The sequence below is a fragment of the Paramisgurnus dabryanus genome, chromosome 24 (genome assembly GCF_030506205.2).
Source record: "Paramisgurnus dabryanus chromosome 24, PD_genome_1.1, whole genome shotgun sequence".
Taxonomy (NCBI): Eukaryota; Metazoa; Chordata; class Actinopteri; order Cypriniformes; family Cobitidae; genus Paramisgurnus; species Paramisgurnus dabryanus.
The window spans coordinates 15,833,553-15,905,641 of record NC_133360.1 but is presented as its reverse complement, the minus strand read 5'-3'; the positions used below and the strand labels follow the sequence as shown (position 1 = coordinate 15,905,641).

Here is a 72,089-nt window from a genome sequence, read left to right as displayed (position 1 = left end):
TAAAACTTAATAAATACATTACAGTCCTTAATGGGAGTATACATGTAGTTCATTAAAACCCCTTTTGCCCTCATTAAACTCAAACTGTATTTTTTTTTTCATAAACAACCATTAATGCAGTGAATGGCTGGTTTTACTGTGACAACTTACCCCACACAGCATGACTGCCACTGGGGCATGTTAACACAAAAAGGTAAGCTTAAAGGGACAGTTCACACAAAAATGAAAATTCATTATTTACTCACTCTCATGTTGTTACAAACCTGTATAAATTTAAACATGCATATAAACACAAAAGAATATATTTTGAAATCAAGCAGGAAACAGAAGCACCATTGACTTCCACAGTAGGAAAAAAGAATACAATGGAAGCCAATGGGTTTACAGGTTTGTAACAACATGAGAGTGAGTAAATGATGACAGATTTTTCATTTTTGGGTGAACTGTCCCTTTAAAAATATATTTACTATTCTCCAGAGTGAAAAATATGCGACTAACAAACTTTGGTCTCTTCTGTTTTGATTAATGTGAATCAATCCGAACATTATTTGAGAATGCAAAATTTAAAATAAAGAGAATCTAATGAAATCTATTTGTTTAATATTCTGCTTCGGTTACCTCATTTTGTGGGTTGACGTATGGAATCTTTAGGGTGGACATGGCCTGTGTCATTGCCTTCATAGCTGTAAAGATATTCTGTATAACCAGTTTAGTGTAGCTACGCCTCTCATCTTCTGAAAAACCTTCTCCATGAATGATCCTCATTTGCTTCATAAATGTGGTCTTTCCGCTTTCTCCTGTGCCTATCAAAGAAATAAAATCTATCATAGATATTGAAGTATTTTACACAGCTTACAGCGGTCACAATATACATGGATCTGAAGGGTTAATTATTATTATTATTATACACAGTGGAATGTTATCAGGCTTGTTGTGAAAGGTGCTAAAACAATTGAGATGTTTTTTTTTATTTGAGTCAGAAACCACTGGGTGTGTTTGCATACAATATATTTGATACCATGCACAACCTGAAATTAAGTCTTTGTTTGCAATCCAAGGCATTATTTGAAAATATTGTTTGTACCTGTATATAATAAAATGTATTTTTTAAATTTCTTGATAAACCATAGTTAAACCATGGTTAGTGTACTAAAACTATGGTTTGCTGATAGTAATCAATACACCAAAAAACCATGGTTACTACACTTTTACCACAATAAAACCATGGTTAGTTTTCGTAAGGGAATGCACAATGTTCAATAATTTTATCAGACACCATGGCTACATTTACAACCTATGCATGATCTAAGAGGCATTCAACTTTTAATCCAATGACTATTTGTAGTTTTACTATTAGAAATATACTCTTACCTAGTAAAAGCACTTTGATTTCTCGAAGTTCTTGTTTTTTCTGCTCCGCAAGGATGTGTTTGATTTCATTGCTTATTGCGATGGCATCTCTTTGCCCTTTGGGCAGAAAATATATGCAACACTTACCCATTTCTTCTGTAAAATAAATAAATAAACAATATTAATTCTTACGTTTCTAAATGATCAAAAACTGTACATTAAACATAAAATAAAAAAATTGTTTATATAAAAAAAGTTTGTAACAATATAAGAAAACTTCACGAAGTAGTCTTACGTTTTAACATTCTAAGAATTAGCTAACGAAAGCATAGCATGAAAATATTAGTTACGCTTGATTCCTAGTTAGTCCTTAAAATTGTAAACAACGTCCACCTTCTTTGAAATAACTTGACCGACTGCCACTTGAAGGAGTTTTCCCAAACGCGGAGGTTTTGTCATTTTTTGTCACTATCGATAAACGACTGGCTTTTCTCGAAAGTCTTCCTGTAATGTATACAGGTATGCGGAGCTGCAGCCACCAGCAACTTAAAGGAATGCGACATGACAATCCTCAAAACATAGGCTAATACTCAAGTCACAGCTACTGGTAGTTGGTTTAATAGTGATTAGTATTGTGTTTATAGTCACGATTCATTAGCTAGCTTACATGTACCTTATTGAATACTATTATTGAATCTAGTAAAATCAGAATTGAGTGTAATAGAGGCTGTTTAAAAATATCCTCAATGCCAAGTAAGAGGATATTTCATGAAATCAAGCAAAGTGAACTGTTAACTTCATAATTACAAACTAATTGATTGCCGCTTTTAATGCACGTGTTTCATAAGTGCTTCAATTTACTTTCAATGAAAAGTGTCATGGGGATAGAGTGACCTACTTCCTAAATAGCTGGCTTTTTACATTCAAGTAATTTCCACATGGTGTCGTTAAAGAGCTAAGAGTCTTCTACAATTCTTTAATCTCGTGTCACTTTTATCGTAAACTGAGCTAAAACGCATTCACATATTTGGCTATTGCTTTTACCTAAAGCCACTTACAGTGTAGATTTGATAATCAATAAATGTGCTCTCTGGGATCGAACCCAATATTATTGCTAACTTACAATGTTCGACCAATTGAGATACAGGAACAGCGTTTGCTTTTTGTGAATGAGTCAAACTCAGGCTTGTTTGTGAATGCATATTTGCTTTAATTTGTTTTAACAGCTAACAAAGGTAATAATTTGAAAATTATTTAATCAAATAGTCTAAAGTTGCCTTTATCTATGAGCAGATACACCAATATATATATATATATATATATATATATATATATATATATATATATATATATATATATATATATATATATATATATATATATATATATATATATATATATTGGTGTATCTGCTCATAGATAAAGGCAACTTTAGACTATTTGATTAAATAACATATTATTTAATAAATTCATCAACCAAGTAGTTAGATTAGTAAACACAGTAAAACATATATATATATATATATATGTTTTACTGTGTTTACTAATCTAACTACTTGGTTGATGAATTTATTAAATAATATGTTTTTAAATGTACAACTCAACATAAACCGTATGTTTGGCTAAGAATGGGCGTTGTCCATTCAGTCGAATAGCAGGGTTTGTGATGGGACACGCCCCGTTAGCTCCAATCTTTCCTACAACCGTTACTCCACCAACCTAGCCTCACTAGGCCCCGCCCCCTCGCCTGCTTCCTCTCTCGATTGGGTTTCCGTCCCGTCAATCACGTTTCATTCTCTAGCTGTCGCAGCTCCAGGTTTGTGTGTGACTCGCACAGGACTGGGAGAGACTGACGGGGGTGACGTGCGATTATCGGGAATTTTTCCCACTCCGTCGATTTTTAGGAGCCCGCAAGTGTGTCATTTTTCGACAGGCTCTGGCGTACAAATTTTACGCCTTAAATATCCATTTACTCTAGTCGGATGCAAAGAAACGAGCGATGAAATCTGCGCGTGGACTGTAAATACGGATCCGGCTAGCTAGCAGGTTAGCCTGCCCAATTAAGCTAGTTAGTGCGCTTAGCTAATTAACTTTGCGGATTTTGCATCCCTAAAATCAAATGTTTGCACGGTAGTTCGTGTTATATGGACGCACGGTGTTTTTAAAAGCGCAGATGGCTGTGGTCTGCCACCTGTCGCCGTGTGTTAGTTAGGGATCCGGGCATCTGATGGACAGTGTTTCGGTGAGTCTGGGCACCGGGGCGGTTAACTTAGCGAGACAGCAGAGGACAGCACGGATGTCGTGGCAAGCTCATTTGTCCCTCAGGGACTCTAGTTGGTAGTCATCTCGGATTATCAAACAGGGCTCGGGTAGGTCTGTTTGTGAGGGAATTTTTTTGCGTGGAGTGAGGGATTCACACACAGCTGGCCTGCGATTCTCAACCAGCGTTTGGCCTGGTTTGATAGACAGATCTGTTTGTATGAGCACGCCGGGGTTGTGTTTGTGTAGTTTTCTGTGTTGATTCATTGTTTGGAGTAAACCACAAGACATCCTGGTTTTAGATTGAGTGCAAGAAAAGTGCCAGGGCCCTATCGTCACATATAGGCCCATCATTGGAGCTCACCGTATAGGCGTTTCATGCATTAAAAGGCCTGGATCGCTGCATTTTCAAACATCACGCTCCATAAATCTATCCCGTTACTTTGTCTCATTTGCGAAGAGAGGCAAACAGAAGAAGTGTGCCAGATCAGGGTTGGGATCTCCAAACGTTGCGGTGATGACTCTGGAGTCCATGATGGCCTGTTGCATGAGTGAAGAAGCGAAGGAGTCCAAGAGAATCAACGCCGAGATCGACAAACAACTCCGGAGAGACAAACGAGATGCGAGACGAGAGCTTAAACTTCTGCTTCTGGGTAAGTGTTTTGTTAAAATATAAGCTTTATATGTATTTCGTGCTCCTGTTGCTTAGTTGGTAAAATATTGCGTTAGCAACGCAAGGGTTTGATCTCAGGGTACACGCATACTAAATAAAATGCGTTGTAAGAGCTATATGCATTCGTGATACTATTACAAAACGGTAGCATTAAAGTTAATATCTATAAATGTCATTCTTTTCCTGCTTGTAATTTTACTCAGATGTTCTTTCGAAATGTTCTTGTTTTGTTGTTTTGATTTTTACTTTGTCACATTACTATTGTGTAATGTACCTGTGTTTGTGGCACTGTTGGATATGAAATTCCACATCACAGGCTTGTCAAAATCCCGAAGGAATGCTATAGGGATTTTCTGTTGTAATTTGGAAGCGGTCCTAACGAGAAAATGATATTTCAACAGGAGAGGACCATGTAGTGATACCATGGGTCTTTCCATTGTTTTTAGATGAAAATAATTAGATCAAAGTCTTAATTTGAAACTCGGGTTGCGAAATCTATTTAGGACCGACCAGTTTTGAGTTCACGAGTGTTCGTCTCAATGATAAAACCCTGATGGAAAGATCAAGAGAAGATTTTATCGTTTCTGATCGTGTTTTTAACCAAGCCTTTGCTTTCAAAGGGAAATCTCGAACACACCGTGCCAAAGTGTCATGTGAGTTCTGGAAAATGAAAGTTGCTCTGACCAGGTTGTGGTTTTACAAGCCGAACCTGTTGCCGAAAACGGCGCAATCAGATGCACACGGATATGCAGTTCACATTGGTGTTAAAAATGGTGCAGATCTGCTAAACTGGTCAGAGAGGGATCCTTGAATTGCGTAGATGTACAGAGACGGTCACGGGGCTGTGTTGTGTGGGCTGACCCATTAAAGCGCTGCATGAAATGTGCGTCCTGATAAACCTCAGGCTCGGGCACATGCAACACAAGCAGCCATTGTTGCAGGGATTCGCAGAGGAAAGACAGCAATAAGATACGCCTCAGTGGAGGAAGAGAGCCTTGCATGACCTGCAAACTCTGTTAACCTTCTGCGTCTGGTTTGGTAGGCTCGACTGCTTCGTCCAAAAGCTTGGAGGAAGTTGTTGTAGACTGCTCAGGGGTTTGCAAGTTCCCAAATCTGTGTCTGGTGTGTCTAAGACTATGTTCTTAAATATCAGCAGATTATACTGTAAGTGTGTTGTTAACATGCAGAATATTCGTCTAGTCGATCCCCCCATAATGTTGTTCCAATTAAAATGAAACTTTTAGTTGTCGACATGATATCACTTATTTGTACCCTTTGCACTCACTTAACCAGTAATCTGGTTAAGTTTATAAACGTTAGCATAAAATCTTTGAAAATATTTCTATAAGTTATGAAAACGTAAGTGTATATATGTTGCACAAAGGGGCAGTGTCCCGTACAGGTTTAAGATTATTCCGGGCCTAGGCCTTATATTATATAAGGACATTTAAAGTAGTTTTTACCAACATACCTTACAAAAAACAATATAGGTGTGCTTCTCGGGACAAAACAAATGCAGTGATATATGTTAAGGTATGTTAGTACAAGATGTTTTTAAATTACAAACATGCATTTTAATCTGGGACTAGGATAAAGCCGTCACCATAGACAGTTTCAGCAGTAACAACATAAACAAGCGGCTGTCGTGGTCCGCACATAACTTCCGATAAACTCCGCTAAGAATAAATAACAACAAAGTTCTTTAAATGTAGTTTATTTATATAACAAGCAAAAAAAAACAACACACAGAGAGAACATTTGTTGAAGAGATCAGTTTAGCAACTAGTCAGACCATTAAAAAAAACGAAACCGGAAGTAAAGTTCGGATTCCAGACGTGTAATGCGTCAGCGCACGTACGCCCGATGAAACCGTCTATACTAGGGCCATCCGCATGACGTCATTTTCGTCATCAGGAGGGTCCGTGTGCAGCCCAAAATTTGAAACCGCGCAGTATGTATACAACAGCGCATACGTGAGAAAATAATGAGACCGTACACTCCACTACAAACAATTACACGAAGGCAATAGACAGCGTTTGCACACACCATCGTCTTTTATTTTTCTATTTTCACTTCTTCCAAAGAACAAAAACTGTGGAGCATTTTTGTACCCATGATGTTTGTTTGATTCCTGTTCTTTGTTTTCTTGTTGTTTGATCTAAATTTTGTACTGTAAATGTTGCGAATCAGTGCTGCCCTGACAGCCAGGTAGAGTAAAAAATTTGAATAAGAAATCATTTGTATTGCGTACCGCACGTAGTTGAGTATACTTTGAAAGCTGTACGGACGAGACGGACACAGAAAGTATACCCGGTCCTTTAGCCCTGTCCAGAAAACCGCCCCAAAATGTTTAAAGCGTCAAGTAAAAAAGTCCAACATTAAAAATGCAAAAATTTGGCTTGCTCATCATCTGTCTGTTTCTGAATGCAGCAACGCACCTATCAAAGAAACCCTTCCAGCTGGGGTCAAGTAAACCCAAGACCAGCCCTCAAGACTTTCATTCAGACGATCCTCCACTGCTCAAATTTGCACTAATACCATTCGTTGTTTTCGTTATTGATCATTCAGTTGCTGCAGCTTTAGTGCATATAAGCACCGCATTGTGGTTCTTTGATGGAGAAACCAAAGATACCACAAAACTGAGGTAAAGAGTGCGTTTAAGAGTGTGCGTGTTGGCGTTCTCTGCTGGAGGGACTTGAGCCGAGGGCAAGCGCTCTTCATTTTCAGCCCACACTTCTGCTGCACACATGAATGCACGCTGTTGCTGTGTCACATGATCCGGATGCAGAGAACGTTGGGAAGAAAGAAAGCAAAAGGATCCATCACTCACTTGAATACCTTATGCGCAAGAAAATGTGCCGGCAAGCGGCTTCTTCATGAAGTGGGCGCGTCTAAAAGACAACCCGGATTTCCAGGTTTCTCTTTACACCACACAGGTTGCTCTAGCCAATATTTACCTAGCCGAGTCGAAAGTATATAGTATGGAGTGTATAACATCTGAGTGTTGCGAAGGTGCTCGATGACTCACAAAGATTGTGGAGAGTGTTTGTTTTTTTTGGACACACCTAGCACAAAGCTGACACTGTTCTCATGCAACCAACATATGGCCTATTTTCATTTCGCTTTACACCAGCATCCAAAGTCCATGCATTGTTAGTGCAATTAAAAGCATGACACATTTTTTCGTATACTTGAACATCTAGTGGTTGCAGCAACTGGATTCGGATTTTTACTCAGTTCCTCAATCAGGTGAAGCAATCTGTGCATTGTGGTGGTGGTGTTTATGAAACGCCAGGTTTACATTTGCAACCACATTGCGATAAGGTTAGCGTATTTACATTTGAGTTTAAAACCATGCAAATATCCAGCTAATACCACCTCATGATTTCCATGTCCAAACCAGAGAGCAGTAGTAGCAAAAACTGCATAATTTGTTTGTTCAGCAGCATACTGGGTAGTATATAGTTTATTCATATGAAATGGGAGGAGTTAAGTTGAAGTAGCTGGTTCTCTTTAACAAGCACACTCGGCGCCAGCAAAATTATAAAGGTGTTGTGGTATTGTTGTTTTACTTCAGCTATGCTGAAACTTTTGTGTGTTTACGTTTTACACTAATGCCTTTCTCTGGTTAACATGCCACAGAAATCAGACGCCTAATTCCCTAGAATCCTTTGCAGCATTTTGTTTTACACTAAGGTGACATTCTTATGTCTGCTGATAGGCCAGAAGCCTCGTTTTACCCTTGATTCCAGTTTCCCAGTAAGTGTGACAGGTTTAGCAGACACCCACACATACTTTTATCCTAAAAAGAGAGCATAAGCTGATGTGAGCTGATTTTCTGCGGGTATCCGCCATCTTATACCAGCAGGTTGAAGATGTAGAGCTGATCGAACCAGCATAACAAGTACAACATTGGGAAGATAATCAGATTAATATTATTAGACCTTCACAGTGAAATATGACTTTTCTAATCATTTAGTTTTTTTGCTCAAAATGTGTTTTGTCATTGGTTGATGACACTTTTAGCTGCTATTGTCTAGTGCCTGAACAATATGTGGTTTTAGTGAATGATGCAGATGTCAATATGTAGCGTGTATTTGTGACGTACAGGGCTGGCCAATATTAGTGTACTTTATATTCTTTTGACAATAATGTCTAGTGTTTACTTGAGATTGAATTTGTAGGGCTAGTTTAAGTTAATATTTAATCTACTCAGATGGGTTCAAAAGAAAATAATGTAGATTACATGGCTGACTCAAGCAAGTTTAGCTATCTTAAAGGGGAGAGTTCACCCAAAAATGAAAATTGTCATCATTTACTCATCATTTACATTTAGGTTGTAAACCCGTATGAGTTTCTTTATTATGCTAAACACAGATCATCTTTTGATAAATGGTGGTAAGCAGCACACAGTGGACGGTACCAATTGACTTCCGGGTACCATCAACTGTGTGCAAACCTTTATATCAAAATATCATCTTTGGTTTACATCAACATGATGGTGAGCAAATGATGAAATAATTTTAATTTTTAGATGAACCATCCTTTAATCTTAATTGGCCAAGTAAGTAATCTTATAGGCCAGTAGGGGTGGGAATCGCTTGGACCCTCATGAATCGATTCAGAATCGATTCTTAGGGTCCCGATTCGATTCAGAATCGATTCTTGACGTACTAATTTGCATATCTGTGACGTCATTACGTCGCATTTGCTTTCAAAGCCAGGTTCATGTTTGCGCTTTTGCTAGTCTTTGAACTGTCATATACTGTACTTTAATGCAACTAGGGATAAATAATGTCATTCTTATATACATACATGTGTTGTTTCTGTTGTAAGACATTAAAACCTGTAGAAATATTAATTTAACGTGACATATTAATTCTATATGTTAACCGGCATTAACTTCCACGAACGTTAAGCGTCTAATCATCATCATTATACACAGTGATTGGCAGTATTACTGTATTTATATAATGCAGCGCACCCAGCGACTGAATAACAAACTATGTGCATATTTTTACAGAAGTATATTCATGTTATATCTAAACAGTCTGCGGATGGTTTAGGGCAGGGGTGTACAATTCGTCGATCGCAAAGGCAATGCCGGTAGATCGCACAACTGCTGCTCCACGCGCAAAATTGTCATTATGGTCTTTTGGAGTAATTGTGAAACATGCAGGTCTTTTTGAGTTGCTGCGCCTTTCTTCTCAAATGTGTTTTGCCAGGCCACTGCAGCTCAGTCGTCTTTAACTTCCAAAATTCACATGGATGCGCATTCTTGCCTCACGCAGTTCCTGATTCACACGCACGGTGTGTGTGAGCGAGCAAACGAGAGGGAGAGAGAGGCAGCGTAGCGCTGATTTGTATGCTTCTAATACTGTTAGTTTCACTAAACCGCATCTCCGCTATTTTAAGGAGTACTCGACATGTACGCAAGGATTTTTTTTAAAACTCCTCAAAAAGAATAGAGTAATGGTGACAGCCCTAAATTCAATGTAGAGATATATGCAGTATAGTCCTACAAGCATTTAAAGTGTTCTTTCTCTTCTGCTCTTGTAAGCTCGGCTATGCGCTCTTGCAGGGCGCGCTCTCTTAAGTTGTCCGTGTGCATCACCGCTCCCCCAGTTGAGTTCCGCCTTTTGGTTCTGATAACGTGACGTTATTTTGTAAACTAACATTTAAGAATCGATTCTTGACATTTGTGAATCGATTCAGAATCGGCCCACGTCCGAATCGCGATTCATCTAAGAATCGATTTTTTTGCCCACCCCTATAGGCCAGTGCCGATAATCACAAATTTTCATGTATGTATTTTAGCAGACGTGTCCTATGTCCCCTTCACACTACAAGCTAGGGGTGAAACTGTTCAAATTACTCATGGTTTCGGTGTGTCACGGTTTTAGGGTCATGGTTTCGGTGTGTGTATTAGGGCTGTCACTTTTTATTTGAATATGCATTCGAACATGACGTGAAATATCCGTATTCGAACTATAAATAAACCATCCGTTTTTTTTAAATGCCATGTGTTGCGCATTTTTTTTTACAGTAACACCTCGTAATGAGAAGGAGGCAGAGAGTGAGACCAACGATGACAACTGTGCGCAAGAGAGGAAATCAAATTGGACCAACATGAACCTCATGTGCATGTCAAGATAGAGTTATAGTTTGTATATAAAATGACATATTGTTTTTAGTGTTAAATTTCACCATTAAGTTCTTGCGTTTAATGAAGACCACAGATTGGCTAATATGAGCATCAATCATTCCTTATTGCCGTGCTACGTTGGTACGTGAAGCGCGCAAATGTGAAAAGACGAACCGCGAGCATGACGAGAACGAGCCGACTACAGCCAATGTTACTACTGTAATGACGACTATCCGGATTGAAATGCGACTCCACCACCGGAAAATAAGACTTAACGTTAAACCTTTCGGAGAGTATGACTTAAAGATTTTGAGTGTCTCCGCTATGAAAATGGCTCGATGTAACTTGTGTGTTTACTGTAAATCCTGTAAAACGCCGTTGGTGGCGGAATCAAAACATTTTAAGCGCCAGACCTTGCTTTAACATGGCGAAAGTGCCAAAAACACAAGAAGTGTTGTGACAAATGTGTTCATTATTGATGGAGACACCGACCTGTCTGTCAAAGAGTGTTTGTGCGCATGCGCTGGTGAATGGACATCCGACAAACATCCTTGTGGTCCAAGTTGATGTGGAATACGACGTTTTTGTTGTATATTTTAAAACATGGCCTATTTAGGAGTAATAGCATCCTGGTAATGCAGCTATCAATACCTATATATATATATATATATATATATATATATACACTAGTCAACATTTGAAGTGGATCAAAACCTTTCCGAAAAGTTGCCTTTAAACCAATACCCAATATCTGTTCTTGTCTTAGGACAACTTGGATGAAAGTTTTTGATCCACTTCAAATGTTGACTAGTATATATATATATATATATATATATATATATATATATATATATATATATATATATATATATATATATATATATATATATATATATATATATATATATATATATATATATATATATATATATATATGCGCCTTCTAGGTCACTTTTGTAATGTCACAGTTAATCAGTGTATATGCGCCTTCTAGGTCACTTTTGTAATGTCACAGTTAATCAGTGTTTTACATGTTAGATTATCATTGTAATCATAATTATGTTAGCTGTAATTGTTAAATTATTATTGCTGCTATACCATTTAAACAGCATTTGGGTATTATTTTAAGAATCTATGCAAAAAAAAATTTAAATAGAAGACTAAATTTAAAATGCTGGCCATGTAGAGAGCCATGCAGAGCTTATTCAGAACCATACCTTGTCGGTTTTATGTGTTTTTCACCAAACTATATTAGAAATGCATGGTCGACTCAAACGCGGTGCACGTGCATGCCGAACTGTGGGAGAATAAGACAGTTTGATTCTTTATCAAGAACCATTGCACCCCTACAACAAACCCGACACACATCAATGAAACAAAACAATCCCATTCATTTTAATTGAGAACTGGCGATTTCAGTGTTAACGTCATCCATCTTTCGTCAGTTACTGCAGTGGATGGTTACACATTTGCTTATAATTGTTACAAGGACAAAAAAGAATTAGGAGTCAATCGATATTTATTAATTATTTATTTGATTATTTAAATTACCGATATTGACAAATGTGGTGTGGCGGATTCGACGATATGAGGACGGTATAAAGCACAGGTTGTTTCAGTAAATGAGAGATAAACCTGTGAGGGATACAGAAACCTGTGAGGGATACAGAAACAAACAAAATAAGAGAAAATTGGTGAAACTATAATTAAACACCAAATCTGTTATAAACATTTGTTACATAGAAATATCAAAATATCTTCAAGACATGTTGATAGACACTGTTTGTATAAGATTTTGCCCGAGCGTTGATGGGTGTAACACAACGTAACTTCACATTAAAAAGAAAATGAAAAGACACTCATTTGTTGGCTGATTGAAAGTCTTACAAATATCGACCGATTTACAGACAAAAAGAATTAGGAGTCAATCTATATTTATTAATTGTTTATTTGATTATTTAAATTACCGATACCAATATTGACAAATGAAGTGTGGCCGATTCGGCGATATGAGGACAGTATAAAGCAGAGGTTGTTTCAGTAAATGAGAGCTAAACCTGTGAGGGACACAAAGAAACAAACAAAATAAGAGAAAATTGGTGAAACTATAATTAAACACCAAATCTGTTATAAACATTTGTTACATAAGAAATATCAAAATATCTTCAAGACATGTTGATAGGCACTGTTTGTATAAGATTTTGCCCGAGCGTTGGTAGGTGTAACACAACGTAACTTCACATTAAAAAGAAAAATGAAAAGACACTCATTTGTTGGCTGATTGAAAGTCTTACAAATATCGACCTATTTACAGACTGCTGCAATATATCAGTCTATCACTATTCCTAAGGACCTCATTGAAGGAGATGGGCAACACAAATGCAGTGTAAAGCTGCGTGCACACTACCAGCACTAGGGCTGTCACTTTTCGTTCGAAAATCGATTGCACAATCGATCGGACCAACCAAAAAAAGTTTCGAAAACAAAAATAGGTAATCGATTTTAACCAAATATGTACACTATTAATTTTAAAAGAATTAAACAATTAAAAATATAGATGTAACAAAACTCGCAAACAAGCAAAAAAAGAAAATAAAGAATTCCGAAAGTGCAGTAGGTGTGCGAAAGCTAGACAGAAAATACCCAGCAATTTTATGCACCTATAGTTTCACGCTTTCAATCGCTGCATCTAGTGTTTTGCAAAGTAAAAGGAGGACAACGTCAATAAACCTGTGCAACACGAGAGAGCGTCGAAATTGTGACCTAACAGGAGATGATGAGTTATGATAAGGAGCCACCCATGCGAGCTGAAAGCGACCCGCTTTTGTGATGGAAGATTGGCAGTACGAAATACGCAGCTGGCAACGAAGTACCCGAGTTTCCCTGGGACATCAGTGCGGTCGGAGTGCGTCTTCTCAACAGATTGACATATAGTGAATGAAAAGCGCTCTGCTCTTGACCCCTAAAATGTTGATCGACTTGTTTTCCTGACCAATAATTTGTAATGGCCCTAGCCTTTTTGCGCATTTCATTATGACTGCCTAGTGCCGCCTAAGTGTCGGTTACGTTTAATAAAAAAAAATACACAGCATGTTCTCAACTTCAAGTAAGTCTATTTAAAGTTTCATTTTTGAACAGTTCTTTGAAATGGATCGAATCATTATTTAAAATAATTTTTGAATTGCCTAAATCATAAAAACAGCCGGTTGAAGCCTGCAGTAATGTTTTTAATTTATGGCAGCAGTCCACTCTGCATATTTTTTTAGAGAATGTTGCACTACTGTTGCTGTTTTTTATTCTGCACGAAACTTACTGACAATAAATAAGAAATATTGCTGACTTGTGCGTTTTCGGCGCTCTCTTTACGTTAGTCTGTTATTTGGCGTTGAAAATGGAAACGTCTTTTTAGACATGGAAAATCGATTTTACAATCGATTCAATGAACACTTATATATTAAAAATCGAAAATGATTTTTTCACAAAAGTGACAGCCCTAACCAGCACTCTAAGCTACATATATGCGCGTGTGCGCATGCGTTTTCCCAAGGATTGAACCCAGCAGCTTGGTGTTGGTACCAATTAAGCTACAGCAACATGAACTTGAATGAATCTTTTGTTCTGATAGTTTGAAGTGTCCAGTCTTTAATTCTGCCTTGATAACTTCCCTGCATGCTTGATTATTTTATTCTATGGCAACCCTGCAGCGTGTGCTCACCGCATGCAGGAAAAGTATAAATGATTTCAAGCAGTTGACAAATTTGATAATGACCGCATTTCCGCTTGAGGATTGACACGGTTGATGGTGAAAAGAGAGCAGCATTTGCTAATGCATGGCTCCTCTTTGAATCATTGCTGTGTGCTAAATGCTGTAAAAATGTTGTCATGGCAACCGTCTTTGCTGCACTGTGAGTTCAAAGGCATGAATATAGGATGGATCCTGTCTCGCTTCGGCCTTCCATGATATAATGACAAAGGAAATGGAGTTCCAGTCATAGTTGAGCCTATTGTTTCTACCTGTGCAGTTTGGTTCTGGTGATACAAGTGTGCTTGTGCATGTCCTTGGAAATGTATAGTAAACATGAAAGTAACTCTGGTACAAGTCTTTGGGTGTCTTAGACATTTTAGAATTCATTGATGTTCAGTGTTTAAAAAAAGTGACCCTGGACTACAAAACCAGTCATAAGTAGCATGGGTATATTTGTAGCAAAAGCCAAAAATACATTGGATTAGTCAAAATTATTGATTTTTCTTTTATGCCAAAAATCATTAGGATGTTGAGTATAGATTTTGTTCCTTGAAGATATTTGGTCAATTTCCTACCGTAAATGTATCAAAAATGTATTGTGTATTAAGTAATGTGTAGCAACTTCATTAAGGCCCTGTTTACACAAGAACGCTCAAGGTTGAAAACGTAAAAATATTTTTTTGGATGTGCGTTTCGTTTCTTAGCCAAAGCCCAATAAAATGAAAAATTCAGCCGAAGGCAGATCACTGATAAATGAATAATTTTTTTCCTGACTATTTTGCCAATTTTCTCACCATGTGCACAAGTTACACTCAGAATGTCCATTTTACTATATTTTACCTTATTTAACAATGAAGATTTTTTTTCATTCCTTAAACCTGGTCACTTTTCGATCATGTAGCTTTATATAGACTTATATTAGCGTGTTTATCGTTGTAGGGCTTAAACTGTATGTTTTCGCGTATTTCACTGAAATGTTTGCTGCATTTGCGTGTCTCTTATCCTCCACTGGTTTGATTGCATCATCAAAGTCTTCATTCGGTACAATTTGTTTGGCCAAATATAGTAGTCAACATTTGAAGTGGATCAAAAACATTCACCAAATTTGTCCTAAAACAAGAACGGGTATTGGATATTGGTTTTAAGAAAACTTTTAGAAAAGGTTTTGATCCACTTCAAATGTTGACTAGTGTAATTTCAGTTGCCGAAAATTTGTTGCATTCCTATGGGTTAGGGCTTAAATGCAGTGGCGGCCGGTGACAACTTTTTTCGAGGGTGCTCAATGCGAAGTTTGTCACAACATGTATATAGCCCATCATGTGTGGTTCCTTTTTTCAAAATATGTGTTATGCGCATCGAGAGATCCTGTCATGTTTCTTGTCAAAATAAGTGCCCACTGTAGATGCGTCTAAAGGGTTTATGATAAGAGACGTTCTCGTTTGCCAGATACACGCATAATCTCATGCGTAATCAGAGTTTACTGTTAAGGGAGTGTCTTGCGTATATTTTGTGAACGTGAGCATCTCTTTTATCATAAAGGTTTTGACGCGTGTGCAGCAGGCACTTATATTGACAAAACACATGATGCACATGGTTTACATGACGCAACAAACACATATTTTGAAAACGCAAGCAACACACATTTACACTTATTTTGAATTGGCGCCCCTCGGATGAGCAGTCACTCAGGCCATTTAAGCCACTGCTTAAATGGCCTTTTTGTGATATACCATGTCTGCATGGGCAGTGAAAATAAAGTAGCTAATAATATCAAAACATAATATCTAGGGCTGGGCAAAAAAATCGATTTTTCGATTAATCGTTTTTTTTTTTAACGTGGTCGATTCAGAATCGATTCTCAAAGAGCAGAATCGATTTTTTCCTTTCATATTTATTTCTGCAAACATTGAACGAAAGATAAACGTTAATCGAATTACTAGTCTTCTTCACTAGATGCACCCTCTTTTTTGCCTAGTGCAACATTACCAAGGAGCAAGAGGCAAGCCTGTCATTCATTCATACAGTGCCTAAAATGGCGGTTTCAGGTGCTTTGTCGATTTTATTAATCACCCACTTGTAACCTGCTGTTCACTGTTCTTTTTATTAATTTAGTATTTGTATTAAATCTATATTCATTGAGTTGAATAGAGTATAAAAAACGGTCCGAGAACCAGAATCGGAAATTGAATCGAGAATCGAAATCGAATCGATTTGGTAGCTTGTGAATCAAAATTGAATCGATCTGGAAAATCTGAATCGATACCCAGCCCTAATAATATCTTGATAACCAATCATGTCCTGTTAGGTTAAATGAAGTCCTGCCCTACATTATTTCCCATTTAGTATCATTTGTCGAATTGTCACATTACAGAATATAAATGATAACGATTGAAGTTGAAACTGCTATTTGTAAATTTGTCTTTTTTATAAGATAGCATAATATTTAGCGATATTCAAAAATACCTGTTGTCTGTTTCTCATGTTAACTAAAGATTCTCAAATTTTAAGAGTTTTGCACATGTGTTTCTTACAGTAACGGATATATTTTATTTCAGTTTCCCTCTCCACTTCACATTTTCATTCAAAAATGTGTAATAAGCAAACCTGATCAAGGTGTTCCTCCAATCTGCAAACAGTTTCGGTTCACTTTCTGTGGAGCAACGGTGCTTTTGTAATGTTGCAGGAAGGTGCAGTTATTTGGCAAGCTAAGGAAGCTGGACGATAGCAGCAGTTAACAGCAAGCAGGATGTTTTATATGTATGCCCTGTCGGCAAACCACCGGCAGTCCAGAGGGATAGAGACAGGGTAGCCTGTGAGACCAGCATAGCGTATTATTATCTAACTGTTGAAGTTCAAGATACTTGTGGACTTGTGTTTCAGTCTGAAGTGAAGATGGAGCATGAAAAATTGTGACGAGACAGAAAATGGAATCTGGAATCGAACCAGCATCTCTCACATAAGCTCAGCATGCCTGGAGCATCTGCACTAATTTATTGGCCATGACTTTCCATAGGTTTTTTTAAGATGGAAGATCTTTACTGGTGATGCAATAATGACTAATTTAAAATGTCTGTGACTCTGCCTTGTGATTATTCATTGAGTAGTATGAATGCAAAAAGTCAGATTCCACAGAAACGTGTCATAACAACTTTGTGTTAACATTTAGTGCGTAACCTGTCCTTCAACATTTGAGCTATGGACAACTCCGATCATGTGGTTTGAGGACAGAAGTGCTTAGTTTTTCATTTCCATACATTGACATTTTGCAGTAAATTAGAGTCGGGTTCTTCTGATTTAGGCCGATAAGCAACTGCATAGCAACCAACTTATAGCATCTTTGGGTCCGCAATCGCCTAGTTTTTGTGTAAATATGAACTGAAATGTTGCTGTACTTACAAGGGTACTCTTATGTAGGTACACAATATTAAAAACTTGTTTTGAATTTGGCCTCCCTGTTTATTTGCGTTATATGACAGTTGTCAAGGATGTCAGTGCTGGAATTACACTTGCGAGATAAAACTCGTGCGACTGGTTGTTGTACCTTCCGAAGCACAACTTTCACTTCTGTTGACACTGTATTGTCAAGGCCTTGATAAATTTTAAAAACTGGAACAGTGACTCGATTTTCCCTCTGCCGGTCCAAGACCTCCCAAGTTCCAGGAAAGTTGTGTTGTTGAACTTTGGAGATGGTTTAAATATTTTTACTTACATGAGTCATCAGGTCCAAGAAAATTCAAAATGAGAAATTTCTTGTCGTCTTCAGAATGCTGCTGTGTTTGCATGTTTCATGTTTTTATGTACATGCATATAGATATAGTTTGAGTGACAAACTGTACAAATATGATGAATAATCATGATTGTTGAGCAATTTGCTTGTTATGCTGTTTTGAATGGCATGGCTCTAGAGTGTGACCAATTTGGTCGCACATGCGACCTAATTTCTCAATGGTGCGACTTAAAAAAATATCAGGTCGCACTGGTGCGACCAGGAGTTTGAGGGAAAAAGCCATGGTCCAGACTTACGTGTGTGTACGTTTAAAAATGCGTGTGTTCACCAGAACAAATACATTTATACAGGTTTATAACAACATGAGAGTGAGTAAATTATTACAGAATTTTCATTTTTGGGTGAACTATAAATCCGATGCGGTCAAAAATTAGGGTGCACCTAACTTTTGTGCTGGTGCACCCAAGAAAAAATGTTAGGCGCACCAGTGCAAAAAGTTAGTCTAGAGCCCTGAATGCGGAAACTGTGTCTAGCTTATACAAAAAAAATACAGAATACCTTAAATATTTTTTTCTTTTGGTATGAAATAAAAGCGGTTTGAAATCACATCGGTTTCCTATGTCAAAAACATGCAACTAATCACGTCAACACATTTGTACGATGGATCAGTAGTTTAAGCCATAGATATGTATGGATGCCGCATAACCTTTGTGCTGAAGCGATTAAAGCTTCAGCTCTACTTAAGCGCGGACTGCTTACATTAGTGTTGTGCCGATAGACGATAGTATCGTGTATCGACGATCGTCCGACATATCGCCAATGGCAGGCTTTCATGGCGATAGTCATGACGATAGTTGGCGAATGGTTGTTATTATCATCATCATCATAGTTTTGCATGCTTTTCCTCGCATGAGGGTTTGTGCTTCACTTTACGCGGAGAGCTTGTAGAGAGAGAGTTCCTTCTTGCACGCAGATGCACTTAATGCGCGCGTCTCGGACTCGTTCTAGCACCTAAATCCAGCGCGTGGATGAGCAGCTACGCTTCCCTCTGTCTCACATGCACGCGCTCTCGCATCTGTCCGAAGTCTAAACATAAACTGAAGTAGTAATCCTTATGTATTTGTGCGGTTTAATGCGTTTCATGCGAGCTGAGGCAAACTATTCCTTTTGTTTAAAATATAACCCGCTGCACAGAGCTGCGCTCTGTCTGAACTTGAAGTCAGATAGTAATCCTGTTTATGATATGCTTTTCAAGGAGTTTTAGCAATACATCCCTCGTGTTTAAAATATGATTGTGTTCCGCTGGACCAGTGTGTTTAAAAAGGCACCTCTGAGAGCACCACTGCTTGACACGTGTAACCTTCTGCAACAGCACTAAACAAATGCATTTAATTATTTTTATGTGCGCTGCGTGTGTCTGCGCAGGTGCATGTTTTTACAGTCATTAAGTAATCGTGTTAAAAATCAGGATTATGATTTTTCCCATAATTGAGCAGCCCTATCTCTGACATTTCCTTGCACTAGAGAGGTTGTTAGCGCGCAGAGGGTTAAAACCAGCGCGTGTCCTGTTCTCCCTCTCTGGCACGCAAAGAGCGTCTGGGCTTTAATGACGCACTCAGATTAATGGCATTAGTTTTAAGAAAGATGCATTCATGACGGTGTTGCTCTTGTTCTTTTTTCCACCAATCAAGTCTTGTCATAAATGAACAAATAAATAAATGAGTAAACTACTGCCCCGCCCCCCGATACTATCGTGTATCGCCGATCTCACAGGCTGACGATAGGACGATCTCAAAATGGGGCATATCGCCCAACACTAGCTTACATGTGCAATGTGAATGCTTTAACCTGTTAACATCAGTGCTGAAAAATGTTGCAATACAATCGTGCAACTCGCATATGCATTGTGAAACCATTAGCTACGTGTCTGGAACTGCCGAATGTGGCATCTATGTACATTTAAAGGCAGGGACTTATTTGCATATACATAGATCTGCTTATACTTAATGAGGCAAGGGTGTAGAGTTACATTTTAGCTATTTTTAAGGCATGAAAAGTTGAGATCGCTGATGCACAATAGTATCGGGGGGAGGGGGTATTCTTGTTGTGATAGTTATGATCAGTGATACACGGTGCTTCAGCCTCTCGCTGGTTAGATCACTTGTCCACCGCGGCACTGTCATTTTTTTTGTTGTAATTAAATAGTTGTGTTTCGTTCGAGAAAGCAAACACTAACAACTGAATGTGTGAATTGAGCGGAGCAGAATGCGCGTCACAGAGCAGCCGGTGTCAAGATTTATTACTTTCGAAGTGTGCGAGGCAAGCTGACTGAGCAGACGATGTCAGAAGCCGCGTGCTTACTCGTTTTTATAATAGTATACATGTATAATGTTTAATATAAGCCCAATCGTTTTGTTGTGTTTTACATTATTATTAATAATAAACGCTTAAAATGGAGAAAGAGCCAGTTACATAGCTTGGGACTGACGAATTTCTGCCACTGGCTCAAGCACTTAATTAAACCAGCTTTTGCACTCGCATTACACGTGGATTCATAAACGATTTAACGCAGAATACAAGCGCTGCATTTAAACAATTGCCTCTAATTTTAAAGTGAAAGTAAAATGTGCACATCTGCATGCCCCTACCACCTGGTGATACCGGTATCACCGGGTTTTTCACGCCCTGATTAACCGGTGGGAAAATTCTGTCACCGCAACAACCCCTGGGGTGGAGCAGTAGTTTACTTATTTGTTGATTTTTACTCCTTTATGACAGGCCACTGGACAAAAACAGAAGCTTATTTACTTTAAGGGCAGCTGGCAATGCTGTCACAACCGCAACTTTCTTAAACATGATGCGGGTTATGCAGCAATGTAAATGTTCATTTATGATGATAAAAATAATAGTATAACAATAATTAAGTATAGCTATAACTTGGCAAACATGCCAACTCTCGCCATGAAGGCTAGCCTATCAACCATATAACTGACGATAGTATCAACTATCGGCACAACCCTATTGTATAGCCTTTCTACAAATCGACACAGTTTACAGTTTTCCTGCACTTTAATTGATTTTTGCTTTTTGTTCAAATCTTTTCTCAGGCACAGGCGAGAGCGGCAAAAGCACGTTCATCAAACAGATGCGCATCATTCACGGGACGGGCTACACCGACGAGGACAAACGTGGCTTTACCAAATTAGTCTACCAGAACATCTTCACTTCGATGCAGGCCATGATCCGCGCAACCGAGCATCTCAAAATCCCGTTCAAATACGAAGACAACAAGGTAACTGTTGCATGCAGGAGAAACCTTGCTCATTGATAGATGCTGAGATACAAATCATATCCAGATAGGCTGTAAACAGGCTATAAAAAAAAAAACGCAACAAGCCTTGTAAATTTTATTGCTGTCACACCACAGTCAGATGTCTGTTAATTATTTTCAAGTTTTGGTTTGAAAAGTATCAGTTAATATTTCTTTGCCATTATCTTTGAACTTTAACTCGACAGTTTTGCGACCTTGTTGGCTGTAATCTCACTTGAAAGTCATTAGTATTACGCAGTTGTCAAGCCATAAACGGGCCTGTGTTTACTGTGTAGTGCGCATTTATCGACAGGCCAATGCTCAGCTGGTGCGCGAGGTTGATGTAGAGAAGATTTCCTCCTTTGACCAGCCCTACATCAGTGCAATAAAGATGCTATGGACGGATCCAGGCATCCAGGAAGCCTACGACCGCAGGAGAGAGTATCAGCTCTCTGATTCCACTAAGTAGTAAGTGTGTTTGCCATCAGTAGGCATTAACTATTTAATTTTATTGCTTTGAATTATCGGGCTATATTGAATGATGATCCTCCTTTATGTCAGTTATGTTGATGAAGTTGTTTTTAAATTATAATGGTATTATTATATCCTGTCCTGACCTGTTTTTAAATGCTGTAAAATTATTTTGTTAAAAATTATTTCTAAACCCACATGGAAACCTGCACCGTCTGAACACCGGCCATTCACAAAATTTGACACACACCCCAAAAGCCAAAGGCATTCTTGTTTTTGTTCATTCTCATTCATTAATTGAATTGAATAGTTATGTTCCACACAAATTAAAATATGCCATTTATTTACTCCCACGATGGCCTAAAACCATAACCTTGAAATTTCTGACAATGCATGTTTCCGCAGCTTTATTTCATGTATCATTAGAGAAAATGTTCATTTTTTCCATGTGGGTTTGCTTATTGTGTAATTCTGTATATACACATGTACATGCCTGTCTTCTCACCGGTTCATCCCACAGTTACCTTAGCGATTTAGACCGTATATCAAGTCCGGCATTTGTGCCCACCCAACAGGATGTGCTGAGGGTCCGAGTGCCAACAACTGGGATCATAGAGTATCCCTTTGATCTGGAGAATATAATCTTCAGGTATCGCCGATCCACGGCACACCCTTACTGTCGCCGCTGTCTCCTGACCTTTAACCTGCTGCAACTGCACTGCTGCCTTCCCTGATCGCATTCTTACAGTCAGGCTGCTTTTGGTTTAGGGCCTGAAAAGTTCACCCAAAAGTCTTTCATTTACTCACCCACTCTTGCTGTTTCAAACCCTTATGACATACTTCACTTATAGGAACACAAAAGCATTTTATTTTGCAAATTAAAGTTTCAATTAAATGAAAGTGGAGTGGGACCAGGAGCAAACCGTGAGGGTCACCATTTACTTTCATTGTATGGAAAACAGCTTGGATATTTTACAAAACAGCTACTTTTGTGTGAGTAAATGATGACTGAACTTTTATGTTTGGGTGAACCTTCCTTTTCAAAGTTAGGAGTTGAACAACACCTGTGTCGGGTGTTCTGGCTAAATCTCGGTAAAGTGAACAGGAGGCTGTGCCATCAGGAAGCTTTCGGGCTCTTGTAAAGGTCTTGCTGCAATGCTTTATTCTTCTTTTTCTTTCTTTCTCTCTCTGTCTTTCCTTGTCTCTAGCTATCTAAGTGATTTGGATCGTATCGCAGACCCATCGTATCTGCCGACTCAGCAAGACGTGCTTAGGGTTCGCATCCCAACCACAGGGATTATTGAATATCCCTTCGACTTGCAAAGCATCATTTTCAGGTAGAAATAACGTAGATGGCTCCTCCCGCCAGGTTTACGTTTTCTCATGTTTATCATTCATGTTGTGTATCGGAGCGTTGATCTAGTCTGCTTTCGCAAATTGAATGTGGTTCGCAGAGTTTCATTTCCCACTGCTAGTAAGTTTCTCACTTCTCTGCAAATGTCTGTAGTCATTAACCTCTTCACATTAATGCATCCTTGTTTTCATTTTGTCTTTCTCTGTTATTCTGAATGTATGCTTCAACACATCCTTAGGTTAAATGTGTCCATAAGATGCTTAAACTTTAATGATTGGTCCAACAATTGCCATTTTTTCCGTAATTGATCAATTTTATCATAATCAAGTTGCCAATACTTTGCGGTCCAGTAAGTGAATAACAATTAATTGCTATATTTGATAGTCAAAATTTTAGTATTGACTTACTGATATGGAGGTACCATCGTAGTTCTGTTTTGCAGTTGTACAATTGACCCTCTAAAGTTCCCGTACATTGACAATAGCCAGAACAGGACATACTTTCACCCATCAAACATTTCAACTTCAAAGCTGCAAGCCAAACACATTCCACTCAAAAGAACACTACCACACAGGCAGCTGTTGAGATCAGGGCTCCGGAGGGCAACATTGACAGAACATTAGCTCAGTCGGTAAACCCCCCCCCCCCTTGCCCATATAGTGCAGAGATTTGAGCGAATGCTTCGAAACTGAGGTGATCACAAAAGCTTGCGCATCGATTGGAAGCCAACATGTCAAAACCCTCCTACGCACCCTGGGCCAGAAATAACTTCACGTACAATGTGATACGACTCGAAAGGTTTCCTCCCGTTGCATGTTAGACGTAGTTGTAGCATTTTCATTTTTGTTTAGCTTTTCACTTAGAATTTTACGTAACTCCCTAATAACTGCCCAGGAATTGGTAAGGTCACAAATAGATGTTATGGTAAACTAGTAGCTACGAAATACACATTACGGATTTTGGTCAAGTAACATACATGGTTATGAGCTAAACAGCCATTTACGGCTCTTCGTCCTCCAGAATAAGAGAGCTTATCCTCGTAAGTAGGTCAGTTATACCTCCTGCAGGAATGGAGACCGGTTTGAAGGGGCTTTATTTTAGGTTGTAGCTCCTGAAGGAGTCCATTTATCAAAGCTATATGGTCGGCCACCAGAGACTGAGCTTACGAGACTGCGTTGCCTACATAAAATTAAAACGCTGCTCTTGTTTGCCTTTACTAAGATGAAGTGCAGGTGTAGTAAAAAAAAATGGGTAACAAAACAGCTGAGAATTGTTCCTTTCTGATTTAGATGGACCCTTCAGTGAATTTGCATTTTTACTTTTTTCATACAACTACCTTATTATTTTACAGTTGCATATAAGGGTGCACGAAAATATCAATACATGTCAGTATCATGATATATTGTTCTGGTAATACTGTATTGATCTGCAAAATGCAATTTCAATATAAAAAAAAGAATTATACAACGTTTACGGCAGCCGTTTTGTTTGGAGTTTACATCCCAACCATTAGATAGCATTCTTCTTATCTCTGAACTTAAACAGTAACAGGAAGTGCTTGCATAGGGGCACGCCACAATTTGTTTGCTAAGGTTTGCATATATGGTGTGTGTTCTTAATGACAGCTTTCCTAAAATTATATCCTATTATATTCCTAAAATAGGAAATGACCGCTGCACACCATAAAAGCGTATCGCAATATATTGCACAGCAACCATGTACTGTGGTGCATATCGCGAGATTCTTGCTGGTACACAGCCATATGCATTTATACCTGTCTGTTTATACCGAAAACGAAATTAAAGATAAAAGGACCGTTCACACCAATGTTGAAACAAAAGTATAAACTGGTAAAAAGGGTTACCTGCAAGGACGAAATACAGGGGCTGTTTACACTTGGTATTAAGGTGTGTTTTCATCAATCGGATCACAAGTGGAAGAGAGAGACACATTACATTTACACCTGGTATTTAAATCTGTCTCTTTTGTCCACTTTCGACCGTTTCTGTCCTGAATACTGTGAGGGGGTGGTCTGTCGAGACTCTGGGCAAGTCTCTCTGCTGTCATTCAAACGCGAGCGGGAGTAATTGTGAGTTTATGACGCAAATAAAAATTTTCAGTCGGAGTCCGCTGCTTGTTTAGCAAGTAAACATGCTGAACAGTGTTTTGTACATGCATATATTAGAGCTTTCTCTGAATTTTCAGCGCAGTTTAATGAAATATGATCGCGCAACTTTCAAATGCCTTAAAAACGAAACTACGGAGACCAGCCGCTTTAGTTTTTTCAATGAAAGGCTAAAAATAGCGCTGTTCACGCCAGAAGTAAAAAAGACGTAAAACTTGTTTTCAGTACCTCAGATTAGATATATGGGCGGAGAAAAGGCGGTCACGTGTGGCTGTTCGAACACATTCAACCACATGTGCGTTTACACTACAAAAGCAATCCGATCGAAAGGGGTTTCGACTACCTCTGAATGTGGTAGAAAATGGTCGAAAGTGGATGCGTTAAAAACTTTTTGAACACGTTCACATCTGGCATTAACGTTGTCCACTTGTGATTCGATCGACGAAAACGCATGTTAATGCCAAGTGTAAACAGCCTCATAGTGGTATAGTGTTCATACTTTTGGGGTGTTTACACGTTTAAATGTAAAAAATGTAGGGCTGTCAAAAGATTAATTGCGATTAATCGCATACAAGTTAAAGTTGTTTGCATAATGTGTGTGTGTGTGCACTGTGTGTAATTATTTTATATATATACACACACAATAATGTTTGTATATAAGAAACATTTACATGTATATTTATATATGTTTTGATATATTTTATATTATAAATATAAATAAAAAATATACACACACATATATGTGTGTGTTTTTGTATGTGATTAATCGTGATTAATATTTTCAACAAAATATATAAAAAATATATAAAATCTTATACAGCCACATTCAATTATAGCACATAGTTTTGATTCAGTATATTGCTGAATATCTTTCTTGGTGTAAATGGGCCTTTAGTGCTCCATTAAAAACATTTTAATATTCTCATGGTTTATAGATAAAGAGCCATCTTGTATGTTGTGTATCTGTTTTCCCATCTGTCCCGGGGCTTTTCTTATGCTACGCCAAAGTCTGTAAGCACTGTTTGTTTCTCACTTGCTCCATTTCATCCACAATGGGTATTTTTCCCCTTCATCTTTGCCTGGATGTTACTAACCTTACAGTTTGATACAACACAAGTCTCTTTTTGTTTGTTTGTGGCAGTTGTGTGGCAGTTTTGCTTTTTTTAGTGAGACATTATCAACATAAAGAACAGAAGTAAGGCGTCTTCCTAAATGGATCATACCACCCTTTAAATTTTCCAACGACGATACAAATCATAATTAACTGGCGGGATGATAAATATAAAACGCATAAATATGTGACTCTGGACCACAAAGCCATTTCTGTCCACAAGTCATTTTTTGACATTTAAGCTTCCCATTGGATATATGGTTTGTTAGCATACGACAATATTTGAAAAAAAAAACTGGAATCTGAGGGTAAAAAAAAATCAAAATATAAAAAAATACATTTTTCATTTATTTACGGTAGGAAATGTACAAAATATCTTCATGGATTAATTTGTATATTTGTTTAAATTGATTCACTGACAAATTCATTCACAAACATTGACACATCTCACGCTCTCAAGTCATGCGAAAAGAGGATAGCGAAATTAGTTTGACAGACTCTTTATGAAACTTAATAGACAATAACACCCTTCAATGAGTCAATTGTGATTCATCTCCAGTGAATGTCATGAATATTTAAAATCATCCTGCCCTAACTGCATGCATATTCCCATCTCAATAGATGTGTAATTTTGTGTTATGTCACTGTTTTAATGCTGCTAGCGTTTGGTTCTCATTAGAAACGCTCAAGTCCGGTATCATAATCCTTAATTGTGAATACATGACAAACTTACACTACATCCACACTGGCCTGACGTAATTTGTCCATGTCAGCTAGAAAGAATTTCTGATGTAATGACATTAACCTCATGATTTTCCTGGCAAAATGTTAATGTAATGATAACCGTCATGTGATTTTTGAGAAGCATGTAATTTAGTAGGTTTGGTTTATTATAATGGCAATATTAGTGGCCAGCAAGGCTGCTTGATTTAATTTTATATTAGCTATGGATCAGCTTTGTAAAAACGCAGCAACTATGTAACCAAATGATTTATGAGAAGCAGCTATAAATGTACACTTGAGTCCATTACGTCTTTTCAACCTAAATGGTGCCACATAATTCTCTGCCCGTCGTGCTTGATAAATACAAATTTCGGTATCATAGTTTCGGTAGAGCATCGCCAAAGTTCATCGGTTCGATTGCAGGGAACATGCGTACCGATTAAATGTATACTTTGCAGTCGCTTTGGATAAAATATGTAAATCCAAAATGCGTAAACGGCGACATAACCTATGTTTATAATGTAGTAATAACATAAAATATTACATTGGCACTAATTTGCTCTGGTCTGTACTAACACTTCATGGTTCAAGATCGGTCTTTTAAGGGGCTAGATTGAGAAGTTTGTTGTTAAATGGGTTGTAAATAACCTTGCTATAACCAACATCATTCTCATACCTCCTTGCCTCCATCTCAGGATGGTGGATGTTGGTGGACAGAGATCTGAGCGCAGGAAGTGGATCCACTGCTTCGAGAACGTCACGTCCATCATGTTCCTGGTTGCCTTGAGCGAATATGACCAGGTCCTTGTGGAGTCTGACAATGAGGTAACTGGAAAAATCTTGTTTGAAATTGGTTCGAGGACTAAAATGAGAGAGACGGCCTAGATAGATAGACAGAAATTATCAGTTTCATTTACACTAGCGATTATATCTCGCTTTATACACGGCTCATTGAAATGCTTGATTCTGAATGGCCAGTCGTGACATTTGCATGTTTGTTATTCTCAGATAACAACAGCTCAAAACTAATAACACACAGAAACTCTGATCCTACGAATCATTTTGGCAGGTAGTTTAAAGGAATAGTCTACCCTTTTGCCATATTAAACTATGTTATTACCTCAACTTAGACGAATTAATACATATCTATCTTTTTACAATGCGTGCACTGTACAGCGCGTCGTGAATGTGTTAGCATTTAGCCTAGCCCCATTCATTCCTATGGTACCAAACAGGGAAGCCACCATACACTTCCGGGTTTTCCCTATTTAAAGACTATTACATGAGGAGTTATACCAGTAAGTATGGTGCCACAAAATAAAACTTTTTTTGGTACCATAGGAATGCTAACACATTCACAACGTGCTGTACAGTGCACACATTGAAAAAAGATAGGTATGTATTAATTCGTCTAGGTTAAGGTAATAACATAGTTTAATGTGGCAAAAGGGTAGACTATTCCTTTAATATTACACACAAATTATATATAAATGTCTTTTAATAACATGTATGGCATTATATTTACAAATCATTACACCAAAATAGCTTTTTAAAATTGAAAAGAAACCATTTTTAAAAAATTAGCTAATAAAATATTTTAAATTAATATTTTATGTTCCTAACCTTATTTAGAAGGTAAATAGCCGTGTAATAAGCAGAATAATATGCAGACAGCTGGTTGTTATTGTGAGATAAGCCACTTTGTGATCACTGATCAAACTTTCGGTGCGTATTTCTGCAATAACAACGCATTATCCCTTACATATATGTATTTATATTGTATATAAGTAGCTGTAGACGGTTTTAGCAGTAACAACATAAACAAATGGCTATTTTGGAACAAATGTAACTTCAAGTAAACTTCCACAAAAAATCAATAACAGTAAAGTAGATTACCTTAGTTCAAATTATAGCTAAAGTATGTAAAAAACTACACTGAGCTAACGTTGACGCATGATTGCGTCTCCCCTCGTCTTTAGAAAACTAAAACATTTGTTGTTTTTCAACGAATTATTTGTTCCAGAGTTAAAGGAGTAGTCCACTTTATAGATGGGGCCCATTGACTTACCATAGTATTTTTTTTCCTACTATAAAAAGTCAATGGAGCCCATCTTTAAAGTGGACTACTTCTTTAAGTTTAGACCATTAATCAAACCGAGACCGGAAGTTACGTCCAGACGCGTGACTGCGACAACCCACGTATGTCCGCATATACAGTCTATATGTGATTTTTGTAATGCATGTAATTCCTTTAAACTTAATAATACTATTTTTATTATTGTGGTGGATACAGCTTTGCTTACTGGACTGAACACTTGGTACGTGAAGATGGTGGTCATGACGTTAGCATTTCTAGATTCTAGTTTATTCCCACACAGTGATTATAGTAGATGGTAATACCATGGCTGTTATGCAATACAATCTTATTTCAACATTTTATGTTTGAAAAACATGCAATGTATCATTGTATTATAGTAGTAGTAGATAGCACAATGGTATTTGTTTGTAATCATTTTTATATAATGCAAATGTATTACTCTATGGTTCATTGAGCAGTTAATTCACAAATGCTGTAAAAGCTGTTTGATCCTGTCTTTTAAGCACTGTGGCCAGTGATAATGACTATAAACACCATTAGCTGTAGTGTAAATTACATCCGACTACAATCAGAGAACTAGTCTCCACTTTTACCCTTACAAATGTCTTTTTTTAAATCCTGCAGAATCGAATGGAAGAGAGCAAAGCTCTGTTTCGCACAATCATCACGTACCCCTGGTTCCAGAACTCTTCAGTCATTCTTTTCCTCAACAAAAAAGACTTGCTGGAGGAGAAGATCATGTACTCGCACCTGGTGGACTACTTTCCAGAGTTTGATGGTAAAGCCACATACATTTTAAGTCTACAGTGACATCATGTGGCAGACCTGTGAAGTACAATTGAAGTTTTTCATGAAAGATGATGTCACTTCCTGTTTGTCAGGGTCATACTTTAAGGGGCACTAGCACAGAAAATGTTCCTTGGCATTAGTTGTGCATTGTTGACAGACACATGTATGAATATACTTAAAGGATTAGTCCATTTTCTTAAAAAATTAATCCAGATAATTTACTCACTGCCATGTCATCCAAAATGTTGATGTCTTTTTTTTGTTCAGTCATAAAGATATTATGTTTTTTGATGAAAATATTCCAGGATTTTACTCATTTTAATGGACCCCAACACTTAACATTTAACTCAACACGTAACAGTTTTTTCAACGATCCCAAATTAGGCATAAGGGTCTTATCTAGCAAAACGATTGTCATTTTTGACAAGAAAAAAAACATGCACTTTAAAAACCACAACTTCTCTTCTTCCTCCGGCTGTGTGACGAGCCAGCGCGACCTCACGTCATTGCGTAGTGGCGTAGAAAGGTCACATGTTACATATATGAAACGCACATTTGCCGACCATTTTAAACAAACAGACACAAAGACATTAATTTGTATCATTCGACATACAACAACGTCGGAACGGTCCTCTTTCTCCACACTTGTAAACACTGGGGCGTAGTTTCGCATACGTCATCCGTGAGCTCTTGATGTGATGACGTTTTGCATGAGGTCGCGCTGGCGCATCACAGGACGGGATATAGATGAGAAGTTGTGGTTTAAAAGTGCATATTTTTTATTTTTCGTGTCAAAAATGACAATTGTTTCGCTAGATAAGACCCTTATGCCTCGTTTGAAATCGTTTAGAGTCTTTTGAAACTCCGTTGAAAAAAACTGTAAAGTGTTACGTGTTGGTGTCCATTAAAGTCCATTAAAATGAGAAAAATCCTGAAATTTCCTCTTGACTGAACAAAGAAAGACATCAACATTTTGGATGACCTGGTGGTGAGTGGATTATCTGGATTTTTTTAAGAAAATGGACTAATCCTTTAATATATGTGTATATATACACATTCATGCACACACATTTTGCTTGTGTATATATATAAATGTGAAGTGTCCCAATAATTTGTCCAAATTAGAAATTTCATGGAGATTTTTAGATAATGGATTTATTTTTTATAATATTTAATACAAAACTTTACAAAAATGTTTTAAATCACTGATTTATTACTAATCCTGTCTGCCGACTCTCAGGTCCGCAGAGGGACGCCCAGGCAGGCCGTGAGTTTATCTTGAAAATGTTCGTGGACCTCAACCCAGACAGCGACAAGATCATCTACTCGCACTTCACCTGCGCCACGGACACGGAAAACATCCGCTTCGTCTTCGCGGCCGTCAAGGACACCATCCTGCAGCACAACCTCAAAGAGTATAACCTAGTGTGAGAGAGAGAGAGAGAAAGAGACACCTGCAGCCCACATACGGCCGAAAGCACTACACACCTCTATGTATTACACATGCAGAAACACACACGCGCAGGAAACGTATCGCGAATGTGCGGACACACCTTCACTCCATTAGGCACTGGATCTTCACGTTCATAGCCCTTCATAGCCGACTCTTTTTGGCGTACCCTAAGTTGATAGCTTCATCGTCCACTCCTCCTCATTGGTCCGACTTGGTCATACTGACTTGGTGAGGGCTGGGTCGCTTATCTGGTGCCTAATGATAAAGAGCATAATATGTTTGCTCAGTAGATGGGCTGTAGGTGAGCTCTACCTGAGGTACAAACTTTACGGATACGCTTTGGGTGGAGATACGAGAGAGGGCGAGATTCTCGCGAAAGGACAGATCTAAACTTCACCTTTTATCACTGAATTTAACTAGGTGTCAGTTTTTTAATCGAATGCTACAACACTAGGAGGTGGGGGTGACTAAATGATTTGATTTAATACTATGTTAGGGGTGATGTATAAAATTATAAGGTGTACTTTGAGAAAAGATGGTGCACGTTTGACTTTAACCTTTTCCGTAATGCTAGAAAGATAAATAACGAAAACCACATCTTGGTTTTAGGTGTAATTTTCTTTTGTTCAAACCTGTTTTTACAACTCTAACCAAGTTCTTGCTTCCCGAAAGTGTTTTAAAAAGTTTGCTCGCCACAATACCTAGTTCAGTCCTATAGTCACTAAATTTCTTGTTTTGGAGGCGAACCATTTCTTTTTACATTCAAATATTTGCCAGTATTGTGTGTGATCAGTAAAGGGATAAAGCTAGTATTGAAAAATATATATCTATATATTTACAGAAGTTTGTGAAAGATCGTGATTTTGTTTACATGCTTTGTCACAAATCACTTTTCAGTCTTTGGTCGTCGACCAAAAAATGAAATAAAAACCTTTCCCACCCAAGTTTCTGTGCAGTGCAACACGAATGTTCACGTGATGATACAAATATGCTTGTTCGGCAAGGGTGCGTCACGGCGAAATCGGTTAGTTTTTTAATTTATGTAATTTATGGACCAGATATATAAATAATGTGGAAAATCAAACTCGCTTTCCATGTGACCGCACCACAGTGTAAGCGAGGATTGAGTCTCTACTGCTGTAAAAATGAATCCATCGCGAAGTGATTTATTTTTCGGTATATTTTGCGCAATCGTCACGTTTTTTTCCTTGAAATGCTTGAAAATGGGAAGTCGAAATTCCATTTCATGAACGTCGCTTTATGCAAATAGGAACTTGAGAATTTGTCAGTGGTTGAAATCTAGATTGGCCTCCGCTTGCGTTTGTCATTTGACAGTCGGCTTTCGGCTTCGTAGAACCATATCTTTGTTCTCGCTTGATCTGCTTTTTGGATTCAATAGCTAACTTTTTTTTGGTCTTTAAAATGTAATTCAGGTGAGTTTTCATACTTTCATTACAAGGGCTAACTATGGGCAAAGCTGACTGAATGAGAAGACTCTATGAAGAGCAATAGGTACGCCGAAGTGAGAATCAGGGACAGCGTGGTAATGTCCGGGAGTTGCCGTCGCTGTAGGTTTAGCTTGCAATGCATCCAGGGAATTGAAGTTTTTGATTTTGTAGGCCCACTTGAATGGATAAAGTCGTCTTAGGAAAATGTATTACGCGTTGATAATTTCTAAAAGAAGTAAGCTAAGCTTTTGAATGAATTGTCTTCTCTGGATTAATGTTAGGTTAATTGTGTTAGTCGAGGGCTATAACCATTTTCCTTGGTGGTAGATGGTGTTTTCTTTCCACTAATCTTGTCGCACTTTTTTGCCATGGATGGTCCAAAGTGGATGAATTGTGTAGGCCCATTTGCTCATCAGTTCATTGCACGCCTGCGTTTTACTGTTTTTGCCCGATGTATAGCACACATACGGAGTCGGTTTCGCTCTGTTTGTACCACTGCAAAAAATAGTAATTTGAGAAATTTGAATAGTTTTCGAAATCGCTCATGTAAAAACTTATTAAATATGTGAACCACAATGGTCACTTTGGTGAATAAATTTCAATAATTTGTATTGCTTGTAATTTGAATGTATTTTAGGATGTGATGATTACTTGCTTAAGAAGTGTCGGGACTGTGCCCAACATGGTAATTCATAAGTTTTTCCACAACCACAGCTGTACATATTTGCCATTTTGTTGCATTTTAAATAACTCTCTTAGTCTACTTTACATATACATATATATATAGATATAATATACGTTTAAAACTTTCAGTGCATTTTACAAATTGAATTTGCCAAATTGTCAGAACATTTGTATTCATTAACCAGAACAATCTTTATGTGCCAGGCCAGTTAAGCTGCTTAATTTTTTGGTTGTTTTATCCAAACATCTGAAATTTGCATCTGTAAGGTTTGCATTTCTTTTCAACTGTGTTTACTTCGATGGAACGGTACTGTCAGTAGTTTAATGCCAACAATTTCAAAGTTTTTCTTTGTAATTAAAAGTAGTGGAAGTTTGTAAATACAGGCTTTATTTTAAAGGGCTACGCCTAATCTTCACCTGAGAAACGTTTTTCTTTATGCAGCCGAGAAACACTACAGCCAGTTGTTTTAATTCCCATTAAGTATCGCAAAACATCAGAATATGTTGTGCAAATGGTTAAAAATAGCTTTGATATTCACGAGCTGTCCAAACACGTACTGTTTTAAGGTGTTTATGGTGAAGGTCAATGTATTTTTCCTCCCTGGGTCAATGCACTGAACCGACTTTGCAGTAATGGAACTAAATCCACTTTATGTGATGTATTAAAGTACAAACTTCAAACTTGTTCCTGGTACTCGGTGAGATACAGAAACACTAATGAATAGAAATGATGCTTTATCTTGAGGTCCACACTGATGTGATGGATGTACACAATATGAAGCTTTTTCTTATTTACTCTTTTTTTTCTGATGTTGATGCATTACCTGAACACTTGTATGTAGGACACTTTAATATAATACATTTGTTTTGATAAAACAGGTTAAAATAAACTTTTGTGTAGTGGTGTATAAAATCAAAGTATTGTTTTACTTTGTAATGTATTTCTCGTTTGGTTGGTTGCTTTTTTTGTTTGTTTGTTTTTCTTTCTTTTTTTTAAAGCATACCAAATGTAAATGATGTACTATATTGAGTGTGCCAATCCCTTTGATTTGTAGAGCCAGACTCTTTACAAGTGCCAATGTTGTGGAAATCATTTAAAAAGGACTTGTGTATTTTATGGTCCGGTTTTTAAAAACAAATAAACATTAAGTATGTGATTATGGTAAATACGCAACAGGAAAAGGACAATTTTATTCTGTATTTAAGATTAAAGGTGACAAACTGCTGTTTTTAAAAAGAAGTGACATTTTAATTGCATGTCTTTGTTTTCAGTGGTGCGGGTCGGGTCGAGGAGATACTGTATTAACACGAAACCCTGCTGACAGGGAGCTTAATTCTTCTTCATTTACAGTATTTTAGACATATTGCTCTTTTGTATGTTTCATTTCAACCACTGTTGCCTGAACCTCATTCATACATGAAAATGACTTTCATAGCCTTCTCCTTTAAAGAAAAAATATCCATTTTAAATTGGAATAAAATTTGTTCCTATACTTTTGGGTTTGTGCTGGGCTTAATTTATGTCTTGAGCTTTAGGGAGAAGTTGTTTAAAAGATGTTCAAAATTGAGCCCTTTATGGAAATTATATTAGTACTTGTACTATAATGCTAAATGATTTATCCTAAAACTGATGTCATCATCACTGCAGTGTTAAATTCTTTAAAAATGCATAATGTTAATCATATAGAATCATGCAAAATGCGATAGTTCTGTTATTCTTAAAAAGAAACATTTGAAGAGCTCTTATTAATAATCTGTGGTTACAATAATAGTTGTAACACCATCGCACAAATAACATTTTGTTGATACAGAATATAGAGATTTTAACCTTTCCATGGTAAATATTAATGTACACTACAGTATTTGCTAGTATTTGCTATATGTCAATTCATTATAGTTAATAATACTACAGAAAATTATAGTATACATTAACAAAGTGTGATAATTAATACGGTATACTACGTATAATGCAACCTATTGCAGTTTACTATAGTAAATTCCAAAGTTAAGTCCTATTTGCTTGCATGAAAGCTAAGGTTTTGGCACCGTGAACTGGCACCAGGCCTGAGCTGCAATTCCACACAACACCACCTTTGGCACATCTATGCTACCAGAAACCACACACACACAGAGTTTGTCTCAAATACTAGTGAGCTGTCTTCCTAGTCAGCATCTTAAGGAACTTGGCGTTCCAAATCAATCCATGCCTCAGACATGCTAAAATCTTATTTTTTTACAGGATTTTATACAGAGCCACACACTCGCAACATCTTTTCAGACAACAGCAGCCATCAGTTCCAGAAACTTCACTTTATCTCTTTTACAAAATTATTTTAAACATACTTGAGTAATTTTGGTCTGTTTTCAACAAACTTACTTTTGGTAAACCATTCTCTCTAAGCATGTGAAAAATAGGTAATTGAAATTTGGCTCCCCTTGTGATGTCAGAAGGGGATAATACCTCCCCTTAATCTGCACTATGCAACCACTGCACTGCCATTTAGTGCAAAGATCAGCTCATTTGCATTTAAAAGTACACCAAATTTTTGCTCACACCTACAGTGACAATTTAAGATGCTATAATAAATAATCTATATAGTATTTTGAGCTAGAACTTCACATACGTACTCTGGGGACACCAAAGATATAATTGACATCTGTGACTAGGGTAAGCCCTGTCCGGAAAACCGACCCTAAGTATGTGATTGTGGTAAATATACTAACAGGAAACTGACAATTTTTCTGTATTTAAGATAAAAAAATTACAAACTCCAAAATCATTTAATAAGAACTTTCCATATTAAAAAATGGTGTAGTAGCTATACTCACATATAGTAAGTTGTGGTATATGGTAATAATTACTATAGTATACATTAACTGTAGTACAGTTTAAACTATAGTATTTGATAAACTGCAGTAAATAGTGTAGTATACTTTAATATTTACTAGTAAATTATAATATACAGTTGTAATTTATAATAATTACTTTGTTACTGTATATAGTAGTGTTTTGAAGTATTAAGTATAGTTAATTGATAAACTGTAGTAAATACAATAACATAGTTTAGTATTTAATATGGCAAACTGTAGTAAATTGTAGTGTACATCAGTATATTATAGTAATCACTACACTTTGTTAATGAATATTCTGTAGTGTTAAGTATAGTGAATTAATAAACTGCATTAAATAATGTTGTATACTTTAATAATTACTATGGTAAGGTTCAAAAACACTATAGCATCTAGGAATTATTAGTTTTTTATAATGAATACTAAAGTATTTTTTAGGCTAGATGAGTATTTTAAATAAACATTAAGTAAATACGTAACAGGAACATGGCAATTTTATATTTAAGAGTAAATATAACAAACTGATGTTTTTATATAAAATAAATAACATTTTAATTGTGCGTGTTTGTTTTAAGTGATATCCCATTATATATATATATATGCTGTCTATGTAGGGAATATCGTTGGATTTGAAACACAGCCATACACTCACACATTTATCCAGACAGCAGCAGCAGCCATCAGCTCCCAAAACTCCACTTCATCCCTCGCGCACACACAGCCACTTGATTACCCCTTGCTCGGAGGAGAGAGAGACCTGTCACATCCGAGATCGTTCCCGACGTGTCAAAAGAAGGAAAACCCAAATATCGACCCATCATATTCCAGCAAATCGTCTAAGGATATATTTTCCATGCCGAATGCGTGTTAAAGTGCGCGCTCACATCAGGCTGCCTTATTGCCATAGCAGCAGCGCGAGCTGCCTGTAGCTGGCACGGGAGCTTCAAGCTAGCGACGAAACAAACAAAGACAACACTGACAAATATAAACGTCTGCCGGCCAAACCGCTTCACTGTTCTTTAAGAAGGAGAAAGCAAGACCCCGAAGACCAAAACTGACATGATGTTTCCACAATCCAGGCACTCGGTGAGTTTTAATCGCGGTGTTTTCTGCCTGTGTTGATGTTGTTAGCTGGCTTCAGCTTAGCATTGGCACGAGAGGCATCTGTGGAACAGTGCGCGAGGCGAAACTTACTACAAAGATAAATATATGTGCGGTGTATTTTTATTGTTTTGTAGTTGTTGATATCTGAAGTATAACAGAAATGACAAAAATAAACAAACGCATGCATTGGCAGCGCATAAATGTGTTGGCAAATATGAACAATGTAGATGTGGGATGTGACATTTGGTGAATTGTGCATTTTGCAAGGCAAAAGGAAATCCCTAAAATATCCAAACTCAGTCAGTGCTAAACACCCTAAGCATGGTACGTAACCATTTTATATTTCTTTACGTTGCAACATTGCCTCAGGTTATGACATTTTTAATTAAAAAATCACGTTTGTAATGGTAAATTTGTCTTTTTTAAAATATATGCCATGTACTCATGCCATATAATATGTGTTATCTAACACAACTATCCAATATTTATACGAACTACAAGTTTTGCAAGTACAGCAAGACCTTTGGCACACATCTAGGTGTAAATCTCTATTGACATAAATGTTTACATTGTCAAATGTATCCTGAATCAAAACAGAAGTATGTGCACACGACCTCTTGCTATTTTTTTCTTCCTTTTACAAAAGATATAGTCTGCAAAATGTGTTGTGTAGTATTCACACCTATCAACTTGTACATGGATTTGCATGGTTACACAAAGTGAGGGTCACTTCCTAATTAAACTTACTAACCTGGGTAAGAAGTGAAAGTGTCTTAATGTAGGTCAGACCTGCCTACACCAGATCAGTGCTTCACTTGTAGCAGTTTTGCATGTGATGAATCTGTGCAGTTATCACGCTGTGATTTTCTCACAGGCTGTTTCTGATTAATGAGCTAACATTGCAGATATGTTGATTAGGCATCTTAATTAAAGTGGTATGCCTGGAAAATTAGTATTAGAAGCAGTCACGTTAGTTTTTGAAGTATTCGATTTCGAGGAATAGGATTTGGTTTACAAAACAAAGTTTTACAAACAACTGTCACTTATACATATTTAATGAACGTTTAACATCAGGGACCGTTTTAAAGGGTGTAGTTAATAGATCAGTTCCAGGGTTTTTACAGAAATGAAAAACCCTGGAAATAAGAGTTTTAAAATTGTGATTTTGAGCCCTGGCAAAGTCATTGACATTGATGAATAATTCACCCAAATATCGTTTCAATCACATCAGAAGACAAATTTTAACCCTTTGGAGTCATTCTGATTATTTGAATGATGTATGCTTTTTAGAGCTTTGCCATGTTGTTTACCTGCATATAAGTAGATAACGTGATACAATTATTTGTGTTTGTTCAACTGAGTGAGGATAGCATAAGAGTGAATAAATTATTAAATATTTTCATATTTGGGTGAACAGTTCCTACAAAGCTCCCTTCCTAACACTGGCTGATTCGCAACAGTAATCTTAAAGTAATTAGGGATGCACCGAAATATCGTCTTATAATCTGTATCGCCAGATTAAAAACATTTTCCCTCTATCGGACATCAGCCGATTGTTAAAAAAACAAACACCTGATGATCAGGGCAAATAATATCCTGGTAATCAAAAGTGGGACAGAAACGCATCAAAACTTATGCTGTGTGATTGTTTTGAATTGGATGACAATGGCAACAGATTTGTAGCTTGTACGCACTGCACTTCTAGGATTTCTAAATACAATAAAAAAGATGGATTAAAAACAAAACTTTCGGTATCGGAAGATTGTCAGCCTAAATAATCAAAAATCGGTATCAGAACATATATTTTGTATCGGTACATCCCTAATAATAATTAGATATGCACCGATATATCAGCCAATAATCAGTATTGGACTATAAAAGCAATTTCTCACACTATTGTTAATCGGACAATAGTTTAAAAACAGATGATTGTCATGGCCGATATATCCTGTCAATCAAAAGAAAACAGGAAAATGCAATGACTTTAACCTGATAAGGAACACTGTGCCGTACACGGCACACCCCCTCCCTTGCACGTGAGGCTGCATTACGTCATTGTAACTTTGAAGCATTAAATCTTCAAAATATACGGTCATGCGGCACATCGTTGTAAAGCTTAGACTTTCGGGATTCCATTAAGCGAACACAGAAAGCATAATATGATTTTTAGCAGTCATAAAACTGTAATCTAGTTGTTAGTTACCTGAACCGGGCGGCGCCGATTTAGGATATTTACTTACCTTCAAAATCTTTCCTTTATCCGCTTCGGTAAAATTGTCCAAAACAAATTGTTCATAAATCCCCAAAAGTCCAAGGAAATGGAATATCCAAGCCTTTTAATCCAAAACGATTTGTTCATCTCACAATCTTGATGTTTCTGACCGAATTACGATATAAATAGTGTATACAATAAGTTCACTAACAGACATTCGTTCGAATCTCACTTTTCATTCACGATTTATAATGAATATATTCGGATGTCATGTTTATTGTGCAACGTCTGAGGAACAAATGCGCCCCCTTGTGGATTTTCAGCCGTTCCATAAGAGGCTACGGTCTGTGTAAAGAAAATGTTAAGAAACATCACAAGTTTAATGTCAATATTAAAGGGGCACTCCACTTTAAAAAAAAAAAAAAATAGGCTCATTTTCCAGCTCCCCTGGAGTTAAACAAATAATGTTTACCGCTTTGGAATCCATTCAGCCAATCTCTGGATCTGGCGGTACCACTTTTAGCTAGGGCTTTGCAAAAATATCTCGAAAGCGAACTATCGTGATACATTTTACCCCCGATAGTGTATCAATATTTCAATATCTACTATCGATATTTTTTAAAACCCATCAAATCCCTTTGTGTGCTTCAAACGACCTCTTCCGCCGCTGCTGTAGTTGTCACTGTCCAGTTGTCTGTCATATACGGCCATTCGGCCTATGTCTCAGAAGTTAGCGGGAGTGAGAAAATGGCAGAAAATTTAAAAACACCTGCAGCTTTCAAAGCCGATGTGTGGAAGCATTTTGGCTTAAAAAAGTTTTTAAAAATTCAGCCCCCATTTAAAAAAAAAAAATTATAAAAAAAGAAAAGTATTGCAATGTAGCGCAACATGCAACATATTGTATCGTATCATGATACATTGTATCATGACCCATGTATCGCGATATGTATCGTATCAAAATGCCCTTACCCAGCCCTACTTTTAGCATAGCTTAGCATAATCAATAGAATCTGATTAGACCATTAGCATAGGGCTCAAAAATTACCAAAGAGTTCCGATATTTTTCTTATTTAAAACTAGACTCTTCTGTAGTTACATCGTGTACTAAGACCGGCGGAAAATTTGCTTAATAAAGTTGCGATTTTCTATGCAGATATGGAACCATACTCTTATTCTGGAGTATTAATGTCTTGCAGCAGGTGCAATGATATTACGGAACGCCCGGAAATAATCCCCTTGGTAACTTTCAATAGCAGTGGACTATTTTCGGGCATGGGTATTGGTGGAAAAATCTAATATCTGTGCATCTTTAATGATAATGATTAGGGGTGTAACAATTAACCGTGCAAATTTGCGTTTTCTCAAAGAATGAATTATGGTGAAATCCCGGCACATCCGAACGCCAGAGGGCGTTCTCATGCAGAAACTCCCTTTGTGCCACAGAAGAAGTAGCATTACAAACGCTATTCCAGGAAATATCTACAGGAATATTTATATGCTGTTCTTCAAATTGTTTCAGGTATTTTCATGATAATAAGGAATATTTTGAATGATTTTTATTAAACGAGTGTTGCTTTTTTAAATGCACGTTATAAATGACTCTGACTCATAATGATTTTAGATTGATAAGGACTTTCTACTGACCAAATGCCATAGTACACGCAGAAGCTGTGCATGAAACAAAAAAATCGCAGCCTTGGGATTCAGATCTATTTCAGACAGGCATTTTTAATGGGACACACGATTGAATCGTTACATCCCTAATAATGATTTATAATCATATTTTTTATATAGTTTCTATTAGGGATGGGACGATAAATGCCGATATACACTAATAAAACCTGTCCGATAACGATTCTGAATCGCACAACCGATATTATGCACTGCTGTTTCATATACTACGGCTTTTGATCAGTAAGTCATTACCGATCTGAAATCACTGTTAGTTTGAGTCGTTTATAACATGCATTTGATGCATTTGAACACTCTGCAAACATATACAATATATACATATTCTAATGAAAATACCTGAAAAGGTTTTAAGAAGTCATTTCCTAGAGATGCGTGTGTAGTGGTTCTTTTTTTGTGGCCAATATTGAGTTTCTCAAGCATCATTGACCGATTAATCGGCCCATCCATAGTTTCTATGTGAGTTTCAAGTGCCATGGGCTAAAATTAGCTTTTTCTAATGCAATATCTAAAATAATTTCCAAAGTTCCTCAATGACAATTGATTAGAAAAGTAATCAAAATTCATTTATCAAAAGATGTGGAATACATATCCGAAGTCCTAATTGTGTATTGTATTCTACGCTGGGTTTCATTTTCAACTTTGTTTTCTGGTGTTGTTGTGAAGTGAAGCATTTAAGTGTCTTGTTTCAGATGTTTGACTTTGAGAGTGAAACTGTACAACTCCTTTGCAGCCTGATAATGAATGAGCGACAGGGAAACATGTGAAAGCGCCTGCACGTCTCTGCGACTCCATAGCAACGACTTCTCGCCAGGCTTGACACAGAAGGCGTTTACCCTGACTGGCCTGAATGGCTCGTGACATGAATTGCGAGTCTTGCATGCACCCGTTTTTGTTAAGCTGCCACCCACCCCAGCCTCTTCACACAGAGACTTTCACAGTACAGCGAATGTCTAATATGTTGTGCTTTCTCATTGTGGATGTAGATGTGAAAGATTACAACATTTCCCCATTGTGCGGTGCAGGAAGAGCTGTCAACAGTTTTGTGGTCGTGTAGCCAAGCTTGCATCCTTTGGTTGTGTAGCTGGGCTTATAACAAGACACGCCGCCTTGTTTCGAACCCATCCGTTTCTAAATTGGAGTATTACGACCCAACACGGCTAGCTAAAAGCATGCATTACGGATGCGATGCAATGCATCCGAGATGCCGTGATGACATTTCAGGCTTTTTGCTAAAAAGCAGAGGCCGTAATTCCGACGCTTCCTGCTGCGTGCTCTTTCAAATCATGGAAATATTTTGTGAGCGTCGCACGAGCGTACCTGCCACCGTATCTCATTTTGTTGTGCGGCATGCACAGAGATGACATTTAATAGCATTTTGTCCTCCATTTTGTTCGCATTGCCGTTGAATTTAGGTCCAGACGAGTGATGTCATAATGGTGCAGATTTGTGAATTGGAGTGCGCCATTGATTGTGGCTTTTCAAGGAGTCGTTTCTGAAAGCCATTGTTGCAGTAATGGCTTGAAAGAGAAGCAAGAGTTGGCACGGAAATGTACACACACACATACACACACACCCGGGTGTGTGTTTTCCCCGACCTGATGCTTTGGGAGGGGCATTTGGGGCAGATTTATTAAGTCTGCTCGAGTGAGCAGGACAGACCTCCATCTTCCCCCCAAATCCCTCAACACGGCAGATAATCCCTGTTGTCCCACATATTGCTCATTAAATAAACCCTATTTCTCACACACACATACACACACATAGAGATATGTGTGCATAGAAAAAGGCCTAGTTAAAGGTTTATACTTGTGTTTATATATGTTGTCAAGATGATTAAAAAAAACTTAGGTCTATACATTCACACACACAAAATGAAAAATGAAGGAATGACGTAACGTGGAATGTCACACACAACTTTTTTTGTCACACGTGAGATTTTATTTAAAAAATATTTAATAATTAGGTTATTAAGTATTTAAGCCATGGTTTACATTGCATAGGCTTGTATGGTATTTGATGTTCAAATCGTAATTGGCATAAAAAATATGAAAAATAAAATAATACATGGTTTAGTTTTTAAAAAAATCTGTGTAGTGTAGTCTGTAGTTGCCAGTAGAGGTCTTCACGGGTCCACATACAAGAGTTCTGCACGGGTCCAATTTTGGAGACCCGCTCCTGCCTGTACACGCAAAGTTTAGCACCAGATCCGACCTGTCACCAGTGATAATATCAAAATTAAATCCGCACGCGCCCAGACCCGTTAATATTTGTCCCATTACCCGACCCACACACGCATAAATCACACACGCTAAAATCATTCCAATTAAATCTCGTACCTCTCTCAACATCACAACAGTGCCATGAATGGGCTAATGCAACAAGCTAAAGTGCGCTTTGTTTTACGCCATTTAAGTAGCCTAAAATGGGCACCTAAACAGGCTATGGAACCTGATAACTATACACAAATAGACCTATTAATGAAAAAAAGAACAAGAAAAAATACAACCTACATACACAACCCCTCCTGTGCTCCTACAAGTCTTGCACAAGAAATACTCCTACAAGAAATGCTTCCTTAGAGAATAAGTATGTTCCCAGCTTCCATCTATCAAATGGCAAAACTTTATGCAACTCCTGCAACACTCGCTCCAACTAGGCTACGAGTAGCATCAACAAAGGTCGCACTGTCACAGTGGTCGCACTGTCACAGTGGTGGTGGCGTGATGGGTCAAATGTCATATCGTTGTTGCGAGTGTAATGTAATGGTAATTTAGACGTACAAATATTGCACATACTGTATTTTCATTCGCGCTCTTCCCGCCCACACAGAGATAATTATCCGCCCGCATCCCCGCCCATGAATTTTAGGAATGTCACAATCCACTCGTTTTAGACACTTTTATGCCACAAACACCTGAAAAGCCGATGTCCAACCTGAAATAATTTAAAAGGAATTTTGGCGAATGGACCCAAGAAGTCCCAAACCATCTTGTGTGTGCGTATCGAGTCTTTTTCCAACCCCTCATCTGTTTGCCAAGAGCGCTTGCGACATTGTGTGGCTAGCGGTATCTTTATTTTCGTTGAGTAAGGCCTGTCAATTGATTTTGATTGCACATTTTAGCGGTTACCTTGGGGTTTTTTTGTCGTGCAGGGCTACAGACGTAGCTATGTCGTAGGCTGTGCATAGCCTGACGTGGACCTCTCCAAAAATGTTAAATTGTGTCAAAGCTACACGGATCACAAGCGATGTGGTTTATCTGGTAGAAGCCCTCCCTCAGTTTATTTCCTTACACGCATTTTTGCTTGCGATAGTAAAAACAAAGATAGACCAAGCTGAGGTATGATATTTAACAAATCAAGCTGCAACAAAAGTCGCTTTCTATTTACCTTCAACAATGTACACAACAAGCTGATGCTTCTTTGGCTTTTGTCTCCAATCTGTGTATACACCAGTAGCATGTGAGTAGCAGACTTTGCCTTCTAGCGATCTGCATTTGGAATTGCACGTCGACACGAACAGCGACGCAGAAGTACAAATGAAAACAGATCCATAGCTTACATTAGTACTAGTTCTTTTAAAACTTTGTAATATCAAATGCTCACCACCTCCACTGCTAGCCAAAAATCTCCAGTCGTTCTTAAAAATAACCGCACACCTTGCCTCAACAAGCTGCACAATTTGAATTGATGTGTATAAGTGTTTTGCGCAAGTGACACGTAATATTTAATATGAACAATACGTGATGGTTGCCATAGAAAATGCAAATAATAAAAAATTGTGCTCATTACCATCACAAATAGGTCTCTTTAAATGAAGAAGAATACAAACGTGAACACGTAGAGGCGGATGCAAAGGACCTTCAATGCACCATCCGACAAAAACGTCCTCGGCCTCTACCGCGGTGAAAAGACGGAGCTAGAATGGCTTAATTAGCTTGTCTAGCTGTTTGTGTTCTTCCCGGTCTTTGGTGTGAAGAACGCGTGCTGGGATAATTGCGTCTCGGGATTATTTTTACTAGGTTTTTGCCAGTCGCTCGTGGCTTAGAGGCTTTGTATGTTGCACACGTGTTTGTGAAGTGTGTGTGTGTGTGCGCAGTAAGACAGGCAGACAGCATCAGTATTCTCTGACAGTGATGGACTCACACTGTGGGAAAGCTGCGCCTCAGAGTAAGGCAGCGGTCTGGAACAAAGCAGCCTGGTGGGGGACTATTTAATATGGCTGCACCTCGCTCAGACCTGCCTGTTGAGAGACGCACCAAGCCAAAAAACTAAAGCGTTTCCATCCCCGAAAACCATAGGCCAAGAGATCATTGCTTACTATGGTTTTGGGTGCAAATGTTAACGTTTTTACTGGTCTGTGCTGTTTGTTAAATAAATAGTTCATCCAAATGTGAAAAAAAATATTTTGTGATAAAACGCGCATCTGACGAAAAATTTATGAGATTCAATATTAACGACTTACTGCGTTACCGCGCTGAATTTTATGTTGCAATGACTGTGCAACGTGTCGGCCGCATATACACTGTAAGAAATAAAGGTACAAAACTGTACCTTTTCTGTCAATGGGGCTGTACCCTAAGTTTCCGTTTGGTATTTTTACATGAATAAAAAACAGAATACAATTTTGGGTAGATTACTGTACCTTTAGGACCAAAATATGCTGTCAGTGGGGCATCACCATTTAAGAAGGTAATTGTATGGACCATTAGGTACAGATATGTAAACATTAAGTACCAATATGTATCTTTGAAATACTAATATGTATTTTTAAGGTACTAATAAGCTCTCTTTGGTCCCAGTATGTTCCTCTTAGGTACTAAAATGAAATCCTTAGGTGCAAAGCTGTACTTTTTGAAAGGGTACAGGCCTAGTGACAGAAAAGGTACAGTTTTGTACCTTTATTTCTGAGAGTGTATAGACCTTTTGCGAGTAGACGTCACTGCAAGCTGCGGTGGCAGAAAAACAGTGGAAATGAATTATACACGAGTGAAAACGAGCAAGATAACTCACTAGAAAATGTCTTGTTGTGCTGTCGAGTGTCAGAATAGGAATGGCAAAAAAGGCCTTTATTTTTACAGAATACTGTTGTCGAAGACACCATTTGAAGATAAACGTATGTGTTAATGGTTGCAATAAGCCTTTAAACAGACTGACTGGAGTGATGAAATCATCTGAAAATATATTAATAATTAGAATAGAAAATAATTAGAGAAGATGTCCAGTGTCCAGTGTTCAAGTTTGTTCTCTCTGTGTTTTTTTAGCGTTTTCACCATGTTACTTTTATAATTTATTTAGAAAGATTAAATTATACTAAAAAAGCAATAATATCACCATTTATTAAATATTTCATAATTTTTCAGTCTTCTAACATTTCTTTTTACCTTATATCTTAGCCTATGTCGTCTTCCTTTTTGTTCTAAAATTATGATGTTTACATACTAAATAAAAATAGCACACACATAATGTAAAGTGTTATTAAACAGGCCTATGCATATTTGTATGTAACATAATGGTTTAATAATAGTTTTAGAACAAACACGTAGGCTATAAATATCAGGAAAAATAATAGAAAACTGGAAAATGATGAAATATTTAATATAAAATGGTATTATATAGAATAAATGATAGAATTGTTTATGTACTTTAGTGATTCATACTGTAAAAATTATTGATTTACCAATAAAGAAAAATATACTTTACATATATGCACATATATTAGTAGCCAAGCCATTTAAACTTTCATTTATCTAAAAAATAAACGTAACGAGATGAAAACGCTAAAAAAATTTACGAAATGGAAACATGGGAAACAGACTTTGACAGAACATCGAATCCATAAAAATCTCAGTTTAACGCTAAAACACTTTACACCGCTACTGCAGAGCTGTCAGTTTCTGCCACCAGTTGGGCTCCGCCCACAAAAAAGTAATCTCTGTTTGCAAATACGTAAAGGGTCTATACAAGCTCAAACTATGCATCATGAAAACCTGTTTTTTTTTAAAGCGATAGTTCTGTGAAAAATAAAAATAACCCCATAATTTACTCACCCTCAAGCCATTCAAGATACATATGCTGATTATCTTTCAGACGAACACATTTTAAATAATTTTAGAAAAAGTCCAAGCTTTACAACAGTAAAAAAACCTACCCAGTGTCATGTAGATGTGTATAAATAGCACAAAGTGTAAAATCGTGCAATACATACGCCAAATTCCACTTTGGCGTGCATATGATACGCCAGTACTTCCCATTCATTTAAACGGCACATCTTTTTTGTCGCTTTATTTATTGGTTTCTCAATTTTTTTCTGTTTTTTAAACCATTTTCGATTGGGTTTAGGGTTAGATTTCAGATTTGCTTTAGGAGGTTATTTAATATACAAGTTTCTCCATGTTTTTGTCTATATTTAAGCCATGGTCGCTTGGAGTTGGGGTTAGAATTGGAGTTTGGGTTAGGATGTCATGTTTATATAACAAAAAGTTGTTCTAACCCTAAAGCCAAGCGAAAATGGCAAAAAATTGAGAAACCAATAAATAAAACAACAAAAAAAGATCCGCTGTTTAAGTGAATGGGAAGGACTGGCATATCATATGCACGCCAAAGTGGAATTAGACGTATGTATTGCATGATTTTTACACTTCTTGCTATTTATACGCAACTCCGTGAGACTGGGTTAAAAAAACAGGTTAGACCAGTGGTTTTCAAACTGGGGGCCGGGGCCCCCAGGGGGGCCGCAAGATGGTGCCAGGGGGGCCCCAGTTTTATGACATTTTATAAAATACATTCATTTTAATGAATTCCGTGTAATTAAACCTAAAAAATAATAGTCAAACTAACCAACAGCACTACTAGGTATAATTTTATATGTTTTGTTTAATTAAAATATTATATTTTAAAACTGTTTTGTCATAAATTTTCTTTCGGGGGGCCGCGAAAAAATGCACTGTACACAAGGGGGGCCGCACGGTGAAAAAGTTTGGGAACCACTGGGTTAGACAACTCTTTTTAGCCCAAAAAATTGCATCCATCCTTCACAGAAGTAATCCACATGGTTAATAAAGGCCTTCTTAGGGTAATCGATTGGATTTTGTAAGGAAAAATATCCATATTTTAAACTTTATAACTAGCTTCTGGTACCAGCCAATGCGCATTACCGTAAAACTTCAAATAATAGCCGAGTCCCAAATAGACGCCTGTCTCTTTTAGACGCCTGGTGTGACGACAGGTTTGGGTAAATAAACGCCTGTCTCAAATAAAGGCCTGGTCTGTTTTTTAGTTTCGGGTTGTATTTAATCTTCTAAAACCCATCAGATAGTCTGTTTAAGACAGTTCTATGGTGCAGATTGAACACGCTAAAGTTTTTTTTGCTTACCGGTAGATGTCACGTGACAGACGCAGTTGTTCCGTTACTCATCACTATGACAACACAACAAGCTTCGTTGCCAGGATTGAGGTGATGATGACAGTAGCGAAGTGGCAATCGGGAGAGTCGGGACTTTTCCCGGTGGGCCGGTAGTGTTTTGAGGCCGCTGATAATAGCCGGGCTTTCAGTCTTTTGTCATGCATGCACTCCGGCCACACATTGTATTTCTCGCGCGGAAATACAATTTATCATATTTAATATGCTGCAGCGCCCAAAATGTATCTGGCCGCACTGCTCTCTCTCTCTCTATCAAGCCCGTCTTCCCTAGAGTTCTAGTCGAGCGAACCAATACAAAAAAAAGAGAAAGAGGCTACACAATAGCCAATCAGAAAATAGCACTGTTGTATCTGGGTAAGATTTCACGCAACAATTAATAAAAAAACATATCCTTGTTTGCTTTATTTATACTGCCAATAATTTAAGACTGTTGTTATTACACGAACTAATTTGTTAAACACATTCAAATTAAAAATAAAACGTAATATGTGGTAACCTCCTGCTGTCATGCTGGAACAATTAAATTAAAAGCCTGTCTCTTATAGACGCCTGTCTCTTTTAGACGCCTGGTGTGATGATAGGTTTGGGAAAATAAAAGCCCGGGCTATTATTTGAAGTTTTACAGTATGCGAAACGTACCATGCATAAAATCCAGTGAGAATTGACTTGTGCCTCGTAATTTAATCTCTGAGATTGGCCGCTACGAAAAACGTTTTCAGTAGAGGATGCTGTTTTTAAGAGACACTTATTTAATTGTAATCAACACTTTATTTCTACTAATTTTGTGAAATGTGACCAAAGGTCCACAAGAACGTTCTGTCTGAGGGATGATTATTTGCAGGCAGTACCTCACCTCACATGGCAATGTCATTTGTTACAGGGTACGGAGTAATGGCCTGTCTTCCGGAGTCTTTGACCCACGTCGAGCTCTTAACCAACATGGCATCAATCACAATCACTGCTGTAATCTCACAATCACCTTGACCCGCCTGCTTTTAATTTTCAACGCTGTCCAACCCTGCTGGATGTGTGCACTGTGGTTTTTGCCCTTCTTACTTGTGACTGATATTCATGCTCTCTCTTGTGTATCTTTCATGCTGCGTTACAGCAACTTGTCTGTAATTTGGCTGCCACTGTCAGCCTTTCCTGATTGTATTTGGGAAAGCTGCTCCTGAAGTTAACAAATGTAAATAATTTCTTACCAGACACCTTAAAGCAGTCACAATGTTGGGAAGTGGGATAACGCAGGTTGAGGGTTGCTGTTACTTAGGGTGGGAATGTAGCTAATCTTAAAAATTAAAGCGCACCTATTTCATTGCTAAAAAACGTTATTTTGTGAATTTGCTATAATACAATTTGTTTGCGTGGTTTATGGTTAAAAACACATTATTTTCCACATACCGTGTACATTTTTGTAGCTCCAGATTTCACTCTCTTCCTGAAACGCACTGATTTTGCAAAAACGTATAGATTTGAAAAGCGTTGTGTCCCTGATTAGCTGGCTAATTTGTACGTTGTGATTGGCCTGAATACCTCTGACGTTGTCTACATCACCAATCCCAGGAAGTAAACGGTTGCCTACAATCCGTGTGTTTGTTGTTGTCCAAGAAAATAGATTTACGTTGGAGACAATAACCCGCGGCATCGTTTACTTTGTGGTATGTACCTTTTGCGTATCGTTTAGGGATGCTAAACAATTAATTGTGATTAATCGTTAGCAAAATAAAAGTTTTTGTTTACATCACATATGTGTGTAAACTGTGTATAATAAATATGTATATATATATTAATATGAACACATTCATGTATAATTTTAAGAAAAAAAAGTAAAGAAAAGGTAAAATTTGGTAATCAGACCATAGGTGCCCTTTAAATTCCTGACCCCCAACACAATTGGCTTTTATCCTGCTGATAAATTACATACTGTTCCTTTAATACTGTCCCTTTAATTCTGCAGGTGATCGCTGATCTTGAAAATTAAATTTGAGTTTAATAAAAAGTACACTTGTTTTAGACATACTATACACTACAAAATTTCCAAAGTAGTATTGTAGTGTGCTGGGCCTAACATGTCCCCAGATACATAGGAAGAACTTAGCCGCAGGTCCTAGTGCCTCTTGTGTTTCTGGCATTGATACTGAGATTGCACACCCACTGTAATTCACGTGTACTTTTTCTCTTCAGATAACTACTTCCTGTCCTTTGTGTGCAATCCTCTGGGACGAATAGAAACTACCGACATTATGGTTGAAAAGAATTTTCTTTTTCTGTTAAGCGGTCGGGTGGGAGGCCCGACTGTAAATTACAGGAATGATGAATCCCATTTAGCCACAGAAGACTCACGATTTGCCCACCAGCGCATAAAGCCTTTTAATGGTTTAATTGTATCTCAAAGGAGTAGCTCACAGAAGCAGTTAAATTAGGGATTGTCCCATATTTTGGCTCTTGTGTGTGCATGCATGAGTGCGCATGCACTTTTTTTAAGTGAATATGGGATTTGCTTTTAATCTTGAAATAATTATTTGAAGGTTTTTGTTACTTCAAAAGGGCTTAGCTGTAGATTTTGGTAACTAAAAGGGACCACAACCCTGTAAGGTGTGAATCGGCATCTGCCAAAGCATTAATTTCTCTTGTAGCACAACTGGTAGGTACTCGCAACACTTAGGGTAGGTTTGAATCCCATAAAACACACAATAAGATGTATCCCTTAAATCCACTGTATATTGTTTTTGATTATAGTGTCTTTAGTAAATGTGGCATCTTAACCCAGGTTACTTTATGGAAGAATTCAATGTCTATGTAATATATGTTCTTTAATTTGCTTCAAACAAATGTGTCAGTTTAATATTAAAGCAGCAAGGTTTAAAATTATTAAGAAACTCATTTATGCATTTACTAATAGCACAGCTTGTAGTCTACGCAACTGTATGTTTGTACAGCAAGTTTAATCTCTTTAAATGTAGTAATAACCGTCCACAGTCTGTTTGGCACACGGCTAACACTGTTTAACTCCAGATGACGTGATGTTGAACCAAGCCGGTGAGCATGGCAGCCATTGAAAGCAACTATTGTGCGTACGTAACACTCGTGATCTATGTGCCTTGGGACGCTGCGCTGGCGGATATTGAGTCTAAAACATTCCCAATTCCATTCCACTGGGTTCCCCTAGGAAACCATATCTCCTGTGGCTAGGCAGATATGCGAAAGCTACTGTTAACACCATCTGAACAAGGCAGAGTGTTCGAGCAGTAAGTGCCCGCCGTCGACACAAGCTTCTCTTTCATAGGCGGCAGGGAAAGAAGGAGTTTGTAGTAAGTGCGCAGTTTGTGTTAAAGGTCAGTTCACGTGTACCGCAAGCTCAGAGAATTTCATCCCCCGAGCTCTCACCTACAGAGTGGCTCTGGTTTTTCGAAACGGAAACACGCAAACACTCCAAATAAGTCAAGAACGTGTTGATTTGGAAAATAACATGATTCAGGCTCTTGACTGTTCAGAAGAGATGCTGATGTATGACCATTATAACTCTTTATACTACGGGGCTGTTGAATGCTTTATTCTGATTGGTGTTTTCGTATTCTGTGAAATATTCATATTATTATATAATATATCGTATTTTGGCTCATAAATGTTTTTGTTCATTAGCAGTGTAATTTTTTGTAGCCAGCAATGCAATGAAAAGCGTGGTCTTTTGACATTGTTTCTATCGCATCACATTCAAATCATAGTTCGAAGATTTTTTATTTTATTTTGGAGCATAACTGGCGTTGTTGAATATTAAGATGTGATGCTACTTACAAAGATGTCCATCTGACGCATATGTACCTACACCAACATTTAAAAATAGCGCAGATTCCTGTCATTCAATTTCAGTAGCCAGAATTTGAGAAAGCGGCAAAAGCTGCGATTGTATTGAGGTTTCGTTCCTTGGCATTGCAGGAATTACAATAAAAGCTGGAAGGGCTGCATTTATCAAAATGTGAGTATGGCAGTTGCTCATTGGGAATACCGCCAGCATATCACCCGGTCGACGAAATCCACCCAGAAAAGTGCAAAAACCGTTCCAATAACATCTGCATTTCCCCTGCAGTTGTGGCCTCCACACAAGGGAAATAAGCTTGCCTGCAAGCAGAAAACACGTAATTCAAAACCTTGGCGACATCTAGCTTCAAACATGACAGATGTGTTCTGAATTACGGGGTTTGAATGGCACGGAAAGCCTCCAAAATTTGATGTGGTGCTTTTGATACATTTTGGTGAATTCACACTTGATTGCAAAAGTCCCTATATTTTGAAAGCCGAGTCTTTTTTGGCTGGAATCCACCAATGTTGGCATGCACGTGGTTCTGGATGTCCAGCTGATGCTGTGATGTACATGCTTTGAATAATGCAATGGACGGCCATGAATTTATTATTTTATTTTTGCAGGCTTCATCGCAGCAGCTGAAGTTTACGACGTCAGACTCGTGCGATCGCATCAAGGATGAGTTTCAGTTCCTTCAAGCACAATACCACAGGTAAGCACATACACTTTTAATTCCTTAAAACAGGTTTTTTTTAATGTTTTGGTCAGACGAACCCCCTTGACCTAATTTATTTACTTTAGGTAAAACCTCCTTATTAAAAAATATTTATTAGCACATTTGCATGTGTAAAAAGTATTATTTTGTTATTATTACCTGTTATTGGCTCTTCATCTAATCATTTTCTTTATTTGGCACATATAATTAGCTCTCAGTTTTCTGATATAATGTAGTGCAGTGGTTCTCAACTCCTGTCCCCGGGACCCACTGCTCTGCACATTTTGGATGTCTCTCATATCTGACACACTCCGTTCAGTTCATGGAATCTATCCTAACGAGCTGATGATCTGAATCAGGTGTGTTAAATAAGGGAGACATGCACAATATGCAGAGCAGTGGGTCCCGAGGACTGGAGTTGAGAACCACTGATGTAGTGTGTAATGGTCACATGGCAATGATGGTGTGCAGAATAATAATAACAACAAATATAATAATAGCAAATAAAATAAAATAAATTTTTTATTTTATTATTTCTTTAAATTTTTATGATTTAATTGTAAAAAATGTATCAACTCATGACCCCCTGCATTAGGTTCGAGAACTGGAAAATCGTTCCGAAAAATAAAAAATGCTGCCATTTACCTTCCTGTTGTTCCAAAACCTGTTTGTTATGACTTAATTTAATTAAACTAATTTTACTGATCGTCTTTTTCCTTGCATTTAAAGTAATGACTTACTTTCACACTTCAAAAAGGACCCAGCACTTTTTAACCCTTATGTGTTGTTGGGGCTATTGTCTTAATTTGGCCACAACTTTCTCTGTGTTTCAGCAAATGGAATGATTTTGGTGACTAATCTTATACATACACATATTTTAAGAAGATGCTTTGAAATTTTTCAAAAACTCAACAATATACTGTGGGCAACTTTACTACCCTTTCGCCAAAAATGGCCACTAAATTAAACTGCTGTAAAAATGTATCAGATTAATTTTTTTCCAATCAACCTAAGTAATGATCAAAACTACCAAATGTTTACAAATATTCCATGATTTTAACTCTTTAGTTGCCAAGTATATAAGTGGTGTCACTGATTTGTGGAAAGCACACAAAATGACGATTTTCAATATGTATTAAAAGTGATTGTGGACTGGATTTTCTTTTACCCTTTTCACAGTCTTGGGTATGTAAAGGATTAGTAAAAACATTGGCTTTGATGCATTTTTAGTTTTTTGTGCAGCATCAGATTTATTTATTTATTTTTCACCCTCATTTATTGCTTGTGGCCATTTTTGCCCCATTGACTTCCATTATAACAAAATTTTTTGATTGCAAAGCCATGACACCTTTTTATCATGCATTTTTTATTCTTTGTGGTTTTTCCTTTTGCAAAGAGGTAAAATGTATCATTTTTACTGTTGATCACCATGTTGAACCATTAACCCTTAAGTAGGCCTGTGCAAAAAAACTCAAATTCTCGCATGCCCAAGACTGTGAAAATGTGAAAAAATCCAGTCCACAATCACTTTTTATATTGAAAATCAGTCATTTGTGTTTTTCCCCTCAAATCAGTGACATCACGTATGAACTTGGCAATTAAAGAGTTAAAATCATGAAATTTTTGTAAACATTTGGTAGTTTTGATCAGTACTGAAGTTGATTAACATATTTATGCAAAAATAGGAAAAAAAATTCATCTTATACATTTTTACAGCCGTTTAATTTAGTGGCCATTTTTGGCCACTAACAACACGAAAGGCTAGTGAATTGGAACAATGCACAAGGGTTAAAGTACTCTCATGTATTATGTTCAAAGCTTTCTGAAGCTAAATAATGGCTTTGTGTAAAAAAAAACATTTAGACTGATTAAATTAACTGAATTAGCCAGTTTATGGAATTATTTAACTCAAAATTAGTGTATTTTAACACAAAACTGGCATATGACTTTAGTCATTTGTATCGCATTCATAGTGATTTTGACCATGGAAGCTTCAGTCCCCATTCGCTTTAACTGATTGGACAAGAACAACCGGCAAAGTCTTAACAATTGCTCCTGTGTTTTACTAAAAAACAAATTCAAAAGTTTGAAATGACATGAGTGTAAGCAAATAAGATTTTTCATTTGGGGTGTACTGTTACTTTAAGGAGCAGTTCACATTTAGCGTGGAAAACCGTGTGGAAAACCGTGTGGAAAACGCGACCATCGGTTGGTTCTTGTCACATGATCTGCGGTGCGCTTGTGGCATTCTGAAAAGTTGAAATGTTTTTAACTGGAAAAAACGGGCGTGTCGCACCGCGGTTGCTTCCAATATGAGCGCGCATACCGCACGCCTACATTTGAAATAACGAACTTGAGCGCGCAAAAGACGCAAAATGTGAATCGCCTCTAATGCTATGTACACACCAAACACTGGGTTACATGCTCTAGATAACTCGCGGGATTTAACTAAGTGTCATGCTAATTTTTTGCTCGTGTTGAATATTTTCAACTTGGCCGAAGACGCGTTTGAGGCGAATAGCACGTGTTTTCGCGGCAAACGCGCCGCCCATTTGGCGTCATTCTCATCGCCCCATGCGAGGACGCGTCTGATCGCGTCTTTGTGTTACATTTGTATATAATCTAAATGCGCAAATCGTTGAACTCGCATGTGGTTTGAACCCACAGTAAGGCAGGACACTACAAAGACTACTATTAGCTGGCTTATATTTTCATCGAATGCCTCATTCCCATGCCGATTATTTGATGCCTTGACTTCTTGACACAGACTAAAGACTCTTTAAAGTGCACCGGGAAGATACAAAGGATCAGCTACTAGCCCGTTTTTAAGGCAACATGTCTTTCCCTCCCTATTCCCATGACAACAAGCGAACCCTCATTTAACCCTGATACACAGAAGAATAGGCCCTACATTTTGTATGTGTATTCAGCGCATGGATTTGCCTCCGTTGACTTCAATTGAGATGCACGAGACAAGTCGTTTTTTTTCTAGGCTTTTAAAAGAAATGTACTGCGGGCGGTCCCCAGAGTCTAGCCGAGCTGTCGCTCTGTTCTCCAAATGCATAAATAGATCAGGGAATACATAAATCAAAATAAGAATGACAGCAGGAGCGATTTGGAAGCGGAAAGGAACGGCAGTAAAACTCCATCAACGTGTCTTCGTCTTTTTTTTTTTGGTGCCTTCAGGAGGTCTCGGCCAATCAGTGGCTGGCACGGCCAATCACAGGTAGCCTGGCAGCAGGGAGGATGGTCACCATGACAACCCCCAATATATGTTACACAGTCATAGCAGCAGTTTTTTTTTCTTTTTTTGGGATAAGTGGAAGCAGCAGACTGGAGAGGTATGAAGAGACACAAAGCAGTTGTCATACGCAAAAGAAAAAGAAACCTCTAGTATTGAATTTAAGGGCTGCTGTCACTTTGTTCCTCTATGGATAGACTTTTTCTTGGCTTGTTTCGTATGAACACTGGATGTAATCCAGCGTATTTTTTTTCCATATGGAACTGCTAATTAATTCCGATTTTTCACAATGATGGAAATTCCACATCTTTGTTTGCTTTGGGAACAAAAGAAACACTAGTGAGCCCAGTTGGGTGTCTGGATCTGATGATATGAACCATCTCCAAAGCAGAGCTATTGCATATTGTTTAGCATTCATGCTCAGGATACATTAAGCTGTGGTGCTCAATTCCAACTGCAGGCTTTGTTGTCTTTGCAAATTAAAAGGGATACAGTCTTAAAAATAAAGATATATGCTATCAAAAACCTGCAAACTGTATCACCTAACCCTAATAACATTTTAACCAGTGTTCTTTGTTTTGTCTCTCTAGTCTGAAGCTCGAATGCGACAAGCTGGCCAGCGAGAAGTCAGAAATGCAACGTCATTACATCATGGTAAGTCTGCACAGGATGCGGTCTCCTCCAGAGGGATGAGCCTCAGGCTAGATGTGCCCTAACAGGAGCCTAGTCTTACTCCCTCTTCTGTTTTTCTTCTGCTCTATTACCATCTTGTGTGCCCCCCCATTCCATCCCCCAGACCCCCTCTAACCTCATTGCCTCCGGCCCCGGGCCCCGTGTTGCCGTCTGATATTCCTCCTCTAATTGATCCATCGAGCGGCTTAATCTCATTTAATCTGTGCAGCGTCGCTCTCACACGCATCAGCCAGCGCTCTCCCCTCCTCCCTCTAATAGGCTATCGGGTTCCCCGCTACGTCCGCACCCGCTGGATGATGGGGGGGTGGGTGTCCGATTTGCGTGGGTGGTAATTGCTTTAGGGACCTACTGCTGCTCTGCAAAAGCCGACCCTGATCTAACTCTTGCTCCTTCTCTGGAGCATCGGATCTGTAGCTTTTACTGTAAATACTGTAGGTTTTTCAGCAATGTTTTTCATGTTGTATTGTGCACAGGGTTTTGAAAGTGATGTCTCTAAATGTCTCTTCCATATGAGATTATGAAATCCAATTTTGTGAATCTGCTCTGGGTCTTTCTTCCCTCTGTTTTTTATTCGGTGTTAAAGGTGCGTTGTGTATCTTTCAGAAGGAGCTCTTGAGAGAAATGCATTATAATATGCATAACTATATTATTAGTGGTGTATAAAGACCTTGCATCATAAACTGTATTGTTTTATTCCCTTAGAACAGAGGCATCATGCCCGTTCCAACTAAGGGGGCATGTGCCCCCTTGTTTTTTTTTTTTTGAGCCAAATGGATTTTGCATGCAACCTCAAAATCAAAAAAGCGTCCATTAATCTGTTATTTGGCTTTTAATCTGTTTAATATGCACAATATTTTAAATTCTGTGCTGCATCCTTGTCACTTTTCTGAGATTTTCGCCGTTTAGTGTTTTGATCGTGTTACATTACTTTATTCTGGCAGCAATTAAAATGTGTAAGAAACGCTAACAACATTTCCAAATCCCAGTACGGTAATGTGCAGTTAACCTCCTCTGTGTAGAAAATGTATGGTTTAAAATGTGACCGTCTCAACGTTATATTAGTAGATTTCTAGATTAATCTTGGGACAACACCAAAGTTCGGCAGAGTTGTGGGCGCGGAATCACACGTTCACATATCAAGTAAAATTTTATGCAATTTTACTCATTCTTATACAATAAACATCCTCTAATAATTTTATCAAAAAAAAATTTAATCATTATTGAACATTAAAATCAATCATGTGGCTATAGATTGTGTCATTTGTTTATATAGACGGTTTCAGCAGTAACAACATAAACAAGTGGCTGTCATGGTCCGCACGTACCTTCCGGTTAACTCCGCTAAGTAAAGAATAACTGAAGACGGGCTATTGAATTATAAGAAAATAATGCACACCCAAGGTGCATTATTTTCTTATAATTCAATGGCCCGTCGTCAGTTATTCCTTACTTAGCAGAGTTTACCGAAGAAAAAAAAATTTAAACATTTAATAAAATTTAATTAATAAAATTATTCCTCTTATACCACGGTTACCACAAACATTGCTTTGGTGCCTATTTTTAAGATGTTTAAAAGGTTATGTGTGCGGTTATCAGAAATTAATGCATACCCACGGAACATTTCTCAGCCAATCAGAATACAGCATTTAACAGACCCGTTGTATAAGAATAAATAACAACTTAGTTCTTTAAACGTAGTTTATTTACATAACAATAAAAAACAACACCTAGATTACCTAGGAAACCAAAACATTTGTTAATTTCGACGAGGCATTTGTTCAAGAGATCAGTTTAGCAACTAGTCAGACCATTAAAAAAAAACTAAACCGCAAGTAAAGTTCGGATCCAGACGTGTATTGCGTCAGCGCACGTGCGTCCGATGAAACTGTCTATACTTTATTGATTTAAAATTACATTAATTTTATAGGATAATGCAGTTGTTGTGCAAAATGCATTAATGACACAATTAAACAAGTAATTTATTAAAATTTTAATAAATAAAACATGCCGTTTTAGATGTAAATATGATACCAGTTTGATGTCTGTGTATGCACAAATTTCTGTGAGCTGTGCACACTGTGCCCCTTAACTCTTTCCCCGCCATTGACGAGATATCTCGTCAATTAAGAGAAAACGCTTCCCCGCCAATGACGAGATTTTCCGTCTTTCCGCAATACCGCTATTATCCACCAGGTGGCGCCCTTCCGCAACTTTTTAAAACCGGAAGTATTGCCCTATGGCAAGCTGCTGCATGTCCGTGTCTGTTTTAAAGATCGCTCTGAATGGGATCTCTATGAAAAGTCCGTCATAAAAATGTAATTATCTCTGCTTTTTGCTCAAAATATGGTGTTTTTGCAAAAACCTACCCATATTCAAAAGCTGATTGCAAAAGAACCACTAAAGGTAGGATGAAACGTTTTTTTTTGTTTGAAAGCAGAGGGTCTGTTCTTTCATTTGGTATATCGTATGTTTATATATTTAAAGAAGAACATTTTCTGGAAGGAATTAAACTTTGGTGAAAATCATGAAAAACGCTGGCGCTGGCTGGCAACTTTTTTTTAAAAACACTGGCGGTGAAAGAGTTAAAAAATAAGTGCATGACGCCCCTGCCTTAGAATGAGCTGTTTTTATTTACATACACTATGGGATTTACATGGAAGTTAGTTTCATGTTTCTACAGTAGCCCTAAACGGACAAACTGCTCTATAGAGCGTGTTTGGTCACTACATTGTCTCAGACGATGACGTGTTTGTCATACGTATCCTTTATTTTTATGGGCATTTCCCCTGAAAACTACGACCACGCGTCAATCAGCAGGAAAGCGAGAACCAAGGGCGCTAGAAGTCATGGGCATCATTTCACGCGACAACTTTGTTTTATATAAAGACTCTACAATGGCACGAAAGAAGAAGTTTGTTTTTGGAAGTAAGGAGAAGTAAGCCAGCCTTATGGAAACAATGTATATAGTTTGTTTATCCGGGGTAGCAGTGGAGTTTTGCGTGTGTGTTTGTTTAACGCTGGATTTCGTTGAAATGTCCCAACCGCGTCATGAGTTGCATGTGTTAAGTAAGAATTCTTTGTTATGTTGGAAATAGCGTAAGTGCATATTATATAAACAAAACCAACATGTAGTGAATCATAAGTTATCCATTGTTGTATAAAGTGTTGCATGACTCGTGACTCGCTCGAGTCGCTCCTCCCGCAGCTCGTAACTCCTCCTTCCGAATTTTTTTGTACGTTACCGGAAAGAATCTGTAAAGCTGATCTGTCTTTTAAAAATCTGATAAAACTAAAGACTATTTGGAGATATAACATTTTTCATAGGTACTCCAGATTAACATCAGATACACAGAAACAGCTTGTGTTATGGGAGCTTTAACACTTATGTGTCTTTTTGTGTTAAAATAAAACACAAGTTTTGTTAAAAGTAACACAAAATGTGTTGTTTCAATAACATTACACAAATGTGTGGATTCTGGGACAACGCATGTAGTTTTAAGAGTTTACTGTAACTTAGATCTTTATTTAAAGGAATAGTTCACCCAATTACGAAAAATACAAGGAAGTCCTTACTTCATGTGAACACAAACAAAATATTTTTATTTAAAATACAAATAAATACCAATCAGATTGTAGTATTAAATATCATCTGATAGTTACATTACCATTTATTAAAACATAACCAGTGCAGTTAGCTAGCTTTTGTTAGTAGGTCATAGTGCGTTGTAGGCTAGATTTTCTTTTTTTATTAATATTTTAAACAATGATAAAACATCAACAAGTAAAATAAATTAAAATCAACAAGTAAAACATGTTTTGAGTATCAAAAAAGTATCCCTCCAGATTGGTTTATCCATTGTGGTAGCCCTTGCTCACAAAAAGGTTGGAAACCCCTGCACAAGAGAGTCCTGGATATTAAGTTTATTAAATGATTAAATGTTATAAGTAATATTTGTAATACTTTATTTGTTGTTTTTATTTCTCTCCAGTACTATGAGATGTCCTATGGGCTGAACATTGAAATGCACAAGCAGGTGAGTTGGACTCCTGTATAGTTAAGTGGTAGAGCTTTGCGGTAGCAGTGCAAAATTTCATGGGATCGAACCCAGGAAAAAAAATACTGATAAAAATGTAAACCTTGTAACGCACTGGATTAAAGCATCTGACAAATGCATAAATGCAAACAACTCTTACCACGTAAATTCAAATCTGAAAAAATCTGCATGCATGTCCATTTTTTTTTCATTCATTTTGTTTTGTTTATTGTTTACTTTTTGAATGTTTTATATAAAACATGCGCTATTAGCAAAACATCATGGATTGTGTATATAAGTATGACGCAAAATATAAAAAATCTATTTGTCATGCAAAACATTTTACTAAATAGCTCCTTAATTGTGATCTTGTGAGCTCTGAATTGTGTGATTTATATAAAATAAAGTATTAAACAGATTTATGGCACTAACAGATTTAGCAAAAGATTACAGGTGGCACCACCCGAAATTCACGCTGTAATTTAAGCCAATAATATCAAGCCACTCAAACATGCGGATCACAGTTCCTTTTGGTTTTGTTAACGGTACAGAAATTATACACTTTGACTTTAATAATACCGTACTGAATGATAACAAAGTATGAGTCTAGCCCCTAAATCTTTATACATCAGATGGACTCTAGCCATTAGTGGCCACTAGCGCACAGACTAATTGAGAGATGCCTAATGGCAGTGGCGATCGACAGTCTGAAATGCTGCACCCAGTCCACCGAAGACAATTTATCGTCTCTGCCACTTTAGGTAAAACAGGTGATCTACAGTATGTTTTTAAAAAGTCAGCCAGCACAGAGAGAGCGTAATATACACAGAATAAGAGATGCCAGGATTTGGCATACATGAAGTGTCAGCACGACATGCTTTTAAAACTGGGTTTTGTTGCCTCTCTTTTTGTCTTGCTTGCACGTTTTTTTTCTCTACCGAGCTCTCGCTGGCTTTTTATTACTTTGATAAATCACAGTTTCCAGACCACACCTTTGTCTGAAGTGTCACCGATATTTAAAAAGATGCATGTCACGTAAATGCAACATCCATGAACGTAACATTTTTATTTTTGGAAGTTGCACAATTATTGTAGATTTAAAGAAAACACAATTTATGAAAAAAAAAATGCAGTTGTGGTCTCAGAATTGTGGACCCCATTGTGTTAACATAAAATTGTATTTGCAGTGGACTGCTGATATTTTGGGAGCTGTGTGACTATGGGGATTTGTGACAAAGGGAAGATTTTGCTGAGCGTGTATGTGTGTGTGTGTGTTTCTTCCTACAGGCGGAGATTGTGAAGAGATTAAATGGGATCTGCGCTCAGGTCTTGCCTTACCTGTCTCAAGAGGTACAGAGAGAGATAGCATCCGTACCAGAACATTCAGTCATGTAGCATAACACCCTGCCAACCATGTTTACAATTAGTTTGTTAGTACTGTTAGTATTATTTCACACAATTAAATGTGTAACCCAGTGGTTCTCAAACTGGGGACTGTGGCCCCTAGGGGAGTCACAAGATGGTACCAGGGGGATCAAGTTTTATGAAATTTTATAAAATACATGTAATGTGTAATTTAATCTCAGAAAAATAAGGATACTAACAATCAACACTATTTTGTATAATTGAATTTAAATTGTACGTTTTAGAAACGTTTTATGTCGTACATTTTCTTTGAGTTGCCGCAAAAGGATGCACAGTACAAAAGGTAAAGTTTAAAGGGGACATATCATGAAAATCTGACTTTTTCTAGGTTTACGTATTATAATTGGGTCCCTATTTAAACCTAGAATTTGTGTTGAAGAACTACCCAGTAACTTAGTTTTGGTAAACCATTCTCTGCAAACATGTGAAAAAATCGGTAATTTAAATGTGGCTCCCCTTGTGATGTCAGAAGGGGATACTACTGCCCCTTAATTTGCACTATCCAACCACGGCACTGCCATTTATAGCAGAGATCAACTCATTTGCATTTTAAAGGACACACCCAAAAGCGGCACATTTTTGCTTACACGTACGAAGTGGCAAGTTTAACATGCAATAATAAATGATCTATGTGGTATTTTGAGCTAGAACTTCACATACGTACTCTGGGGACACCAAAAATGTATTTGAAATCTTAAAAAAGTCTTGTGAAAAGTCCCATTTAAGAACCACTGATGTAAATGACATTGGCATTATTTTAAAAACTATAAAACACATAAATTGTGATAATGTATTAGTTAAATTTAAGTGGATTATTTCACTGGCTTTAATAACAACAAATGAAATTCAGATGCAAAACCCTCTAAGTGCATCTGACATGTTTTTCTTGTAAATTAAATTTTTTATCAGGCTATATTTAGGTTCAGTAATTTATTTCGCTGCAAAACCCTCTAAGTGCTCTTAAGCACGTTTTTGGCAACTTGTTTGGACAAGACAGTAAATAGTTACAAAATCACTAAAGATACAACTAGAAACATTGCAAATGAAGAATTCAGAACGAAAAATCACACATTATGGGGAGCTGTGATGCATGTGGCTAAGTTAACACATTCGTGTATTCAGGAGCCGAGAGCGTTCGGTCGATATCATCTCATTTTTGACCGAAATTGTATTTAGCAGCTTTTGCATCCAAGCTCTTCAAGTATATTACGTAATAATTTCTTGTCCCAAATAAAATCCCAAGCTGTAGTCTTTTGTTTCAACTACAGTGTTGTCCCTCCAGTTAAATTTTTATTGTTTATGTTTATTACATTAATTTAGATGAAAATAAATATGGACCAAATTTTATGAGACGGCACATCATTTAAAGAAAAATGATGATGTAATTAAATCATTCTTCAGAGCTAATATCTTTTAATGTGTGTGTGTGTGTGTGTGTGTGTGTGTGTGTGTGTGCATGTGTTTCAGCACCAGCAGCAGGTTTTGGGTGCCATAGAGAGAGCCAAACAAGTCACCCCACCAGAAATGAACTCCATCATACGAGTAAGTAATGTATGGGCACGTACACACAGGTTTACAGGCTGTCCTCATGGCAATGTTTACGGCACTTCATTGATGACTTTAGGGGCCCTATTTTAACGATCTAAGCGCATTGTCTAAAGCGCACAGCGCAACATCTAAATGGGCGTGTCCGAATCCACTTTTGCTAATTTAACGACGGGAAAAATGGATTTTGCGCAGAGCGCATGGTCTAAAAGGGTAGGTCCTATTGTAATGGGAGTATTTTGGGCGTAACGTGCAATAAACCAATGAGAGTCTCTGCTCTCATCCCCTTTAAAAGCTAGTTGCGCTGGCGTTATGTCTAATCCCTATTTAGATGACGGACTTTGTAAACTGAAAAAATAAGCGGAGGAAGAAGATCCCCAGTTTAAGATTAATGTTAAATAATTGTGTTGTTTTTCACTTGTATTGAAATTGTTATTTTTTTATCAAAACCTTTAAAACCCGTTTTCTTTTAGTCATGGAAGTAAAAAGCAGGCTTGTAATTGCTTTTAATGTATGGCTATCCAATATCATCAAAAAATTATTTACAAGCATGTAAGATAAGGTTTGTACTCTAAAAATACTTTATTTGTAATAAACAGGAGATAAAGAATTTACAAACGGCTCTCCTCACGTTTCAGCACTTTGGACAGCGTTTTTTTTTAGCAAAGAGTTTTTTTAAGCATTACTTAAAAATGTTTCTCATCTCACCATATCCACAGGTACAGAGTCATCATATACAATAAATCCGTGAGGTAGCATTAAAAAAAAAACATTTAAAAACAGACGCATTTGTTTAAAGCAAAGCATTTATTTACTTAGCAGGCTGCAGGTGAAGCAGCTCTTTGCGCCTTCTAACGTCTCATAATCTGTCCTCATTTATGTCCAAGAGATTCAATAATAATCTTTTACATTCAATCCTTTAATCTTTCATATTTAAAAGCATTTTTGTGCTGCTGCGCATTATGTACCTTGTGATAAGCAAACCCGCGTTGTCCTCCCGTGTTTAGGCGCATTTTACTAATGCGCTCTTTAAATAACATAAAACACATTGCGCCATTGACTTTAGACTTTAGACCAGGTTTTTGTTGGTCAATGGCGTAGTCTATTTTAGTTGCCTCAAAATAGCAACGCGCCAACAATGCGCCTGAACACACCTCGTTTTCAGACCAGAACGCCCATGGGCGCAAAAGGGGGCGCAAATGCAATTGCTATTTAAACAACGCGGCGCTAAACGTGAAAATTAGGGTGGAAACTAGCGAAAGACACTTGCGTCGCGCATTGCGCTGCATTGCGCCGGGTGTAAGATAGAGCCCTAGATGGTTCTCCATGACTGAGTTCATCTTTGCTCATTTTATTTTTCGGTAACACTTTACGGTAAAGTTGTATTTGTTAACAATTAGTTAATGGATAAGTCCATTTTCAAAAATCCAGATAATTTACTCACCACCATGTCATCCAAAATGTTGATGTCTTTCTTTGTTTAGTCGTGAAGAAATTATGTTTTTTGAGGAAAACATTCCAGGATTATTCTCATTTTAATGGACTTTAATGGACCCCAACATTTAATACTTAACTCAACACTTAACAATTAAAAACTTAACAAAACGGAGTTTCAAAGGACTATAAACGATCCCAAACGAGGCATAAGGGTCTTATCTAGCGAAACGATTGTCATTCTCTTCTTCCTCCGGCTGTGTGACGAGCCAGCGCGACCTCACGTTATTGCGTAGTGACGTAGAAAGGTCACATGTTACATATATGAAACACACATTTGCGGACCATTTTAAACAATAAACTGACACAAAGACATTAATTATTATCATTCGACATAAAACAACGTCAGAACAGTCCTCTTTCTCCACACTTGTAAACACTGGGGCGTACTTTCGCGTACGTCCTCCGTGACCTCTTGACGTGATGACATTTTGCGTGAGGTCGCGCTGGCGCATCACAGTACAGGTGTCATAGACGAGAAGTTGTGGTTTAAAAGTGCATATTTTATAACGTTTCGCTAGATAAGACCCATAACGCTTAATTTGAGATCGTTTAGAGTCCTTTGAAACTCAGTTGAAAAAAACTGTTAAGTGTTGAGTTAAGTGTTAAGTGTTGGTGTCTATTAAAGTCCATTAAAATGAGAAAAATCCTGGAATGTTTTCCTCAAAAAATATAATTTCCTCTCGACTGAACAAAGAAAGACATCAACATTTTGGATGACATGGTGGTGAGTACATTTTCTGGATTTTTTTCTAAGAAAATTGACTAATCCTTTAATGCTTTAGCTAACATGAACTAACAGTGATCAATACTTCTTTAGCATTTATTCATTTTAGTTTTATTTATTCATGTTGTTTCTGGATTAGTAAAACATTTATAAAATCAAGCGCCGTAACTGTTAACATTAATTATTGCACCATGAGTTACTGTATTGACATTTAATAACAAGAATTAATACATGTTAAAAAAAACGCTATTGTTTACTGTAGGTTTGTTCACGTTAGTTAAATGTTACTAATGTTCTTTTGTGCGCTTTATTGGCATAAAAACTATACAAAGCAAAGCATAGCCTTATAAAATCAATGCAAATATCAGTTTTGTTTTTTTGTTTGTGTATACATAAAATATACAAAAGTAGATGATTTTAGAGACAAAACTATTACATTTATGTTACAAAGAAAGCCATCGGGTTTGACCGACCCGAGTGCAAGTAATTATTTACAAAAAATTATATTTATAATGAATTAAAATTCAGGATTACTTCAGTTAAAAAATTTTAATGATAGCACCTAAAAAAAAAAAAATGTAATTACAAAAAATTACAACAACGTAGTAACTAACAATGCTCTTCTCCTCTTGTGTAGCAGCAGCTTCAGGCTCACCAGCTCTCCCAGTTGCAGGGTCTGGCGCTGCCCATGACCCCTCTCCCCCTCGGCCTCAGCCAACCCGCCGGTCTCCCGGCCGTCACCTCCAGCTCCGGCCTCTTCTCGCTCTCCAGCATCCTCGCCTCTCAGGCCCAGCTGGCCAAGGAGGACAAGAGCACGCGCGAGACCTCCGACAGCCACCGTGAGGAAGACGGAGACAAGTCTGACTAGACGCCCGCCGCTTCCGTTCTTTAGTCCGATCATCACCCAAAGCTCGACATAGAGCAGAGGCACTTGTTTTCGTTCCTTATGTTTTCTCACGATCCCTATATCTTCCTGTCTTTTCTCTTGCTACTTGTTCCAGCAGCTTTATGTATGTATTTATACCAATCCACATTTTTTTTTTGTTACGGATGCTTGATTTGATATTAGTTACACTATTTCTTGCCTGCGTGTGTGTGTATATATCTATATATATATATTGTATATTTCTTATGCTCGTGGTGGAAACGGTCTACAAAATGGTGTTAAACCTGTTAATGGACCATCGACCCTTCAGTAATAATGGTGTTAAACTCGCACCCTTTTTGTTTTTTCCATGCTTACTCTCTCCCTCTTAAAATCTTTCACCTTTTAAAGCTACAATTCACAATAACACGTCGGAAGCACTTTGGCCCCCCGGCTGAAAATCTGAGGCTAAAAGCAACTGGAAATTTGAAAACTTGACTGCGGCGTAATCCATTTAGAGCAGGATCGCCGATAGCGTCCGAATGCACGTCTGCGGTTACGTTGCCGAGATTGCATTAATCACGCATTAAACTGCAATGTGGGGGCTTGAAACGTTGAAACATTATGAATGCTGTTGAAAGGAAGCTTGCTAACGCCCATTGACGTACTGTATATCTACCCGTTTGCCTGTTTTCTGACGTGTTTGGAAGTGTTGGACTCTTGTGCTGTCTTAGACAGATAGTGTCAGATGAATCCTTTGAGATGCTAGCTAACCTGCTCACAAAGTGGATAGGGATGCTATTGGAAATATGTTTTTGTTTGGTCGTTTTTAATAGTATTGTCGATTGTCTACATGGTGAAAAGTGTAGTCATGTCGTTTCCTTAGTGGTAAGAAAATGTATTGCAAACAAATTTGCAGTATGTATTCGCTAAATAAGAAGCACCTTTTTAGACATTTTGTTTTTTATATAGGAAGTGTGTGAAGACTGAGGGTTGAGTAACAAGCCGAATATATAACGCTCATAGCACATTGCATTACCTTAAGTGGACTTAAGGTAAATATCTTACTGTTTAGGTCAAGGCTGTCAATTAAAAGCATATGTGGCCCTGTTTGTGAAACCCACAATTCAAGTTTGACCTTACTCAGTCAATATAAAAGATATCAAGGTTATATTTTGCATTGTGTAGGATGATTTTATGTAGAAAATTGTAAATCAGCTTGGTTTTCACTGACATGAATATTCATTTTCCCAGCATGAAGTTATTGCATCTTTTGTAATAACACATTGTACCAATAGGGGGCAGTAAGCCCACAGCAAGTCCACACTAAAACCCTCAGGGTCCCATTAGTTTGGAGTATTATCCTGTGCTATTTTAAGTATCCTGTGTTGGTCATTGCGTACTTATTTCATAAAATGCCCCGTCCAATTTTTAGTAAGTTAATGAATGATGCGTATTCAGTTTCACAGAGGTTTGCTTAATAACAAGAAGAGGTTATAATAAGGATTCGTGCTCGTCTTATTGAAACACTTAACGTGGCTATGGCAGTATTGTGGAAATATTTCATATTTTCATGCCAAATACAAGTCACAATTTTTCGTTCCCAACTTATAATTTAGTTTTTTCTTATGTTGGTCTCAGATTCTAGTTCTAATAATGAAAACCGACCCTGGGTGGATCGGTCACACTTGTAGATGTCCTTGTCTAGACAAAACCCATTTGTGAAACACAAACAAAACACATTTCTTTTTGAAAGATTTACTTAAAGGAATATTCCATTTTCTTAAAAGAAAAATCCAGATAATTTACTTACCACCATGTCATCCAAAATGTTGATGTTTTTCTTTGTTCAGTCGAGAAGAAAGTATGTTTTTTGAGGAAAACATTGCAGGATTTTTCTCATTTTAATGGACTTTAAAGCAACACCAAAGAGTTTTTTTTACCTTAAAATAACGTTTCCAAAAAAGTTTCAGTGGTTCATCCACTCAAAACAGGGTGAATGGCACTTTCACATTCGCTTTGCAGCCCTCTATCGGCCAAAACCGCACGAAAGAAGTTTCCAACCGTCGGGTAGTGGTCCTGTAGTTCGAGTGAAAACTACAAAAACTTTTGTAGAGCAATAACTCTTTAGTGTTGCTTTAATAGAGCCCAACATTTAATACTCAACACTTTGAAACAGAGTTTCAAAGGACTATAAACGATCCCAAACGAGGCATAAGGGTCTTATCTAGCGAAACGATTGTCATTTTTGACAAAAAATAAATAAAAAATATGCACTTTTCAACCACAACTTTTCGTCTAGGTCCGGTCCAGCGTGACCTAACGTAAATGCGTAGTGACGTTGAGAGGTCACGTGTTACATATATAAAACGCACATTTGTGGACCATTGTAAACAATAAACTGACACAAAGACATTAATTAGTATCAGTTGACATACAACAACGTAGGAACGGTCCTCTTTCAACACACTTGTAAACACTGGGGCGGAGTTTCGCGTTCGTCCTCTGTGACGTCATGACGTATTGCGTGGGGTCACGCTGGCGCATCACGACCGGATCTAGATGAGAAGTTGTGGTTTAAAAGTGCATATTTTTTATTTGTTTTGTCAAAAATGACAATCATTTCGCTAGATAAGACCTTTATGCCTTGTTTGGGATCGTTTATAGTCCTTTGAAACTCCGTTGAAAAAAACTGTTAAGTGTTTTCGGCGTTTGCATGTTTGCCTTTAGCTTGGTTTGAGCTTTAACCCCTTAACAGACTACAGTTTTAAACAACATGATCTCATGGAAAGTCGTGTTATATTCACGCAAAATTTGATCAAATTATTTGTGTCCATGGCATGAACTTCAGCTTTTTTACGTGCCTTTTTCATGACACTCACACAATAAATAGTTTCTCGTGTCCGTGGCACGACTTTTTTTTCCGTGTAATTTTATGTATTGTTTCCTTATGTTTTTTCCCTATTTTTAAATCGTTGTCGCTTGGGGTTGGGGTTAGATTTGGGGATTGGGTTAGGATGTATTTTTATGTATTTATGTTTTTCTTTCGCTTTTACAACTATTCCTGCATAGAGTTGGTGTTTGGATGTCTAAAAATGTAACAGAAAGTGATTCTAATCCCAACCCCAAGCGACAATGGTAAAAACAATGAGAAAACAATATAGATACAACGAAACGAAAAAAAGAAAGTCGTGCAACGCACACGGAAAACTATTTATAAAAAATATGTGCGAGTGTCACAAAATAGACATTCGTGCTCAAGACACGTAAAAAGTTGAATTTCGTGCCATGAACACGAAAAAATTGATCAAATTTTGCATGACTATAACACCACTTTCCATGAAATCAGTCAGGTTTCAAACTACAGTATATCAATCGTCATTAAACTGAGCACAACATTTTTCTTTCATATACATGTTTTAGTCTTTAAAGCTACACCAACACACATTTTCAGACAAGTCTAGTGGCATTGTGAAAAATGGTGCTCCTGGTGATGTCATAGTAGTAGTGCAACCAACTTTTTTTTGTTATTTACTTGTGATCTTGTTGGAAAATGTTGGCGTATGTTGTTGCCAGTGTACTTACAAAAAGAAGTGCCAGGTTTTCACAACTTGCAGGATTCAGTCAAATTTGTCTATTCTATAACTGTTTATCTTTCCTTTTAAATAACGCAAAAATTTGTAAAACTCAAGAATCCGAATTCCAAATCCGAAGTGTTTTGCTATAAAAGTGTACAAACGGCAGCAGGTGTACGTGTATGTATACGTTATACATAGACCTAAAGCTTTATGTGCAAACGGATGCTTTTGTGTCAGTCTCGAATGATGTTTCTGTGTTTTCGAGGCCTCTTTACTCGCGAGGTACTTGAGAACAGGTTGTCGCCGCCTCCTCCTCCTCCTCCTTTCTTTCTGAACCCTTGACAACCGTCTCCTCCCAGAATTCATTGCTTGCCTTTTGCCATTTGTTGAAAGCATTGTAAGCATTTTGTGCTTCATAAAAGTCTTTTCTGTTTCTGTTTCTCAACTTCTAATTTTATGTATATTGTACAACATACAGTGCAAAAATAATTGTGTTATAAAATAGCTTCATTCCATATTAAAACAAAGTACATAAACATTTACTATACATAAATGGAAATTTTTGCAGTAAGGAAATGCTTCTGGTGCCTTACAAATAAAATCAATCAAATCAATGTAGAAAATGTGTAGTTGTTTTTATTTTTGTTTTTTGTGGTGGGATTTTAGATTCCAGAAATGTTTCCGCATACAGGATGGGGTGGGTTTTCACAATAAAGATGAAATATATCACAACAAATTTTTTGGAAATTGAGTAAATAGCTAACAAATGTAAGCCACATGTTTAACCACAAAGTCAATTATAAGCATAATCATTGAATAATAAAAGACTTTAAATAAAATACTTTAAAAAAAATAAATAAATAGAAAATCTATTTAGTATATAAATATATAAGCAATGCAATATATTTGATGTTTTATTTGATATTTATTGTACTGTATTGTTTTGCTTATCTAAAAACTGTTTTGGTGAAAAGGATGAAAGAGTAATAGAGAAGATGCCAGGCAGGATAACAAAATTTAGTTTGAATAATATGTACTATATTTTGAATAATATGTACAGATTTTATAATAAATGATAATAAATGTTTAAAAAAAATTATAAATAAATATGTGACATAGTTAAAAAAAATAAAACTATTTCATGGGATGCACATGCGTTGTCAGTTACGCATCTGGGCGTAACTTAACTTCCGTTTTCTGTTTGTTTAAAGGGATAGTTCGGCAAAA

The 72,089-nt window shown here is 37.4% G+C and overlaps 3 protein-coding genes across 6 annotated transcripts in view; 2 read left to right on the top strand and 1 right to left on the bottom strand.

Annotated features, from left to right (window-relative positions):
* Positions 1–1,874, bottom strand: part of LOC135729315 (guanine nucleotide-binding protein subunit alpha-14-like) — a 6,859-nt gene extending 4,985 nt beyond the window's left edge. Inside the window, exons 1-3 of one of the 2 annotated variants that reach the window (XM_065246870.1) lie at positions 1,744–1,874; positions 1,372–1,506; positions 619–803 (exon numbers count right to left, since the gene is read on the bottom strand). In XM_065246870.1, coding sequence (XP_065102942.1) covers positions 619–803; positions 1,372–1,501 — 315 coding nt within the window. In that variant the 5' untranslated portion in view covers positions 1,502–1,506; positions 1,744–1,874. Of the gene's footprint in view, positions 1–618; positions 804–1,371; positions 1,507–1,645 lie in introns of both variants that reach the window. The other variant, XM_065246860.2, reaches the window with a different exon arrangement.
* Positions 1,875–3,161: 1,287 nt separating this feature from the next.
* LOC135729303 (guanine nucleotide-binding protein G(q) subunit alpha) lies at positions 3,162–34,958 on the top strand. Of its 2 annotated transcripts, none has more exons than XM_065246854.1 (7): positions 3,162–4,262; positions 21,007–21,191; positions 21,523–21,677; positions 22,889–23,017; positions 27,689–27,818; positions 29,716–29,869; positions 31,121–34,958. In XM_065246854.1, exons 1-7 carry the CDS (start codon positions 4,127–4,129, stop codon positions 31,309–31,311), a joined length of 1,080 nt encoding a protein of 359 aa, XP_065102926.1. In that variant the 5' UTR covers positions 3,162–4,126; the 3' UTR covers positions 31,312–34,958. The 2 variants fall into 2 exon arrangements, with proteins under 2 accessions (XP_065102926.1, XP_065102923.1); XM_065246851.1 differs by lacking the exon at positions 22,889–23,017 and adding an exon at positions 22,201–22,329.
* A 2,017-nt stretch (positions 34,959–36,975) lies between these two features.
* Positions 36,976–71,476, top strand: tle5 (TLE family member 5, transcriptional modulator). Of its 2 annotated transcripts, none has more exons than XM_065246840.1 (7): positions 36,976–37,401; positions 53,169–53,257; positions 57,092–57,155; positions 61,184–61,228; positions 62,516–62,578; positions 64,121–64,195; positions 67,060–71,476. In XM_065246840.1, the coding sequence occupies exons 1-7, from the start codon at positions 37,375–37,377 to the stop codon at positions 67,285–67,287; spliced, it is 591 nt and encodes a 196-aa protein (XP_065102912.1). In that variant the 5' UTR covers positions 36,976–37,374; the 3' UTR covers positions 67,288–71,476. The 2 variants fall into 2 exon arrangements, with proteins under 2 accessions (XP_065102912.1, XP_065102903.1); XM_065246831.1 differs by having other exon boundaries at positions 67,057–71,476.
* Positions 71,477–72,089: the final 613 nt, after the last annotated feature.

Bases quoted from the DNA above. Each gene is read 5' to 3' on its own strand.
- LOC135729303 (XM_065246854.1), top strand. From the start codon at position 4,127: ATGACTCTGGAGTCCATGATGGCCTGTTGCATGAGTGAAGAAGCGAAG. The intron at 21,192-21,522 runs GTAACTGTTGCA...ATTTATCGACAG, and splicing joins TCAAATACGAAGACAACAAG to GCCAATGCTCAGCTGGTGCG. The intron at 23,018-27,688 runs GTAGAAATAACG...CCTCCATCTCAG, and splicing joins TTGCAAAGCATCATTTTCAG to GATGGTGGATGTTGGTGGAC.
- tle5 (XM_065246831.1), top strand. From the start codon at position 37,375: ATGATGTTTCCACAATCCAGGCACTCG. The intron at 57,156-61,183 runs GTAAGTCTGCAC...ATTTCTCTCCAG, and splicing joins TGCAACGTCATTACATCATG to TACTATGAGATGTCCTATGG. The intron at 62,579-64,120 runs GTACAGAGAGAG...CATGTGTTTCAG, and splicing joins TGCCTTACCTGTCTCAAGAG to CACCAGCAGCAGGTTTTGGG.